Below are 72,089 nucleotides of genomic sequence, written 5' to 3' on the forward strand. Positions count from 1 at the left end.
GAAGCTGTCCCAACGGTGTCAAGGTTATTGCTGCTGCCACAGTACCCAAGACTTTCAAGATGGTTCTCGCTTGAAATTTTTTCTTGGAAAGTAGATTTCTGACCTGTTGTCGAAGGACTTGAACCCTTTCGGGGGAGAAGCTTTACCATCATTTGTTTTGTATCTAGAGATGCTCCAATAAAAATGATATGCTGAGATGGCAACAAGGCAGAGGTTTCCTAATTTATTGTGATTCCCAGGTGAGAACAAAGCTGTATGGTGGCGTCTCTCACTTGTGTTAGTAGATGCTCGGTGGTAGCAGTTAGGGGCCAGTCGTCTAGATACATAAACACTTAGAATCCTAGGCATCTCATGTGACTCATGATTACTGCCATAACTTGGTGAACACTCTGGCGGCTGTAGTGAGACCAAATGGCAGAGCCCGAAATTGGTAGTGACTGGCTCCCAGCTGAAAGTGAAGATGACTCCCGGATGGCCTGTCCATTTTTATGTGGTAGTATGCATCCTGGAGGTCTATAGAACACATCCAATCATCTTTTCTGATAAACAGAAATATTGACTGCAGTGTCACCTTCTGGAACTTTGTTTTTATCACAGATCTGTTTAATCTGCTGAGATCCAATATGGGTCTCCAGTCCCCTGTTCTGTTTGGACTAAAAAGAATCTTGAGTATGTTCCGGATCCTATTTGGTCAGTGGGAACTGTTTAGATTACTCTTTTGTCTAGCAACTTTTGAATTTCCAGAGTTGCCTGTTCCCTTTGACTGGGTGGAATGTCCGGAATGTTTTTTATGTTTGGAACGGGGAAGGAAAAGGGTATAGAGTAGCCTCTGGATACGATACCTTATACCCATTTGTCTTTTATTATCTTTAGCCAGGTGTCTGGGTACAAAGACAAGCGACCCCTGACTGCCTCCAGAGAGGGACAAGTGGGCCTCCTTTCAGGAGCGCTGAAAGAGCTTACCACAGAATGACCTCCTGTCACCCTGATTCTTCGGACCCCCTCTGCCTCATGGATGGCTTCTTCCATTACTGCTTCCCCCTCTGCCCCTGGGGGAAGAATCACCACATGTGTCTTGAAAAACTCTCTGGGATTTTTGGAACCACATTTTTCCTCCCTTTTGACCTTTTGGATAAGGTCTGGAAGGTTAGAGAAAAATGGACCCCTGCGGCAGAGATAGTTTTTCCTTCTTGCTCAAACATGGTAAGTGTGTCCTTAGTTTTCAGCCCGAACAAGGATGAGCCATCGAAGGGGGCATTAATCTTCTTCTTTCGGCTGCTCCCATTTGGGGTCTCCACAGCAGATCAACTGTTTCCATTTCCTTCTGTCCTCTGCATCTTGCTCTGTCACACCAACCACCTGCATGTCCTCTCTCACGACATCCATAAACCTTATCTTAGGCCTTCCTCTTTTCCTGTTACCTGGCAGCTTCATCCTTAGCATCTTTTTCCCAATATACTCTGCATCCCTCCTCAGCACATGTCCAAACCAATGTAATCTTGCCTCTCTGGCTTTGTCTCCAAACCTTCCAACCTGGGCTGACCCTCTAATATACTTATTCCTAATCCTGTCCATCCTCGTCACACCCAGTGCTTATCTTAACATCTTCAACTCTGCCACATCAAGCTCTAACTCCTGCCTTTTTGTCAATGCCACTGTCTCCAACCCATATAACATAGCTGGTCTCACTACCCTCTTGTAGACATTCCCTTTCACTCTTACTGGTGCTCGTCTGTCACAAATCACTACTGACACTCTTCTCCACCCACTCTATCATGCCTGTACTCTCTTCTTCACCTCTCTTCCACACTCACCATTATACTGAACTGTTGATCCCAAGTACTTAAACTCATCCACCTTCACCACCTCTACTCCCTGCATCCTCACCATTCCTCTATCCTCCCTTTCATTCACACACATATATTCTGTCTTAGTCCTGCTGACCTTCATTCCTCTTCCCTCTAGAGCATATCTCCAGGGTCTCCTCCACCTATTCTCTATTCTCACTACAGATCACAATGTCATCTGTAAACATCATAGTCCACGGGGACTTATGAAGATTTAAAGGGTTCTGCAAAGTCACACAGTCTCATCCAGGAATGTTTGCTTAGGGAAAATCCTGAACGTGCTGCTCTGCTTGCTCCATCTGCTGCATAAGAAATAAGCCTCATGGAGGGGTTAACTACAAAGTTTAAGGTAGAGAGCTGAGAGAAAACCTTGTCTGATACCCTTGCAGCTACTGTACCTTGGAGAGTATCTCCTAGCTCCTTCAGGAGATCTCTTTGTAGCCTTGTAAAGTTCGTCAAATAATTCAGCAATCTGAGTGCAAATGTCACTGAAGAGAACGTGCGCTTTCCATAGTTGTCCATCGTGCGAGACTCCTTGTTCGGCAGATGGACAGATAAGGACGTCTCCAAAAATTCCTTTTTGGTGGCTGCTGCCACCACCATAGCATCTACTGGAATGCCCTTGGTGAGGAAATCTTTGTCTGATGGGGTGGTAATAAATGTGTTTGTCCTACGAGGAACAGGTTCCACTGCGTCTGGAGACTCCCACACCTTTTGACTAACTAAATCCATAAGTTTGAAAGGTGGAGACACCCAAGTGGCAGAAGGGTGAGACCCAAAGGCTTTCAGGTACACAGACTCCTCCTCAGAAGGGTTGATGGGTTTCCAGCCGCCTCTCTGCTTAAGAATTTCCAGGATGTCCGCAAAGGAGACATCCTCAGACGGTGACCGTGGGGACCCTTCTGACTCATCAAGGTCTGTATCAGAAGTGAGTGACTCCTCTGGGGAGTCTAAATGTTTCCTCTTGCAAAGTCCATTATGAGGGACCTCTTCAGGAGGGTATTCTGGAGAAGTTTCAGAAGGGAGGGTTCACCCGATGGGGTATCCTGAGGCCTAGGGTCTCCACATGTCTGTGGATGGTGTGGTGCTGAGACAGGCTCTGGTGCTTTAGGGGGAAGAATGACAGGATCCGAGAGTGGAGCTGTCTGAGTAGACAGCACTCTCCTCATCACCTCAAAAGCTCCCTGCCCCTGATCTGAGTAAACCCCTGGCTCCAAAGAACCAGAAGGCATCCCCAGGACCAGGAAAGTTGGTTCTGAGGCCAATGTAGGAGCTGCGCTCACCCACACCGAAGCCCCAAGAGGCAAGTTCAGATCTGACAGCCATCCAATCTGACTCCCCTCCCCAGTCCTGACCAGAGAGCATCAGCTCCTAGACTACTCGAGCTCAGACAGAATCGAGGATGTCAGAGCACATGTCGGGTCAGAAGATCCCAGGATAGGTCTCAGCACTGATGGTTCCACTACAATCGGTTCAAGATATTCCAGCTACAAGGTCCCGTGTCGGCTCAGAGGAGGAACCAGTGTCAATGGGGAAATCTTGGTCAGCTCCGAATCTCTCTGGGTTGCAGCTGAAAGGAGATTGGCCTTTGCCGGTGTCCTTAAATGTCTATGCACCACCCGATCCGCATCATCATCTGAAAGACTCCTGGAGGACCAGGAGGAGGGAGTAGGAGATCTAGTTGCTTGCAGTATAGCGGACCTTAGAACAGGAGTAACCAGCTCCAATTCTGGGGACCGGCTCCATAGTTTGAACTCCATTGACACTGACACAGCTGGATTTTGCAGACCCAGTAGTCTTCGGAACCAGCGATATCACTTTACTTAATTTTTTTGCTGGTTCCAATTGCCCCGAAGAGAGAGAAGATGTTTTTCTGGATTTGTCAGATTTTGCAGATGGAGATTTCACTGATTTTGAAGTGCCCAGACCTTCTTCCGGTGCTTCTGTGAAGGGGGACATCAGTAAACCTCTCACTATCAACTTACTTTTTCTTTCAAGCAGTACTCATAAGCTGAAAGAATGGCAGATTGAACATGACTCCTGTAGATGCACTACTCCCAGGCAGTAGACACAAACAGTATGGGCATCTGTTAAAGACATCTTTTGGCTGCATCTACCACATTTTTTGAAGCCAGAAGGCTTTGTTTCCTTATGCTCCTTGGACATATTCAAAAATTACAGTCAACCACACCAAAAAAAAGGCAGAATAACAGCAACAACAAATTTAGCAGACTAGCTAGTCAAAATACAGATATCACTACAAAAGATATATTATATTATATTTTTTTAAACAACAGAAATAACTTCGACAAACAAGGGCAGTTCTGTTGTTAAACGCTGCCTACAGATAAGGGGAAGAAACTAGGTAGCCCTCTAACTTAAATGAGCTGACTTTTCCTTTTTTTTTTTTTTTTTTTTAAAGGTAGAAAGATTAAACTACTTATAAACTTAGAAAAATCAACAAAAAAACACAACAGGAAGGCCTCTAACTAAAAATGGCGTTGTAGGATAGAAATTTAAGCCGGGATAAGGAAGGTAACAAAGGCCTAGTGGTAAAATGACGGCCCGAAGCAAAAAACACAACAAACTTTCTAAAGCTAACTAGAGTGGTAATAAACACTAATCACTAAATTTACAATAAGAGAGAAGAAGAAAATTTTAATAATGAACAAACAGTTTTCCTACTTAGCCTGAGCCAATATGGAAGCACCCGATTTGTTTAGCGGCAAGCAAGATCTGAGGAGACTTACTAAAGCATGATGGGATAGGGGATTCAGCCACGAGCTAGTAGAAGACCTCGAGCTTTTGTATATGGCCGAGTCGGAACTGAGGAATGGTTCCGAACCCAACCAGTGAAGAATGAAGGCGAGATAGGACAACAAAAAGTTAATAAAATGGAAGTATTTTCCCCAAAGGGAACTTACCTGCTCAGCAAAGGAAAACACAAGCCAATTGTCAGTCCTCAAAAGACTCAGAGGAGCATCTTGTTTGGTGGCAGTAAAGCTCTGAAGTGTTTTTCTCCACACTTGTCATTTAGTCAGCTCAGCTCGAGATGCCTGACAGTTTGGGTGGATGGAATGTGCCATGAAGCTTTGGAAGCTGTCCATCTGTTATATCCTTGGCAGGATATAACAATATAGCTAATGTTACTCTAGCAGTGATTAATACAATGTATATACCCTGTGTTTGTGAAACATTAGATAGGGCTGAATCATTATAAGAGCCTGTATCTCAAATACACTCCTTGCAGCAATCAGAGCAATGAGTAGCACTGTTTTCCAAGTTAAAAACTTCAAATCAGCCTCATCATCAGGTTCCAAAGGAAAGAGTGTAAGCTTCTCCAGTACAAAAATAAGATCCCAATAAGCAGCAACCTGTATTCTAGGTGGGCAAATATGCAGACCACCTTTCAGAAATTGTTTGATTTGAGGTGGAGTAGAAAGGGGTAAGCCGTGGGCAGACAAGCAAAGATGACTGAAAGGTGAATCTTGATAAGAGTAAGAAAAGCTAGAGGATAATAACTCACTCAAATACTGTAGAATATGAGGCATCTGGGCCTTAAAAGGATGCTGATTCTGGATTTGTCACCAACTATCCTACCTGATCTGCTTCAAAATCACAAAATCAAACTAAAGGGCCACCTATTTAATTCCTGGCATGTCCTTGTTCCAGTTCACCTGGCTAAACTCACTATTACATCTCTTGTTTTTCTTCAAAGCTATTCATATGCTACATCCATTGTTTCATTTAATTCCACTCTTTCCCACTAATCATGCTCTCTACCATTTATCATCCTAGAAATGTACGATCTTACTATCACTTCCAATTCTGAATTGTTAACTTTCCATTTACACTAAATTTCTCTTGGGAAACTGCTGCAACAATCTTCCCTTTAAAATGCCTCCTTTTTCTCTCATCTCTTCCTAATTATAATCGTTTCCACTCTCATTATCCCCCTCTATATCCCTCCCTCTCTTTACAGACTTACATTGTGCTGTAACTATATTCTCCATTCTCTTCCATTAATTTTGTCATGTCGTATAATATTTTTTTCTGAATTTTCTACATTTTCTTTCTTTTTAATGTTAGCATGTATAATTTTGTGGAGCTTTTCACACAGGCCTTCCACAGCACATTTGGACCATCCTGGTAATCAAACACAGAAATAATAAATAAACTAGAAAAATCTTATCCATTTATCCACATATGATTTTCTTGTGGTGGGTTAATTAGCTCCTTTAGTACCTGCTGCACTTCTTCAGAAAACATGTACCTAAAAGGTATTAAACTTGAGCCAGGCAGTGAGTTGAAGAAATTGAAGGTCTGGATGTATCAAACAACCCCTGTTTTGTGTGAGCAAGTCCATCCTATGAGAAAGTTTGGGGTAATTGCTTTTGATCATTTCAGAAGAAGGGAGAAAGTACAGTTGTATAAATTGCACTTATCCACAAATGCAGATGCTCAAATTCTTCACTACTGCAATAGCTTATGAGTTGTATCCTGCAAAGTATGCAGCACCTGGTCAGCCTCTCAAAGCTCTACCCCCCCCCTTCTCACACAGACACTGGCTGCCTATAGGCTAATCCCTTTTGGAGGGAAGTACAAAAGCAAGCAGAGTGACTAAAACACTTTAGGACTTTCTTACCCCAAAAGAGAAAAAAATGGAAGCTCAAGCTAAAACAACTACAAGTATTGTAACCAACAAAAGACTAACCACAACAGTCAACAATAATGTCAACAATAAACGTTGTAACCCACAGCAACTATGTACAGCAAGGGGGACAGTGCTTGTGTGTGGCTAATGCAGGTGAAGAATTTAAACATCTGTTGTTAAGGGTAAGTGCAACTTACACAGCTATACTATGTTCATCATTCTCACTGTTGTAGCCTGTAGATAGATTACCAAAGCATACCCAACCAAGAAGGAGTAAGGATAAGGGTAGGAAGACCTGGAAAATGGTCCTCGCAATGTATGCTCTAGACCTAGACAAGGAATCCAGTTTGTAGTGCTTTGTAAATACTAGATCGAGGATCAAACAGCTGTCTCTAAAATGCTTCTAGAGTTCACCCCTTTCCAATATTTCATTGTAGAAGCTAATGCCCTAGTAGAATTGGCCCTAACCCTGCCTGGAATGGTTTCACCAAGGAGGGAGGAGAGAAAACATCATAGTAGGGGACAACCATCTAGAGATAATCTGTTCAGACACAGGTTGGCCATTCTTAGTCCCTGTATAGAAAATCAGTTTTCCTAAATTACGTGGTTCTGCCAAGGCAATATCTGAGTTGACTGTGCAAATCCAAAGTATGAAGAATCTGGTCTCCCTTGTTTTCTGGCTTTGGATAAAAAAACTGGGAGATTGATGGCTTGATTCAAACTGAACTCTTTGGCAACCTTAGGCATGATTGTGGGATTAATCTGCAGAGTGACTCTATCTCTAGGGAAAACCACATAGGTTTCCCACACCATGAGAGTTTGAAACTCAGAAACTCAGCTTGCAATTGTCAGAGCAGTAAGTAAAATAGCTTTCCAATAAATGAACCTCAAATCAGCCAAAGAGGTAGGTTCAAAAACTTACAAAGTCATTTTCTCCAGTACAAAATTGAGATCCCAGATGGAGGCTTTTGTTTGTGAGGGGATTTCATATATAACAACCCTTTCATAAACTGTTTGACCACAGAGAAGAAACAGAAGGATCCATGGACAGACAAGCTGAAATGGCCACTATATGAACTTTGATAGAAGTATACAAAAAGCCAGGTGATAGTAATTCACACAAATACTTAAGCACTGTGGTGCAAACTGCCTAATGGGACCCTAGTTATTCACTAGGTACCAGCTAGAAACTCTTTTCCATTTGCCAATATATGACTTCCTAGTGGCAGACTTTCTTGCCTTCTTTAGTACCTGCTGCATGTCCTTATGGAAAAGGTGCCTAAAAGGTGCCAAAATTGAATCAACCAGGCAGTCAGATGTACTTGATTAATGCTGGGGTGTATCCAATTCCCCTTTTTCTATGTAAGTAGATCCAGTCAGTTTACTATCAAAGGGCAATCAGACTTCGTTCAAATACTGTATGTCTGATCGCCCAATTCGACATCCTGAAACAACGAAAAAAAAAAAGTTGAAATGCACAACAGCGAATGCTAGTGTGCATTTGCTGTTGTGTATTTCAGCATTTTGAATGTAGATCTCACTATAGTGAGGATTGGAAATGTACCCTTTCCCTCGCTGTAGTGCAAGCTTGGAGTTTGTATATATAAGTAGCAGGGGATGTGGGGGTGCATTTTGTTGTTGTTGACCGGAAGTGTAGTATTTTTGATAAAGTCGACATTTCTGAGATGTCGACTTTACTGAAATGCTGCATTCTACATTTATTTTGTTTGTTTTTGTGATTTCCAAAATTCTGATTCAGAAATCTGAACACTTGCACAATGTCCATGCAAAAATATGATAGTAAACCATCCAGTCAATGAGGAAGTTTGTGGTAATTGCCCTTGGCCAGTTTCATAAGTAGGGAGAACCACTTTTCCCTCAGTCAAAAATGATTCACCACATTGATTTTTGGTAAAAGTCTCTAAATCTTCAGAAAAACCTTGAAAATCAGTGGCTGGAGTGGAAAAGCATATAGGAACATCTCTGACCAGGGGAATGAGAGACCATCCATTCTCCAATCTTGTTTACAAGGATTCCTGGAACAGAATTTGTTTAGTTGCCTGTTTTGGAAGGAGAAAAACATATCTAATTGAGGTGTTCCCCACATCTAGATCAATTTCTAGAATACTTCTGGATTAAGTTTCCACTCATAAGGGTCTGTCGAGGATCTGCTGAGTTTGTCTGCCATCATGTTTTGCTCTGATGGTATGTAATAGGCCTGAATAGCTAGGGAGTGTTGAAGAGCTAACTACTTACTGCCAAGCGGCATATTTATGACTTGATACCCCCTTGTTTAAGTACATCACTATGGGTTTGTTTGTAAGCACCTGGAAAGGGAGTGGTTGCTAAAGATGGTGTAAGGCTTTTACAGTTTGAAATACATCCAGCATTTCTTTGACATTTAAGTGCTTTTGTCTGTCCAAATTGTTGCACAGACTTTGCACTTTTACTCTGATACAAACAGTACCCCAAGCAAAATCTCGGAAGTCTGTCAACACTGATTGCTTTGAAGTAGGATGAAGGAGACAGGAAGTCCTGGATTGACAGCCATCTGATCCCTCCACCACTGTAGATCTAGCTTTACAAATCTCAGCACTGGAATTTTAATATCTATGGGATGGAGGTGATGGGTCAACATGTTTTTTTAGGAACCACTGAATTTTTCTCTTGTGCAGCCTGGCTAGTGATCATAGGATCATAGGAAGTTACTAAACTAATGGCCATAAGGTCCTTACAAGCCTAGCCAAGTTCTATCCTTATTTCCACAATCAGTACCTATTGTCCCTGTCCAAGAGGGACACAGGTGAAACCCCCGGGGTGAATTTACAGTTTCCCATCCAATCGTCCAGATTGTGCTTGAAAAGGGCCAATGAGGTGCTCTGTTTGACATAAAGTGGGAGTCTGTTCCAAATGTGTGGTAGCCTCTGGGACACAAATTTGTCCTTCCAGCAGGTTCTATTAATGTCACATACCAGGTTAAGATCTATAGAGCATGTAACCCGTGTACCATTGGACTTATGGAGATGCAGCATTTCCAGTAAAGCAGGGTCAGAGATTACCTTGTATGCAATGCAGAGATCACCTCTGAGTAGTCTGTATGAAACAGATTAAAGTGACAGTGATTTCAGATGATCCACATAGGAGAGATGCTGAAGATCTTAAATTTTCCTTGTGAGGAACCTTTGTTGTTTCTCCAACTGCTGCGGGTGCTTAGAAAGGTATGATAATACATTTTTTCCTACTGAGTTTAAGGCCATGACTTTGGCACCAATCGTTCATTTGTGTAAGATCCTCTTGTAGGATGTTGACATCATCTGGGGATTTTATAACCACTCCCAGTTTGCAGTCATCAGCAAACTTTGTCAGCTACAGACCTTTCTTTTTTGTTTGTACTTCAGAGGAATAGATTCCAAACAGTAGAGGTCCCAGGACTGATCCCTGTGGAACACCACTGCTTACAGGTCTGCTGTTGGAGGTGGATTCCCCTATTTTGACTATATGGTTCTATCAGTGAAGCAGTTAGTGACCCATCTAACAATATAAGGGTTGATACCTAACTGAGTGACTTTGTTAATGATGCCTAAGTGGGAGATAGTGTCAAACACCTTGGCTAAGTTTAGGTAGGCTTTATGGACAGATTTCCTCTCATCCAGGGCCTTGGTGACTGTCTCGATGAAGTCCACCAGGTTTAACGGGCATGATCTCCCTTTGACAAATCCAAACTGAGTAGGGTCAAGTGTTTGGAGATTACTTGTATCTTTGTTGATAAGGTCTATGATGATTCACTCCATGGCCTTGCAGATAAGGCTAGTCAGGCTAATAGGCCTATAGTTCCCAGGGTCAGGGAAAGTACCACCTTTGTGCAAGGGATTACCAATGGCCATTTTCCATTCGGCTGGCATGAAGCCAGTGCTTAGACTATGATTGAAAAGAGTACCCAATGGAGTTGTTAATTCTTGTTGGAGCCCATGTAGGACACAGCCTTGGATGTTATCAGATCTGACAGATGCTGTGTTTTTGGCCTTAGAGTGGGTGCTTACAACCTGCTCTTTAGAGATACAAGGTAGAGGATAGGTAGTAGAAATGCCATGGGGTACTTATGTTGGGGACAGGGGAGTGAAGTTTTCACAGAACCTGTCGGCCAATAGGTTAGCTTTATCCACAGGCTCAGTATATGTGGTATCATTAACTACCAGTTCTTCACATATCTGGGCCTTACTTTTTACATTACAGATGTAACTAAAGAATGCCTTATGGTTGTCTTTAGTTGAGGAAGCTAATCTGGATTCATAGTCTGCTTTGGAGGACTTCACAAGGAGTCTTATATACTTGTTTAAGCTGAGGAGGGAGTGTTTCCAGTTTAGGGCTCTCTCCCTCTTATTCTTTGATAGGAATTTCTTCCTCTTATTGTAAAGCCTATTAATAGCAGTTGTCCACCAGGCACGTTTGCTCTTCCTTGAGAACCTTGTTTGGCTCCTAACAGGTACAGCTGAGTCAATGCAGTTATGCAGGTGTTTGTATAAAGCACTAGAGTAGAACTCTGCATAGTTGCCAGTTCTATCTGAGGGGGGAGGTGCAGTGAAGTTATTATACCATCCAGTAAGAGGTTATAATCTGCTTTGCAGAAGATTTTTAGTTTAGTTGCTGCTGGGGGGAGGGGCAGGTGTGATAATTACTTCAAATGAGACTGATCTGTGGTCAGATCTCACCAGGGAAGACCTCACACTGAGGGTGCTACAGTGGTCTCCCATATTGGTAAGCACCAGATCCAGGATGTTGGCACCCTAAAACACAATCCTGTGTGATGGGCTAGGAGGGAATGAAAAAAAGAAATGATGTACTCACCATAACGTTCCATCTGTGTTGTCCATTTTCATTCTTCCTCAGCTGATGGGTTCAAATCCGGACCGTCGGATCTGACTCAACCCTTCTCGAGCTTCTCCTTTACCCAGAATGCACTAACTCCAACTACCTCAGATCTTGTTTGCTAGCTAAAGCATAGAGAAATAATTATTATACAAAAAAGACGTAAAAAGAGAATAGCAAAAGGTTAGACAAGGCTATAAATGTTTCTCTGTCATGCTTTGATTATACCCATTCTTTCATATCCACTCACTCTTCCAGAAAAAAACATAAGGAGGGGGTTGGTGGTGGGGAGTTGAGGTGGAATGAAAATGGACAACACAGATGGAACATTATGTTGGGTCCATAACTTCTTTACCTGATGTTCTTAATTTTCATTCTGTACTGAACTGATGGGACAGAGTCCCCAGCTACCTAAATCCTAGGGTGGATTCAAGGCAGGAGATTCCTAAGCATCATTCAGCCAAATGATGCTCTACCTCTGGATACCAAATCCATTATATAATGCGTGAAAGTATGGGAGGATGCCCAAGTTGCTGCTGCACATATTTCATCCATGGAATCTCTTGAGTGAAAAACTGAGGAAGTTCCTATGGACCTGGTTGAGCACAAACTTGTTTTGGTAAAGGGATATCCAATTTGTTTTAAACAAAGGAAATGCAGCCAGTAAGCCATCTGGTGAAAGTAATTTTGGATACTGGTTTACCCAGTTTCGTATCAGCAAAATAAACAAATAACTGATCTGTAGTTCTGAAGTACTTTGTTCTGGTAAACAGAAATGCAGTTGCCTATGAACATCCAATAAATGTAACAAATATACACCCTAGTTTGAAAAATTTGGAAAGAAAACTGGTAAATTGATGGACTGGTTAATATTAGATTCTGAAACTATCTTGGGCAAAAAGGATGCCTTAGTTAGTAATGTAACTCTATCTTTATACAAAATTAGATCTAGGGGTTTCACAGATAAGGCTTGAATTTTGGAAACATGTCTGGCTGACATAATGGCCACCAAAAAAAAGAAGTTATGTTCTTAACATAACATTCCATCTGTGTTGTTCATCTTCATTTATTCATTACTGATGTGTGAGTTGGCCTTATAACAAGCTCATGCCAGCCAAAAAAACTCTCAAGCTAAGCTTTTACACACAATGCCCTTCTCCCTGTTACCTCAGATCGAGTTTGCCCCTAATAAGTAAAGCAGAGGCTTTTTCTGATCAGAAACCCTAAAGTAGGAATAGGACCCCATGGGTCTATATCAGCTTATCAAAAGCTGATAATATCGAATGCTAGTTGATCGACCTGTAAAGGTCAAACAACCAAAACAGCGAAGGTACGGAACAGCGATCTTTTTCCCAGGGAAAAAAATCATTGGGCCATTGTCGGGATTTTGCCATTTCCTCCACTGTGGTGCAATCTTGGAGTTGGTATATTTAAGTGGGGGGGGGGCACAGAGCCCCACTTTATATTGTGTTTTATTTTTTTTTTTATATATTTTTTTTGTTTTGCAGTACAGCGATTTTTTTTCCTGGGAAAAAATCACTGCTCTGTGTTTTTGCTATTTTGGTCGTTCAACCTTTTGTGATTGATCAACTAGCAGTCGATGTTATCAGCTTTCAATAAGCTGATGGAGACCGGGACCCAATCCGATCCTCCAGGAGTTTCTGGAGGGGGAAGGTGGGTGAGACGTAATGAATGAATGAAGATGAGTAACACAGATGGAACGTTATGGTAAGAACATAACTTCTTTATCTGATGTTGTTAATCTTCATTCATTCCTTACTGATGGGACAGAGTCCCTAGCTACTTTTAGTCCTGGGAGGCCCTTATGGAAGGATGTTCCTGAGTACCATTGAACCAAAAGATGCTCTTCCCCTGGAGACCAAATCCAATTTGTAATGAATGATAAAGGTATGAGGGGTAGCCCAAGTCGAAGCACAAATATCATCCAATGAAGCCCTTGCATGAAAAGCAACAGAAGTTGCTACTGACCTGGTGGAGTGTGCTCTGACTTTGCACGGTAGAGAAATTTTATTCCATTTGGTAAATCAAGGATATACAGTTTCTCAACCACTGGGACAAGGTCACTTTTGAAACAGAGTTTGCCAGTTATGGGCCTGAATAGGACACAAATAGCTGGTCTGTTTTACGTACTGACAATTCTGTCCAGGTAAAAATGTAATTGCCTATGCACATCTAGCAAATGAAGACAGTATTCTCCTTTGTTTGAGAAGTTGGGAAAAAAGACTGGTAGGTCAATTGTTTAGTTAATTGTCAATTCTAAAATAACCTTGGGCAGGGAAGGAAGGATTAGTCCGAAGTGATACTCTGTCTTATGAAATATCATGTAAAGGCATTTTAATCACAAGGCCTGAAGCTCAGAAATGCATCTGGCTGATGTGACAGCTACCAAAAATAGTGATTTCCAGGATAGGAACTTTAAGTCGCAAATGGAAGCAGGCTCAAAAGGTGATCGTGTCAGGGACTGTAGTACTAGCATTAAATTCCAAGGTTCGACGGGTTCCCTGAGGGGTGGTCTGATATGAGAGACCCCTTTTAAGAAAGTTTTGCAGAGACAATGGGAGATTAGTGAAGAGTCTTGGAATCCATTATGGAAGTTTGAGATAGCAACTAAATGTACTTGCATGGTTGAGGCTGCTGCTCCTGAATGAAGAAGACTTGAAAGATAATCCGAAAACCACACTAACAGCGGCTGTAAAGGGGTCTAGTTGTCTTTGTTGGGACCAAATAAGGAACCTCTTCCACTTGCTGAGATCGATTTTCCTGGTGGATGGTTTATGCAAAGCCAGAGGGATATCACACACTGGGAAGGTAAGGTTATTCTGCCTGGCAATTACTGGAAGTGGAGAAACCAAGCTGTCAGCTTGAAACTGGATATGTTTGAGTGCATCAACCCTTGTAGGTGCGAGATCAATTCTGGAGTTGGATCCAGAATCCAAGGTTGATATACTAGAAGAGGCCAGAGGAAGGGAAACCAAATTTGTCATGGCCAGTAAAGGGCAATTAGGATTATTCTGCTTCTCAGATGAAGGATGTCTTTAGAACTTGGGGAATCAGGGGAAAGGGAGGGAAAGCATACAGAAGTCCTGTGGGCCAATCGTGTATCAGACCATCTCTCAGGGACTCCCCCTGCAGGGGAATTGGGGCAAAGAAGCAGCTGCATTTGTGATTTGCTGGAGAGGTGAAAAGGTTGGAGCAAGGCTGGCCTCAGCGACTGAAGATATTCACTGCGATAACTGAATTGAGGGAGCACTCATGAGGCAGTAGGATGCATCTGCTCAGTTTGTCTGGAATCACATTGGAAGTCCTGGGAATATGCATTGCACTCAGAAAGTGGTTGGAAGCTATTGCCCATTGCCAAATTCTCATGGCCTCTCGACACAACGGGTAGGACTTGGTTCCCCCTTGTTTGTTGATATACCAGACTACTGACATGTTGTCTGACTGAATAGCAATTGTCCCTGATGGAAGGATGGATTGAAATTCTTGCAACGCTAGAAGCACTACCCTCAGTTCTAAGACACTGATATCCAGATTAGCCTCTATGTCAGACCAAGTACCTTGGACCATCTTCCCTTGGTAAAGCCCCCCCCCCACACCCTATCAGGGAAGTGTCTGTAGTCACTGTAGCCCTGGGCTGCTGAGGACAAAAGGGGCGACTCCATAGTTCCTTGTCTGACTTCATCCACCACATTAAATCCTGTTTGCATCATTGAGTTATCTATATTTGAAAGACAAAGGATGTTGCAAGGGGTACCACTGTGTTAGAAGGAGCCACTGGGGAAGTCTCATGTGTGTAGTCATGCCAAGGACACTATGGTAATTGTCTTTGCCATGGAACCCAAGAGTTGAAGAACTGCCCGAGCTGGGACTAGGTTTTGACAGAGTATCACCCAGATTTGACATCTTATCCTGTGTAATCTGCGGTCCAGAAGAGAGACTAGGCAAGCATGTGTATTGAAATTTGCCCCTATAAACTCCAAGGTTTGAGAGGGAATCAAGTTGCACTTTCTCCAGTTTATTGAGATTCCCAGAAATTCTGCTAGTTTGAGAGTATAGTTTAGAGCTATCTCCAGTAGACACTTGGTGGAGGCGGTAAGAAGCCAATCATCTAAATATGGAAACACCCAGAATCCTTGTAGTCTCAAGTGAGCTGTTACCGCTGCCATGCACTTGGTGAACACTCTGAGGGCTGTAGAGAGTCCGAAGGGCAGTGCATGGAATTGAAAGTGATTGTCTCCTAGCCAGAAGCAAAGAAATCTTCTGGAGCGTTTGTCCATTTTTATATGGTAATACGTGTCCTGAAGATCTATTGAGCACATCCAATCATCTTTCTCCAAAATTGGAAGGCTAGACTGAACTGTGACCATCTGCAATTTTTCTTGTTTGACAAATTTGTTTAGCATGCTGAGATCCAGAATTGGTCTCCAGTCCCCTGTCTTTTTTGGCACTAAAAAGAATCTTGAGTAGAATCCAGATCCTACCTGGTCTGGCGGGACTGTCTGGATGACTCTTTTTTGAAGCAGCTTTTGAAATTCTAGTGCTGCTGTTTCTCTTTGACTGGGTGGAATGTCAGGAATTTGTCTTGATGACTTTGGGTAAAGATTGAAAGGGACATGATATCCTCTGGTTATGATCCATTGCACTCATAAATGTGTTGTTATTATTAGCCAGGCAGAATGGTGCAAGGAAAAACATCCTGCAACTGCTTCCAGAGGAAAGCAATTGGGCTGCTCCTCAGAAGCACTGATAGGGTTGTCCAGAAAAAGAATCTCTGGATCCCTGGTTACACAGATCCCCTCAGCCCCTGTAGGGCTGCCTTCCAGATGAGTTACCCCCTCTGCCACAGGGAGTATACTCACCACATGTGTCATGGAAAAGACCCTGCAGTTTCTTGTTCCACATCTTTCCACTTCTCTGGTTCCTAGAGTAGGGATATTGAGGGGTGGAAAAATGTATGCCCATGGCAGACAGAGTCCTGCCATTCTTCACACACCTTTCCAATGTGTCTTTCACTTTCTGTCTGAAACGGGAAGAAGCTTCCACTGGAGTGTTAAGAATGGAAGACTTAAAAGGGTCCGCAAAGTCACAGAGGCACATCCAGGCGTAATGTCTCATGACAACACCTGAACCTGCCGCTCTAGCTGCTCCTTCAGTGGCATGGGAAATCAAACACATGGAGGAGTTGGATATGGATTCCAGGGTAGCAAGCTGCGAGGCAATTTTGTTGAGCACCTTGTCAGAGACTGCTCCTGCTAAGATTTCTGAGAGTTCGGAGACTAAGTCTCTCTGAAGCCTGGTGAAGTGTGCCAGACAATTCAAAGACCTAACAGCAAAGGTCGATGACACAAAAACTTGCTTCCCTAACCTGTCCACTGCCCGAGACTTCCTGTTTGGGGGGTGGACAGTCTGGCTTTCCTTGGCAAGCTCCTTCTTTGTGGCAGCCACCACCACCTTCACGTCTACTGGAAGACCCTTGGACCAGTGTGGGTGCTGTTCGGGAGGGGACAGAATCTTGTCTGGTCCCATGGGATTGGTTCAATGGTATCAGGACTCTTCCATGTGCGCTGCACAATGAGCTGAACCAGGAAGTAGAGGGTCAAGCAGGAAAGCCTGCAGGAACATGGACTCCTCGGAGGAGGGGTTGATGGACTTCCAGTCACCCCTCTGTTTCAGTATTTCAAGGGTGTCTCCAAAAGAGACATCATCAGGGATGCAACCATGGGGACTCATACCCTTCATTATAGTCCATGTCCTCAGTGAGAGACTCCTCAGGGGAGTCCACATGCTTCCTCTTGCACGTCGTCTTACACAGTACCTCTTCAGTGGGTGCATCTTAAGAGGACTCCGAAGAAGGGGCACCCTGCAGTAGGGTATCCTGTGGCTCTTGCGCTCAATGTCCTGAAGTGGTGGCTTGTCTCAGCTGCACCTCAGAGGGAGGACATAACTGATACTATGATGCCTATGGCTTGCCTACAGAGGCTAAGGCCATCTCCATTGCCTGGAAAGCCGGCCCACCCGAAGAGGGATGGGAGCCCAGAACCAAGAAGGACAACCTCAGAACTGGGGTCACACCCCACTCCAACAGGCCAGCTCCCAAGGATAGAGCCTCAAGAGGACTAGGTACTGTTAGGACTCCCGGCACTGTAGACGGTGCCATGGAAAAAATTGGCGCCATGCTAGGAGCCATAGTGCCTACAGTCCAGTCACAATCCTGAGAGAGGCTCAGCTCCAATTGAACTGAAGACCAAAGGGTCGGCTCTGGAACCACAATGAGGTACACCAGTGGAGCCGAAGCAATGGGTGCCGATAAGGTCGTCGGTTCCAGGGGCTTCAATACCTGCACAGATGTCAAAGGAAGAGAAGGACTCCAAGGAGTCTGTGGAGAAAGATTCCACATTCCTACAGGGAGGGGAGTTTTAGAAGGTATTGTAATCCCCCTTGCCATCAGCAGCTGATCCACAAGACACACCACAGCCAATTGCAACAGGCTCCTGGTTGATCATGTTGATATCCCCGATGGGGAGTCAGGTCATTCCAAGAAAGGGCTGAATTGCTCCCCAAAGAAAGGCTCCACCATGGGTGAATATTGGGTCTGAGCTGTATGGTCTATTGGCACCGAAGTCTTGTGGATGGAGACATGAGTGGGAGATGTATCTGGAAAAGAAACTCCTGGAGCAGATATTAGAGGCAAGATCGGTGCCATAGTCATGGATGGTGCCATGGATGGTGCTGTGGACAAAATTATTGAGGATGGCACTGAGTCAGAAAATACTAGTTTTTGTAAGGTTGGTGCAGTAGACACAATCGGCACCATGATTGGTGCCAAAGACACAGTTTTTGAAGACAGCACCATGGTCAGTACTAAAGATGGTGCCATGGAAGTCAGTTTAGGCCCTGAAGCTGTAGTAGTCAATTTTGGAATCTTTTGCTTAGGTTCCTGCTTTTTGTTACCAGAAGGTGATGAAGGAACCAAATGTGGTCTCTTTCTATGTCATTTACTGGGAGGGGATGAGTCCTCTGACCCAGAAATAGCCTCTGAGAAGGGTGTCTTAAGGAGACCCTTCAGGATCAACTTGTTTTTCCTTTTGTTAAGGGTTCAGGAGCTAAATCCTTTACAAATAGAGCAAGGTGGTTTAAGAGACAGGTGAGAAACGGATCTATATCACATAGTTGAATTCTTATAACTTTGAACACGTAATGTTTGAACCATCATGTTCGAAGTTACAAAACATTGACTATGGATTAAAAAAAACAATGTAAAACAAAATAAACTGTTTTAAGCAGGGGTGCAAGCCCCCTCCTGCAACCCCCACACCCCCGCTACTTAAGTATACCAACTCCGAGATCACACTCCATTGAACAAAATGGAAACCTCTGCTTATGAAGATTTCCACTGAAACGCTCAAACGTTTACAAATTCGATTTATGGTCTCAACCATATCAGGTTTGAACTTGTAAAAGTTCAACTACGTGATAGTAACCCATGAGAAACACCCAGACAATACACACAAGAGTTATGGGTGTCTGAATTTGGCATTTTGCGGCCACACTGGTCACATTGTTTCAAACCCGAAGCTCCCTTCTTTTCCGACATGGTGAGCTATAGAAGTTATCAACTACCACAACAGATAATAGGAGTAGTTATACAAAAAGGGTGTTTTGGGTTTTTTTTTGGGGGGGGGGGTGAGAAAGAAGAAAGAAAAGGGAAATACCAACAATGGTATTTAAAGAAAGTTACCTCAAGGGTAAGAGGTTAGAAGGGGCCTATACTAACAATGGTACTATAAGACTACCTAAACGGTAAGAAAAAACAGCAACAACAATAACAACAGCAGTAAAAGAGTGGGTAAATAAAGCAGAGAGAAAAAAAATATCAGAAGTATAACAAGTAATTTGAAATTTTCAAAGTACTTAGCTGAGAGCTGGCTTGACACAGCTTTATAGCAACGTGGCAAACAAGATCTGAGGTAACAGGGATAAGGGCATTGTGGGTAAACGCTTAGTTCAACAGCAAGGAAACGCCATAAAGCTGATGTCCCACCACATTCGCGGCCTCCATACAAGCTTATCCCTTATCATTTAAGGTGCTTAAGGCTCTGGCTCTACAACAAGATTATCATATCAGACATTTTGGTGCTTATGGCTCATGGTCGTTTGATGCTTATGGCTAATCTATAACTGTAGAAATAGTGTAACCAAGTGGAGCTGCTACCAACTAGCCCATGTACTAGTGTGTGTGCATATGCTGACATGCTAACATCTTCATCTCCACCAGGCAAGAAAATGCCATAAAGCTGATGTCCCACCGCATTCGTGGCCTCCATACCAGCTTATCCTTTAACATATAAGGTGACTAAGGTTCTGGCTCTACTATAAGATTATCACATCAAACTTTTTGATGCTTATGGCTCTGGTTCTACCATACGTTTATAAGATTAAACCCATTCTAAACTACATAGTGTTTTTGGTATAAGATAGTCTTTGGTGTTTATCTATGTAATACTGCATTTAGCGACTGCCTGCAGTCATTTGTAGTCGACAAACTGCTTATGATGTTCAGAGAATGTAGTAATGCTGATAATTTTCAACTTTCTACAGAACAATTCCAGCTTGTTGGTTGAATATCTTAATGTTGCATTTTTTGTATTCACTTGGTTATATTGCCAGATTTTTCTAACAAGGACTATTTTTTTCTTTTCTTTTCTCTTTTCCCTCCACTGCCCTTCTTGCTCCCTAACTGTTCCCAGCTCTCCAGCCTGCTTTCCCTCCACTTGAAGCTAGAAATCTGATCGCCTGGAAACCAAGGACCCATCCCAAACTACCTGCTGTCTCATCACCCTGTAATCTAGTCCTTGCGCTCTTCCTGAAAGGAAGAAAGTATGTTTTTTTTTTTTAACACTGGCAGATAAGCCATCAACTACATTTGTATAATTCCTACTGCTTGTAAACTGTATGCCTCCAGCCAGGACAGCCAGCAGCTGTAGCCCCCCTCCCTTAGAACCCTGTAGTTAGTTCAAAGACCCTAGGTCTCTCTATTGCTTCCTCCTTTAGCTGAACTATAACTGTACTTATTCCACGACCAGCCTTTCCCTGAAATTACTCCTGCAGTAGTGACTCTCCTTGTCCACCAGGTGGCACTCTAAACCAGCCCTGTCCACTAGTCCAACCTGTTGCCCTAACAGTCACCTCCACTTTATCTCCGCTTATCATACTTCGCTCCTCTCACCCTCCTATACATCTCTGGTTTTGAAGTTAACACTACTCTCCCCTCTGAACTACACCATTTTTCTTCTACTCGCTCTATACTTACCCATTCTGTACCTTACCTGAGCAATCAGCATTTCACTGATTGCTCTTCTAAAACTGCTTCACTCACTTGTCTCAACCCGTTCCGTTCACCCTTCGGGCTCACTCCACTCCCCTACCCTACCCCCAAATCCCACCCATCCCCAGTGCTCCTACATTTATTGCTCCCTATAGTCTCCACCCCTTCCCAACTACCCAATCACAGGCCTCCTCACCTTACCCCTCCTCCTCTCCACCCACTAATTATTAAACCCTCCCCACACACATACTATACTCAACCCTCCCCTCTTTCCTCATTTTCCACTACATCCTACCTTCACTATACCTCTCACTTCACTCTGTATTACTTTCTTATCCCCTCCCACATAATGCAGTCTCTATCTCTGCAAACCTATCAAACCTCCTTCTTTACACTATTAATTCTAATTCCACTATACCATACCCCCTCCTATTCCTCCTCTCCTCCTCCCCACAAATCTACATTCCGCTCCACCTCTCCCCATCCCCTTCTCACATCCCCCTCACCTCACTTTCATACCATATCTTCAACATTAGTACAACCTAACATCCTCCACTATTTTAAACCTAAGGTTTTACCCACTATAACAAAACATACCATCTCCTAACCTCCTACCTACCATCACTACCTGTCAAAAGGCAAACCCAATTCCCTACTACCTCATTTCTTTATTCAACTATTATTTGCAGGTGATGTACACCCCAACCCAGGACCTAGTACCTCTAACAACCTTACTTCCCATTTAACTACCAACACCCCCAGCCTCAAAAGCCTACAAATAGTTACTCCCAATGCCCAGAGTCTAAAAAATAAAACAACCATCTTCCATGCCTGGCTACATCATAACCTACCTGATATTGTAGCCATCTCTGAGACCTGGCTTAAACCCTCCATCTCTGACTCAGAAATCCTTCCCCCTGGCTTTCAAGCCTTTAGATATGACCATCTAAATAAGAAAGGTGGAGGAGTAGCCTTAGTATTCTCTAATCTTCTCCCCATTATTCCATACCCAGACCCCATTCCTCAGTTCAACAATGCAGAACTAGTAATAGGATTATTACAAATGAGCAATCACAAAAGGATTTGTCTGATATCCCTTTATATTCCCCCAGGTAACAATACCCCTACTCTTGAGGACATCCTCCAATGGGCCTCAACTAATATCAATCTTGAGACCTATATTCTTGGAGATGTCAGTATAGATTGGAACAAAATTAACAACCAGAATCCTGCTATATCTGTCAACCTCTTCAAATTCACTCAACTCACTACCTCCATCACAAGACCCAACAAAAATAACCCTCCAGGTTCTACTCTGGACTGGATCCTAGCCACCCATCCTAACAACATTACTGATTCAGGCATCCTCCCTGACTCCTTTAGTGATCATCTACCTTCCTATATCAACTGAGCAACCCTTTCCCCTCCCCTCCAGCACCAGTATATATACACACACATAACCTATCAAATTTCAAGCCCACTACCTTCTCTAATTCTCTCAAACAAACTGATTGAAATACATTAAAAACCCTCCCACTTGACTGTGCCGTCAATTACTTTAATTCTACCTACCTTAACATTCTTAATTCCCAAGCTCCACCACGAACTATAAGAATTAAAGCTAACTCCACTCCATGGTTAACCAAAGAAACCAAATAACTCATGCAACAGCGAGATAGATCCTGGAAACTTTCTCAGCGCAACAAAAACCCAGAAACCCTTGTTCAATACAAGCAACTCCGTAACCGTAATAAAAGACATATAATCAAAGATAAGCAATCCTTCTATATGAAACTCCAAAACAAACATTCAAAAACCCCCAAACAATTCTGGAACTCCATTAACTCACTTCTCAACACAGGCACAAAAAAACAATCCTTGTCCTGATACTACCAAGTCTGATACTGAAATTGCCACTCTCTTCAACTCCTTCTTCACCAATTCCATAGCTCAACTTACTAATTCCTTCCCAAACAACCCACCCACACAGTTTCCTCACCCTCTCTCAGTCCCTAAACCTAACTCTCTCCCCATTTTTGAACTTAAACCAGTCTCAACCTATTATATAAAAAAGTTGCTCACTAAACTAAAACCATGCTCTTATGCCCCAGATAACATTCCATCCAAATTCTTACAAACTGCTGCAGATGAAATCACCCTCTCCATTAGCATCCTAATTAACAGATCCATACAGGAATCTTATGTCCCCAAGCTGTGGCATGCCGCCTTCATACATCCCCTCCATAAAGGTGGTAAAAATAATAACACCTCAAACTTCTGCCCCATAGCCATCCTATCCCCAATATCAAAAATTATGGAAAAATGCATTCACTCCCAGCTAATGCCCTACCTAACCAAAAACCACCTCATCGCCCATACCCAACATGGCTTCCGTCCTGGCCACAGCACTATAACTGCTCTTTTCCCCTTCCTAGATATAGTCAGTCATGCCCGTGACTCTGGTAACATAGTTTCTACAATACTTCTAGATCTCTCCAAGGCCTTCGATACTATCTCCCATACTCATCTCCTCAGCCACCTAGCTAACCTCAACCTCCCTCATAGTACCCTATCCTGGTTCTCTAGTTACCTAACCGACAGATCCTAAGCTGTAAAATGGAAGAAAGGCACCTCAAACTTCCTTCCTACTCCTACAGGAGTTCCCAAGTTCCATTCTTGGCCCCATGCTATTTAATATCTTTGTTAACAATTTCTATTCTGCTATTCCAAATACTAAAATTGTACAATATGCCGACGACTCCACAGTAATCTTCTGTGCCCCTAACCCCCCTGAACTCCAATCCCTCACTCAAACCGCCTTCTCCACCATTGAGAATTGGATGCTTCAAAACCACCTATCTCTAAACGCTAACAAATCTAAAATACTACTCATCTTCCCCTCTAAATCCACCACCTTAGGCAAAAGCTCCTTCCAAATTAGAAATTGTTCCCCATGCCAAACTACTCGGGGTTACCATAGGAAGACCTCAAATTTGACACCCATATTCAACTAAACATCAAAAAAAACCATCAAAACTCGGTCTGCTATATAGAAATATCCACTATCTTTCCTATTCTACTAGACAGACCCACGCCACGACCTATCTTCTTCCCTCACTTATGTATAGTGCCCCCCTACTTACTAACTTATCCGCCTCTACCACCATCAAAATGGAAAGTTGCTATAACAAAATTTCTAAATTCGCCATTAATGCCAAACATTCCTCCCATCATTGCTCCACCCTCCAGTGACTGAAGTGGCTAGAACTTCCCAACCTTCTAGACTACCACCAACTTACCACCGCCCATAGGCTTTTATTTAACCCTTCTAAATGCCCAGCACTATCCAATATTCTACAGCCATATACCCCTAGCAGGCCACTCAGATCTGCTCAGCAAAACCTCATCACTATCTACAAACCAAAGCATCCCACAGGACAGCACCTCTTGTCCTTTTCCCTAGCCAAAATATGGAATTCTCTCCCCTCCTTCTTAAGAACCACCAATAACTTCAACAACTTCAAAACCCAACTCCATTCCTACTTGCTCCGTAACAGGAAGTGCAACTGCACTCTCCAAACCTAACCTACAACCCTCCTACCTATGTAACACTCTAATGTCTTTTAAGACTCACTTGCTATATTACTATTTATCTCATGATGTCACTGATTTGTCACCCATATTCAACTAAACATCAAAAAAACCCATCAAAACCTCGGTCTGCTATATAGAAATATCCACTATCTTTCCTATTCTACTAGACAGACCCACGCCACGACCTATCTTCTTCCCTCACTTATGTATGGTGCCCCCTACTTACTAACTTATCCGCCTCTACCACCATCAAAATGGAAAGTTGCTATAACAAAATTTCTAAATTCGCCATTAATGCCAAACATTCCTCCCATCATTGCTCCACCCTCCACTCACTGAACTGGCTAGAACTTCCCAACCTTCTAGACTACCACCAACTTACCACTGCCCATAGGCTTTTATTTAACCCTTCTAAATGTCCAGCACTATCCAATATTCTACAGCCATATACCCCTAGCAGGCCACTCAGATCTGCTCAGCAAAACCTCATCACTATCTACAAACCAAAGCGTCCCACAGGACAGCACCTCTTGTCCTTTTCCCTAGCCAAAAAATGGAATTCTCTCCCCTCCTTCTTAAGAACCACCAATAACTTCAACAACTTCAAAACCCAACTCCATTCCTACTTGCGCCGTAACAGGAAGTGCAATTGTACTCTCCAAACCTAACCTACAACCCTCCTACCTATGTAACACTCTTATGTCTTTTAAGACTCACTTGCTATATTACTATTTACCTCATGATGTCACTGATTTAGTATCTCATTGTAATTGTATCCTCTAATTTGTATCCTTAATTATTAACTTTGTATCTATATGTTTTACTGTAATAGTTGCTTTATAATTTTAACTCAGAATAGTCTCTTTAATGTTCTGTTGTCTTTGTACATGGAGCTTTTCTCCCCAGGCCTCCACTGAAAACGGGCTTTCGAGCCCAGTGAACCTCCCCGGTCATCAAACTGAAATAAATAAATAAATAATAAATAAATAAGAGTGTTTTGGCTGGCACGAGCTTGTTATAAGGCCGACATGGTTCCGAGGACGGAACCGACACCCATCAGTAAGGAATGAATGAAGATTAACAACATCAGACCAAAGTTTTCCAAGAAAGAAATTTAAGATCACAGTTATGTGCAGATTCAAAGGGTGGATGAACCAGGGCTTGCAGTACCAGAGTCAGATCCCATGGAGGAGTGGTATCTCCAAGCAGTGGCCTTAACAAAAGTTTGCCCTGTAAAAAGGTTTTGCAACGCTTATGAGAAGTGAGTGAGGAACCATCAAATCCAGTATGGAAATCAAAAATTGCTGTCACCTGAACTTTAATTGTCGAAGAACTAGCTCCTTGAGTAAAATGAAGCATCAAGAATATCATGAAGCGGTGCAGAAAAGGGTTCCACGTCATTTTGAAGTGCTCAGTATGCAAATCTTTTCCATTTACTAGCATAAAGTTTCCTTGTAGATGGTTTAAGGGAGGATAACAAAATCTGGTGGACAGGAGACACAAGCATAGGTTGTCTGGCTAATACTGGAAATGGAGAAACCAAGCTGACAGCTTGAGATTGGGAATGTCTGGATGCATTATGCCTATCAGCTGAGACAGCAGATCTGGAGCTGAGTCCTGAATCCAAGGTTGATAAATTAAATGAGGCCACAGGAAGGGAAACCAAATCTGTCAAAGCCAATAGGGTGCAATGAGGATGACTTTGCTCTTCAATCTGGCAGCTGTCTGTTGGAACTTTGAAATCAAAGGAATTGGGGGATAAGCATAAGGCAGACCAGGGGGCCAATTGTGGAGAAGAGCATCCCTCAGTGACTCCCCCTATTGGGAAATTAAGGCAAAGTATCTGCAACACTTGTTGTTTAGGAGAGATGCAAAGAGATCGCAGCAAGGCTGGCCCCATTGTCAGAAAATCAGTTCCTGCTATGTTCTTGTTGAGGGACCATTCGTGAGACAGTAGTATGTACCTGCTCAGTTTGTCCACTAATACGTTGGACTTCCCCGGAATATGCATTGCTATAAGAAAGCAGTTGAAAGAGATCACCCATTACCAAACACTGAGCACTTCTGGACACAGTGGGTAACATCTGGTTTCTCCTTGTTTGTTGATGTACCAAACCACTGACATGTTGTCTGTTTGAATCACAATTATTCCTGAAGGGAGAGCATTCTGAAAGGCCTGCAATGCTAGAAGCACTGCTCTCAACTCAAGGACACTGATATGCAAAGCGGCCTCTTCAAGGAACCATGTGCCTCGAACTGTCGTTGCCAGGTAATGCCCCCCACTCTAGCTGGGAAGCATCCATGGTCAAAATGGCCTTGGGCTGAGGGGGAATGAACAAATGCCTTGTAGACTGAATCCACCACATTAGATCCCTCTTGCATGTGTTGGTGATTCATACTGGAGCTGATAAAGGGAGGTGAAGTATTGACCATTGTACGGCCAGCATCCATTGGAGAACTCTCATGTAAAATCTGACTAAGGGTAGTAATTTTATTGCTGCTGCCATTGACCCCAATGCCTGAAAGACCAAGCGGGCTGAGATTTTTGTACTGCAAACTATCTTTTTTACTTGTGATCTTATTGTCTACACTCTGGAGAGTGAAAGTGAAGCTATAGTTGATTTTGTATTGAGCAGTTCCCCTAAGAACTCTAGACTTTGACTTGGTGTTAGATGAGACTTTTCATAGTTTGTGGTGATTCCTAGTAGACCACATGTCTGGATCACATTTTCTCTTGCTAAAATGAACTGAAGTCTGGTTGGGGCAGAGATGAGCCAATCATCTAAATATGAAAACACCAGGAATCCCTGCAGTCTCAAGTGAGCTGCTATGACTGTCATGCATTTGGTAAACACCCTTGGGGCTGTGGTGAGATCAAAGAGCAGAACACTGAACTCGTAGTGACTGACTCCCAGCCAGAAGCGTAAAAAGCTCCTGGATCATCTGTTCATCTTTATATGATAGTACGCATCCTGAGGATCTATTGAACACATCCAGTTATCCTTTTCCAAAAATAGAAGAATGGACTGAACCATGACCATCCAGAACTTGGTCTTTCAAACTGATTTATTTAAGATGCTGAGATCCAGAATTGGTTTCCAGTCCTCTGTTTTTTTGGCACTAAAAAGAACCTTGAGTAAGTTCCGGATTCTAACTGGTCTGGGGGACCTTTTGGATGACTCTTTTTCCTAGCAGCCTTTGAATTTGAATTACTGCTTTTTCCCTCTGATTGGTAGAACATCAGGGAATTTTCTTGAATCAGGAGGATAAACAGAAAGTGGCATTATATAGCCTCTGGAAATGATCCTCTGCACCCAAGTATCTGTTGTTATTTCTAGCCAGACTTTCCGGTGCAGGGACAAATGGTCCCCAATTGCTTCCATAGTGGGACAATTGGGCCTCCTTTCAGAAGTGCTGATAAGGTTTACCAAGGAAGGAATCTCTGAAACCTTGGTTCTGTGCACCACTTCTGTTGTGAGAGCAGCATCTACCATTTGAGTTCCCCCTCTGCCTTTGGGGGAACCTACTCTAAGAGTGTCCTGGAAAGATCCTTGGGACGTTTTGTACCACATTTTATCCCCAGCTCGATGATTCTTTGAAAAGGATCTTTGAGAGGTGAAAAAAATGTACACCCATGGCAGAAAGTGTCTTTCCACCCTTTTCACACCTGGACAAAGTATTGTTAACCTTGGGGCCAAAAAGTGACATTCCATCAAAAGGAGCATTGACAAACGAAGACTTAAAGGGTGACACAAAATCACATGAGCACATTGAAGTGTGTCTCCTAATGGCAATGCCTGAACCCGCTGCTCTAGAGGTTCCTTGTGTTATATTAGAAATGAGCATCATGGAGGAGTTGGATATTGATTGTAGGGTAGCCAACTGAGAGGTGACAGATGCATTCACCTCTTCAGAAATGGATCCTGAGGGGGTACCTGATAGCTCCTTAATCATGTCCCTCTGTAGTCTCTGAAATGTGTCATATAGTTCAGTTACCTTAATACAAAGGTCATTGAAACATAGACATGCTTCCCAAACCTGTCCATCACCTGAGACTCCTTGTTGGGGGGGAGGATGAACAGAGGAACTTTCTTCCACAAGTTCTTTCTTAGTGGCCACCACCATGACCATGGCATCAACAGACACACCCTTAGACCAAAACTACTTATCCCCTGGAGCTGTCATGATTTTGTCTGACTTCCTGGGGACTGGCTCAGTGGTGTCTGGATCCTGCCATGCCTGCCGTGAGACCAAGTTAATGAGATTATCGGTGAGCAGAGTTGCCCAGGAGGTAGTTGGGCTGGTACTGAACACCTCTAGGAGTACAGATTCATCCAATGAAGAGTTGATTGGCTTCCAGCCACCTCTCTGTTTTAGGATCTCTGGGATGTCTCCAAATTAGACGTCATCAGAAGGTGACAGTGTTGACCCTTCCCCCTCATCAAAATCTGTATCTTTGGTGACAGATTCAGGGGAATCTAAATGCTTCCTCTTGCATGTTCTCTTCTAAGGGACCTTCGCAGTGGGGTATGCGGGTGAGGTGTCAAAAGAAGTGGGGATACCCTGATGGGAAGCCTGGGGTTTCAGTACCAGCTGTCCCTGTGAACAGGATAGTTGAGACTCCAGATGCAGAGATGGTACAGATGTAGACAGAAGATCTGAGGGGGTAGGCACCATCTGAGTCAAGGGAGCAGACAAGGTTCTCTCCATGACCACAAAGGTGGACCATCCCAGTGAGGGATTGGACCTCGGATCTGAGACAGCCAGTCTCTGATCCACAGTCCCTCCCTGCTCCGAGGACAGTCCACCCAAGGCTGAAGTCAGAGCCAAACTAAGCACTGCCAGGGATAAGAGGTGTAGAGATACCTCTGAAACCCTCAAAGTGAAGTGAAGCACCTCAAATGTAACAGGGTAGAATCAGTTCAGATAGCTCTCTGGATCTGACTGAACTGAAGAGCTCAGAGCAGGCCTTGGATCTGAGGGCAAAGGAATTCTTGGATCTGAAGCAGACGGGCCCATACAACTCAGATCCAAGGGCTCTGAGACCTGGAAAGGAGTCAGAGGAGGAATTGGTAAAGATGGAGTATTGCAAGTACAGATCTCCAGACCCAAAGGGGTAGGAGCCAAAAGGAGTATTGACTGGCTCTGCATCAAAAAAAATTTTCTCACTAACCTCTCAACATCATCTTTCATAAGGCTTCTGGAAGAGCAAATGGACAATCCTGAAGGAGATCTTGGCCTCTCTAAGAAGGGGGAAGGAACTCTGGAGGGAATTGGGTCCACCAAGAGGGAGTATTTTGTCCTTGGTAAAGCTACCACATGCTCGGATTTATGTGTCTGCTCCAAGGGGATATGACCCAATGTGTGTTTAACTTTTAGGCTTGTCAGATCCAAAAAGACAGTTGGATCCAAGGATCGTTTCTTTATATGTCTCAGATCTGAGGATGAAGTTGAATCTGTAGATTTAGTTCTTTTCTTCTCATGATCCCAGGGAACAGATGGATCCATAAGAAACCTTTTTAAGGACTGCTCTGAGGACTTAGAAGAAGCAGCGGAAGTGCTTGGAGAAGTAGGAGAAATTTTCTTAAATTTTTCTTTAGAAGTTCCAGATAAAGCCTTGCTAAAGGAAGATGGAAGTAAACCCTTCAATATTAATTTGTTTTTGTGTTCAACCAGAGCTCTTGGGTTGAATGCATGACAGATTGAACAATTTTCTTGTAGATGAAGGGGTCCAAGACAGTGCAAACAAAGCATATTAGCATCAGAAAATGTTATTTTCTGACCACATTTTCCACACTTTTTAAACCCCACTGGGCTTTTATCTTTTTCTGACACCTTAATCAGGATATTCCAACAACTACTAATAGCAATAACAATGACAGGAACACACCCTCTAAAAAACACAAAAACTGTAACTTTAAAGATTCTAACTATAACAGTAACTATAAAGTTTTTTGTTTGAAATGAAAGGATGAGAAGGGGCTACCTACAAAAGTAGTGAAGAGTTACGATGAGCGTAGAAGGAAAAGGGGGAAAATAATAACTATAATATTTTAAAGCATACACCAGTACAAGAAAGAGAAAAAGAGAAAAATGATCAAGAAACACAACAGTAAAAGGAAGAAATAATACACTTATCTAAATTCAAACTCGTGAAACCAGCGGCCATGTTTTTTCACTGGAATGGCAAACGAGATCTGAGGTAATTGGGGTTGGTGAATTCTGGGTAAGGGAGAAGCACAAGAGTTCTAAGTTGTCACAAGCTTTTGCAGTGGTCAAGTCAGATCCGATGGATTGGATCCGAACCCATCAATTGAGGATAGAATGAAAATTGACAACATCAGATCCTTTGTTAAAGGCTCTTGGATTCTGGACAAAGATTGTACACAAATAAGCAAGTTATGTAAATAAGATAAAACATGGATACCTTGTAGCCTCCAGTGAGCCACCACAGCAGCTGGGCACTTTGTATATGTTCTTAGTGAATTAAATAGCCCAAAAGGTAATGCAGAGAACTGATAGCATAGCCCAGATATAGAAAAATCTTAGGAATCTCCTGAATCTGTATGCTACTGAAATGTGATCTTCAGGTGCAAGGTTACCATAACACAGTGGTCTGTAACACTGACTGGAGTGTCAGCATTTGGAATTTTGGAACTTTCACACAAAGACTGAGGAAGAAAAAATCCAAAACTGGGCTTCCAAGAATTCTCCTTTTTTTGGGATTAGACATATTCAGGGGGAAAAAAGCCCCTTCCAAAGTGTTCTACAGGAACATTTTCTACCACACCTGCTCATAACATGTGTTAGAGCACCTGAGGAAACAAGTCTGTTTTGTTTGGAGGGTGAGTGGGAATCACCCTGAAAGATGGGGGAGAATCTCTCCTTGCCAGCTGTAACTCTGTTGCATTGCATCTAAAGCCCATCTGTCTGAAATTATCTGGCACCAAGCCAAAGCAGTGAGGGAGAAATAATTTGAAAGTGGAAGGGGGATAGGGGTAGGAGAGGGAAAGGTGGCCAAGTCTCTAGCATAGTCATTCTGAAGCTGGTGCCTGATCCTTTTTGGGTAAATTCCCTTGTTTTATGGGGCCTAGTATTTTACCCTCCTGCTATTTTCTCTTGGATGTCTTTGTTATTAGGCTGAGCTGTCTGCTTATTTTGTCCTTTGAAAAGGGTAAAGATTTTAGAATGGAAGAATTTGAGGAACAGAAAAAAATCTTAGAAACTCCATTCATTAATTGAACTCTGTTATGTCTTGTTTATTATTTGTTGAGTACCTGAGCAGAAACAGGTCCAAAAAGGAAGGTATGTACTCACCATAATGTTCCATCTGTGTTGTCCATTTTTCACTCCTCCTCAACTAATGGGTTTGGATCCAATTATCGGATTTGACTGAGCCATTACACTAGCTCATGGCTTCCAAAAAAATCTCGAGCTCCTTTCCTGCCCATAATGCACCAAACCCTACCATCTCTCAAATCTTGTCTGCTACTTGACAGGAAGACTATAACTGTTATGTCTTAACTGGAGTTCAATACAAAGGACATTGATGTCTTTGAAGCGTCTCATTCTTCCAGATGTCATCCATTAAAAATGGAGGGGGTTGGTGGGTGGGAAGCTGAGGAAGAACGAAAATGGTCAACACAGATAGAAAATTATGGTGAGTACATAACTTCTTTAACTGATGTTGTCAGTTTTCATTCAATCCTCAACTAATGGGACAGAGTCCCCAGATACCTAAAATCCTGGGTAAACTCTAAGGAAGGATATTCCTGAGTATGGCTGAGCCAAAGGCTGTTCTTTCCCTCAAAAGCAGATCTACTTAGTAATGAGTGATAAAAGTATGATGATTTGAACATGCTGCTGATGCACATATAGCATCCATAGAGGCTCTAGACTGGAAGACAGATGAAGTTGCCATAGATGTGGTTGGAGTGAGCCTTCAATTGATTTGGTAAAAGGAGATTCAATTTGTTATAGATAAATGAAATGCAATTTGCCAACCATCTAACAAGAGTTACCTTTGTAACTGAACTACCTACTTTAGTATGTGCAAAGGAAATAAACAGTTGATCTGTCTTTCTAATCTCTTTTGTTCTGTGTAGATAGAAGCGCAATTGTCTATGAACATCCAATAAGTGCAGCATATATTCTCCTTTATTTATACATTTTGGAAAGAATACTGGCAAACTAATGGATTGTTTGATGTTGGATTCTGACACCACCTTAGGAAGGAAGGAAGCTTTGGTACGGAATGTGACCCTATCCTTATGAAAAATCAAATACAGAGGCTTAGAAGATGATGCTTGAAGTTCTGAAATTCTAGCAGATGTAATTGCATCCAAAAAGATAGTTTTTCACGTCAGGAATTTAAGATCACATTTAGCTGCCGGTTTGAATGGAGAATGAATTAAGGCTTGCAGTACTAAATTTAAATCCTATAGTGGCATGGGGTCTTTATAAGGGGGTCTTAGCAGGAGAGTACCTCTCAAAAAGGCTTTGCACAGTTTAGAGGAAGCCAGTGAAGAATATTGAAATCCCACATGAAAGTTAGAAATTGCTCAAGCTGGACTTTAATATTTGATAAACTCTCACCCTCATTAAACAAACTTACCAAAAATTCAAGAACAGGTTGAATTGGAGCTGAGAAGAGGTCTATCTGATTTTGTTCTGCTCAACAAACAAATCTTTTCCATTTACTCCTGTAGAGTTTTCTAGTAGAAGGCTTACAGGAAGATACAAGTAAGGAATGAAAAGAGGAAGAGAGCATTGTCTGTCTAGCTATTAAAGGAATTGGAGAAACCATGTTGTTAGTTTGAGATTTGAGATATCCAGGTGAACCATGCCTGTTGAATGAGACAGAAGGTCTGGAATTGGGTCCAGAATCCAAGATCAACATAGCAGATGAGGCCAAAGAAGGGAAACCAAATTTGTTGAGGCCAGTAAGGTGCAATGAGATGACTTTGCTCTTCACCTGGACTGCTTTCTGCAGGAATTTGGGAATTAGGGGAGTTGGAGGATAAGCATACAGAAGACCAGGGGTCAATCATGGAGTAGAGCATCTCTCAGTGATTCCCCCGGTGGGGGAATAAGGGCAAAAAAGCTGCTGCACTTGTTTAGGGCAGAGGCAACAATATTGCAGCAAGGCTAAGGCACTTGGTCCCCTGACTGAAAATCATATCTGTCACTTTGTTGTTGAGAGACCACTCATGAGGTAGTAAGATGGACCTGTTCAGTTTGTCTGCTATCACATTGGACTTTCCAGAATATGTGTTGCTATTAGAAAGAAGTTAGAAAATATCACCTATTACCACACTCTGAGATCTTCTCAACATAGGGGGGAAGACTTGGTTCTCCCTTGCTTGTTGATGTACCAAACTACTGACATATTGTCTGTCTGGATTGCAATTGTTCCAAGAGGGAGAGAGTCTTGGAATGCTTGCAACACCAGAACCACTGCTCTCTTCCCCAGAACATTGATATGCAAGTTGGCCTCTTCAGGGGACCAAGTGCCTTAGACCATTTTCACCAGAAAGTGCTGCCCCCAACCAATCTGGGAAGTATCCGTGGCCACTATGGCCTTGGGCTGAGGGAGGATGAAAGGACAGCCTTGTAATACCTGTTGTGATTGCATCCACCAGCAAAGGTGTCTTTTGCATACTTGAGTTGTTCTAATCTTCGCTGACATAGGTTGAGAAAGTATTGACCACTGTGTTGCTAACATCCATAGTAGAATTGTCATGTGGAATCTCACTAATGGTACTAAAATTATTGCCGCTGACATTAATCCCAGGGCTTGCAGAATCAATCAGGCTGAAATTCTGGTACTGCAAATTATTTTCCTGACCTGCAATCTTATCATTTGCACTCTTGATATAGTAAGAGAAGCTACCATAGATACTGTGTTGAATGCTGCTTCTATGAATTTTAATGTCTGTGCTGGGTGTAAGTGAGACTTGTTGTAATTTATGGTTATTTCAAGATGTGAACAAATCTGTAGCATTTGATATCGTACTTCTATCAGTCGATGCCAGGTCAGGCAGTAATGAGCCAGTCATTTAGATATGGAAACATCCAAATCCTTGCAGTCTCAAGTGAGCTGCTACCACTGCCATGCACTTGGTGAACACCCTGGGGGCTGTGGTGAGGCCAAGGGGCAGTGCTCCGAACTGATAATGATTGGCTCCCTGCCGGAAGCATAAATACCTTCTGAATCGCCTGTTCATCTTTATGTGATAGTATGCATCCTGAAGATCTATCGAGTCCATCCAGTTATCCTTGCCCAGAAAAGGCAGAATGGACTGAACTGTGACCATCCAGAACTCTGTGTGCCGAACTGACTTGTTCAACACACTGAGATCCAAAATTGGTCTCCAGTCCCCTGTTTTCTTTGGCACTAAAAAGAATCTTGAGTAAGTTCCGGATTTTATTTGGTCTGGTGGGACCTCTTGGATGAATCTTTTTTTTGGCAGCTTTTAAATCTTCCAGTGTCCCTGCTTTCCTCTGACTGGGTGGAACTTTGGGAAATGTTCTTGATAATGGAGGAGGTAGGAAAAAGGGAATTATACAACCTCTGCAAATAATTCTCTGAACCCAACTGTCTTTTGTTATATCTAGCCAGCCTCTCTGGTGCAGAGTTAAGTGACCCTCGACTGCCTCCACAGATGGACAATCAGTCCTCCTTTCAGGAGCGCTAAAAAGATCTGTCAAAATAGGAATCTCTAGACCCCTGGTTTTACAGGCCTCCTCTGTCATGGGGGCATCGCCTTCCATTATAGGTTCATAGACTCACAGATTAGTACTAGCCTAACTGTCTTTGTATACCATTTTAAGCCTAGCCAATTACCCCATGTGAGAATCAAACACCGCACCTTGTGTCTATAAGGTAAACACCTTAACCATTATGCCAACCTCCCACCTAAAATTACCTGTCAGAAGTGGGATTTGAACCCATGCCTCCATGTGGAGACCAGTATTCCCATGAACTGTGGAAGGAGCTCAATCCTTCAGTCTGGCACCTTAGACCACTTGGCCATCCTGACATGCACAAATTAAGTGTCAGAAATGGGATTTAAACCCAAACCTTCATGTGGAGACCAGAATTCTCATTAACTGTGGAAGGAGATTAATCCTTGAGTCTGGCACCTTAGACCACTCAGCCATGCTTATGCACAAATTATCTGTCAGAAGTGGGATTTGAAGCCACACCTCCATGTGGAGACCAGAATATTCCCATGAACTGTGGAAGGAGAGCCCCCCCCCCCCACCTCTGGGTGAACTATCTCCACGTATGTCCTGGAAAGAATCCTGAAACTTTCTGAACCACATTTTTTGACCTCCCCATTGATTCCTGGAAAAAATCCTCTGAGGGGATCGAAAAATGCCCACGACTGCAGACAGAGTATTTCCATCTTTCTCACACCTGGAGAGTGTATCCTTCACTGTGGGGCCAAACAAAGAAGAGCAGTCAAAGGGAGCATTGACAAAAGAGGACTTGAAGGGCTCTGCCAAATCACAGAGGTGCATCCAGGCATGCCTTCTTATGGAAATGCCTGAACCCGTGGAACCTGGAAGCTCCTTCTTCAGCATGCAAGATAAGCCTCATGGATGAATTAGATATAGCTTGTAGAGTAGCCAGCTGAGAAGCTACTGAAGATTGAACCTCAGCAGTTTCAGTTCCCGAAAGAGATTTTGATAACTCTTTAATCAAATCTCTTTGAAGCCTTGCAAAATGCACCAGATGGTTCAGCAATCTGAGTGTAAAAGTCACTGAAGCATAAACATGCTTCCCAAATCTGTCCATCACCCTAGACTCTCTGTTAGGAGGATGGACAGTGGAACTCTGTTCCGCAAGTTCCTTTTTTGTAACTGGTGCCATGACCATGGCATCTACTGGCACCCCTTTACCCCAATATTCCCTGCTTACTAGTGGAGCCAGAATATGGTCTGGCCTCTTGGGGATTAGCTCAACCATATCAGGTTCACTCCACTCCTGCCTAGAGACCGAGTCAATCAGCACATTGGTGGGTGGACTAACCCAGGAGGTAGACAGGCCAGCTCCAAAGGCTTCCAGAAATACTTATTCCTCCAGGGAAGGGTCTTGAGAAGGCCAGACACCCTTCTGCTTAAGGATCTCAAGAATGTCTGCAAATGAGACATCATTGGGTGGTGATGTTGGGGAACTTTCTCCTTCATTGAAGTCAGTATCCTCTGTGACTGACTCTTGAGGAGAGTCCAAGTGCCTCCTTTTGCACTTCCTCTTCCTAGGGACGTCCTCAGTGGGGTGATTGGGTGAAGTATCAGAAGAGATTAGGACACCCTGCTGGGTGGTCTGGAAGCTTTGGGCTGGCTGTCCCTGTAGGGTAGAATGTAGAAGCTCACTGTGCAAAGCCATCTGAGAAGTAGAGTAGGTCCATCTATCCTGCTGGAGCAGAGTATACTGTCTTCACAACCTCAAGGGCTGATCACTCTGGAGAGAAGGAAGATGATGGAGCCAAGAGATCAAGTACATTTCTGGCTCTTCAACTCCCTCCAGTCTGAGAGCAACCCACCCATGGTGGAAGCCAGAGCCAAGCTGTCCAGTGTCAAAGCTCTGAGAGGAAGAGATGGCTCCAAAAACCTTGGAGTCAACTCCAGCCTCCCCAATCCAACAGGGATGCTTCAACTCTAAGAGTCATCTGGCTCTGAGTATATCGGAGCAGGTGCACTCAGAGCAGTATCTGGATCCGAAGTTAGTGCTTTCTTCACATCTGAACTAGACGATCCCAGAATGCTGGGATCCAAGGACTCAAAAACAATAAGCTGGATTAGAGAAGGAGCAGTAATGGGTGGAGTAGTGGATGATCATGCTTCCTGACCTGAGGGGGTAGGAGCCATAAGAACTCCCATCTGAATTTGTGCTGTGAGGAATTTCCTCATCATTCTCTCCCCATCCGCTTCAGTGAGACGCCTGGAGGAATGAAAAGATGCCAGGGATGGAGACTTAGAGTTCCTTTCCAAAACAGGGGACAGCAGTCTGGACAGCATTGGATCCAAACTAGGGGAGTATGTGGTTCTGGGTAGAGGCTTTGGATCCAAGCCAGTAGAATCCAATGAAGGTTTTGTCAGATCTGAAGAACGTCAGAATGTAACAAGTTTCAATTCCGATTTCTTTATTTTCTTAGGAGGTTCTGATGAAGAAGAGGTAGAAGACACCGAAGGTTTAGACCTCTTCAACTGGTCTTTAGTTTTCTGTTTGGGGGATTGAGCCCCAGTGATGCTCTTAGAAAAACCGATGGGCAGCAAACCCTTTAGTATTAATTTATTTCTCCTGTCTGCAAGAGCACGTGGATTAAACGTGTTGCAAATGCTGCAGTCTATCTTTAAATCATCTGGACCCAAGCAATAGATGCAAAGAGAATGGGCATCAGAGAGAGGCAATTTGTGCCTACACTTTTCACATTTTTTGAATCCCGAAGGACCTTTTTCAGACATCCTGTCAGTAATATCAGCAATCAAAAATATACAACATTTTTTTTTAAATAAGGAAAGAACAGAAAACTAAAGTATTGACAATTATACTAAAGATATTTTACCAGCTGTAATGAAAAGTTAAGATAATATTAGCTAAATTTAGAGCACACAAAGTATGAAAGGTTTGTGAAGGAAACTAGGCCTACCAACAATGGTAGGAAAAAAATACACTAACAAGTGTATAAAAGGAGTTTAAAAGTATAGAGATGCAGAAGAAAAAGAAGTTATATACTCACCATAACATTTCATCTGAGTTGTCGATTTTCATTTATCCTCAATGGAAGGGGAAGGGTTCGGTTTCAATCCCTCAGAACCGACTCAGATGCTTGCTAAAGCTCGTGGATACCTAAAACTCTCAAGCTTCCCCTTTACCCATAATGCACCTGGTTGAATACTGCAGATCAAGTTTGCTGACAGAATAATCAGAAGAAGCAGAAGCAAATTAAATTTCCATATTCCCAATGGAGAGTATGTCTGGGTCCATTGCCACTATAATAAAAGCCATATTGTGGAACAGGGAAGAGACCACTCATTCTTCCAAAAGAATTTGGTAGGGGGTTGGAGGGTAGAGAGTTGAGGATACATGAAAATCAACAACTCATATGAAACCTTATGGTGAGTACATAACTTCATTATCTGAAGTTGTCAATTTTCATGTAATTCTCAATGGATGGGACAGAGTCCCCATCTACCTTGCTTCCAAAGTGGTCTCAGGAAGGATGTTCCAAAGCACCATTGAGCCAAGTGATGCTCTACCCCTGGAGACCAAATACAATTTGTAATGAGTAATAAAGGTATGGGGTTTAGCCCATATCACTGCTGCACATATGTCATCCATGGATGCTCTAGCTTGAAAAATGGCTGAAGTAGCTACAGCCCTTGTAGAATGAGCCTTTGGGGGGGTTTGAAAGTGTAACAGTTGACTTAGAGTAGATAAAGGAAATACAGTTAGCTAGCCATTTTGCTAAAGTGACTTTGGATCTGGAATGTGGGAAGGAGATAAAAATCCGGTCCGATTTTCTGAAGCCTTTTGTCCTGTGTATGTAAACAATACTCTCCTTTGTTAGAATAGTTTAGGAAAAATACTGGAAAGTTAATACATTGATTTATATTGTTCTCAGAAACCACTTTTGGTAGAAACAAAGGGTTGGTTCTAAGTGAAACTCTGTCTCTGTGAAAGGCTAAATATGAGGTTTTAGAGGATAGGGTTTGACTCTGAAATTCTTCTAGCAGAAGTGAGTGCCACCAACAGAATTGTCTTCCAGGAAAGAAACTTAATAGCACAGTCATGGGCTGGTTCAAACAGTGGCTAGATGATTGCTTGTAACAAGTTGAGGTCCCAAGGGGGGGGGGGTCTTTGAACGGAGGTTGTAACATAAGAGTACCATTCAGGAAGGACTTGCAGAGTTTGTGAGATGCTACTGAATATTCATGGAGGCCAGTATGGAAGTTGGAGATGGATGCTAGTTGGACTTTGATGGTGGAAACAGAGGCCCCCTTATCAAAAAGTGATGCCAAAAATCTAAGTATTTTTATGAACTGGGGCTGAAAGGGGTTCAATACTGTATTGCAGAGCCCAATGCACAAACCTTTTCCATTTTCTAGAATACAGTTTTTGTGTGGATGGCTTGTGAGAGGAAAGTAATATATGTCGAACAGGAGATGAGAGCATGGGTTGTTTGGCTACTACTGGAAGTGGAGAAACCAAGTCAAGAGCTTGAGATTGTGAATGTCTGGGTGAACCATGCCTGTTGGATGAGACAGAAGATCTACTATTGGATCCAGGATCCAAGGTTGTTTGAATAGGTGAGGCCAAAGGAAAGGGAACCAAATATGTTGATGCCAAAAGGGGGCTATGAGGATGACTTTGCTCTTCAACCTGATGGCTTTCTGCAGAAATTTGGGAATCAAAGGTACTGGTGGAAATGCATAAAGGAGACTGGGGGTCAGTTGTGTAGAACAGCATCTCTTGGGACTTCCCCCACTGGGGGGAGTAGGGCAAAATATCTGCTGCATTTGTTGTTTTGAGGTGAGGCAAAGAGATTGCAGCAAGGATGGCACTATGATCGGAAGATTTTCTCCAACACTCTCTGATTGATGTACCACTCATGAGGTAGGAGAATGGACCTGCTTAATTTGTCTGCTATCACGTTGGAATTTCCTGGAATGTGCATTGCTATGAGAAAGAGGTTTGATGAGATCATCCATTGCTGCAATCTTAGGTCTTCTCAACATAGTGGGTAAGACCTGGATCCTCCTTGTTTGTTAATATACCAGATTACTGACATGTTGTCTGTTTGAATCACAATCATTCTGGAGAGGAGATCATCCTAAAATGTTTGCAACACCAAAAGCCCTGCCCTCATCTCTAAAACACTGATGTGTAATGAGGTCTCTGTCAGGGACCAAGTGCCTTTCACTGTCTTTCCACTGTAATGCCCCCCCATCCCAGCAGAGAGGCATCCATGGTCACTGTGACCTTGGGCTGAGGGAAGGAAAAGGGACATCCTCGTAGTATCTGCTCCAAACAAGTCCACCATGTTAGATCTTTCTTGCAAACGTTGGTGATGGAAAACGGAGTGGACATGAGATGGGAAAGTATTGACCATTGTATCACATGCAACCACTGTAGAATTCGCATATGGTATTTGGCCAGGGGTACAAGAGTTATTGATGCCACCATGGAGCCTAATGTTCAGAGGACTAATTTGGCAGGCACTTTGTTTCTGCTGATTATGGTCAAGACTTGTCTTTAAATTGTCAGTAATCTTTGCGGAGGAAAAGAAGCTATGGTGGTTTTTGTATTTAACAGAGCGCCTATGAATTCTACGGCTTGGGAAGGTTCCAGATCATGTTTTTTGTAGTTGACTGTTATTCCCAAAGACAAATACATTTGAAGAACCTTTTGTCTGGCTTCTACGAGTTGATGCCTGGTTGTGGCAGGGGTGAGCCAGTCATCTAGATATGGAAACACCCAGAATCTGTGCAGTCTCAAGTGAGCTGCTACCACTGCCATGTGTTTGGTGAACACCCTGGGGGCTGTGATGAGACCAAAGGGCAGTACTCTGTATTGGAAGAGACTGGCTTCCAGACAGAAGTGTAAGAACCTCCTGGACCACCTGTGTATTTTTATATAATAGCATGCGTCTTTGAGGTCTATGGAGCACATCCAGTCATCCTTTTTCAAAAACAGAAGTATGAACTCAACCATGACCATCCAGAATATGGTTTGGCAAACCAATTTGTTTAATTTGCTGAGATCTAGAATCAGTTTCCAGTCCCCTATCTTTTTTGGCACTAAAACAATCTTGAGTAAATTCTAGAGCCTATCTGGTCTAGGGGGACTTCTTGGATGACTCGATTTTCTAGCAGCTTTTGTATTTCTAGGGCTGCTTGATCCCTTTGATTGGGTAGAACATCTGGGATTTTTTTGCAGGAGGATGGATTGGTTGAAAAGGGTATAATATAACCTCTAGATATAATTCCCTCTACTCATTTGTTGGAAGTTATCTGTAGCCTAGCTCTCTGGTGCAGGGAAAAATGACTCCCGACTGCCTCCAGAGAAAGGCAATGGACCATCCAATCAGGAGTGTTGGAAGGGTTTACCAAAGAAAGAATCTCAGAAACCCTGATTTTGTGGGCCCCCTCTGCTGCAAAGGAGGCATCTTCCATTGGAGCTCTCCCCTCTGCCCCTGGGGGAACTGTTACTACATGTGTCAGGAAAGGAGCCTTGGGACTTTTTGAACCAAATTTTCCCACCTGTATGTTGGTTCCTTGAAAAGGGCTTTTAAGGGGTGGAAAAAAGTATGCCCACTGCAGAAAGAGTCTTTCAATCCTTCTCACATCTACTGAGTATGTCTTTCACTTTGGGCCCAAATAAAGAGGTGCCGTCAAAAGGAGCATTGATGAACATAGACTTGAAGGATTTCACGAAGTTGCACAACTGCATCCAGGCATGTCTCCATGTCTCCTTAAGGTTACACCTGAATCGATGGCTCTTGTCAACCCTTCAGCTGCGTGGGAGATCAGCCTCATGGATGAGTTGGAAATGGAAGTCAGGGTGACCAGCTGAGTAGTCACAGATTCCCAGACATTGTCAGTAATGGATCCTGAGAGGGTATTTGAGAGTTCTTTAATCAGATCCCACTGCAACCTTGTAAAATGTGCCAGATAATTCAAAGATCATAGGCAAAAGGACGATGAGGCATAAATTCACTTCCCTATTCTATCCATTGTCCTGGACTCTTTGTTAGGAGGATGAATATTGGAACTCTCATCTGCCATTTCCTTTTTGGTGGCTCCTGCCATGACCATGGCATCTACCAGTAAGCCCTTGGTCAAGAAGGGTTTGCCTGAGGGTGCAGTAATAATTTTGTCTGGTCTCCAGGGTATTGGCTCAATAGTGTGTGTGGGGGGAGGCTTCCATGCTCACTGAGAGATCAACTCAATGAGCTCATCAGCAGGTGGGGTAATCCAGGAGGTAGATGGTCAGGTGCCAAAGTCTGCAGGTACACAGATTCCTCCAACATAGGATAGGTGGACTGCCAACCACCTCTCTGTTTCAAAATTTTAGGATGTCTCCAAAGGAGACATCTTCAGGAGGCGATCATGGGGATCATTCACCCTCATCGAAATCTCTGTCTTCGGTGCATAATTCTTCAGGGGAATCAATGTGTTTCCTCTTACACTTTTCTTCTGAGGAACCTCCTCAGCGGGGAGCTATGGGGAGGTGTCAGAAAAAGACATTCCCAACTGTGGGGTACCCTGACACCTTGACACCCACTGTCCAGCTGGAGGAAGTGGGTGAGACTCTGAGGCAAGGAGTAACTTGGTAGGTTATTTCAAGTGGGGACCGACTGGTATCTTGGAACAGACAAGGCCCTCTCCATTGCATCAAAATCTGATCCACCCATGGTAGAACGGGAGCCCAGGCCTGAAAGAACAGCAGTCAGTACTGCAGTCTCCCCCAGACTGGGGCAGACATCTCCCGAAACAGAAGCTGGAGCCGAGCTGATCTCTGCCGAGGCTCCGAGAAGGAGAGATGATTCAAACAAAAAAATATGGGTCGAATCAAACTCCTCTGAACCAGCAGAACAGGTGCGGCTCTGTGAGGTCTATGGTTCTGACTGAGCCAGAGAACTCAGAGTCACAATCGGCACAGAAGAACAGGACCACTTCAGAGCCGAGGCAGTCAGTGCCGGACAGTTTGAAACCAAGGTCCTGAGCTTGCAGTAAAGTCAGAGGAGGAAAGGTGCTTGGAAGGGTGGAAGTAGAAGGTCCCTGACCAGACAGGGTAGGAGGCCTGGAGGTCTCAGTGACTCCTTGCACCCAGAGAATCTTTCTCACAACTCCTTCTAGCTCTTCCTCAGTAAAGCTTCTGGAAGAACGAGTAGACTTCGCAGGTGAAGAAGGCTGATCCAGGAAGGGGGATGGCAGTCGATCCAGAAAGGGGTCAACTGAAGGGGAATACCTGGACCTGGGTATAGTTATAAATTCCCTAGTCAGCACCAAATCTGACAGTGTCAAAGGCATTAATTTTCCTGATGATGGGGCTGAAGAATCTGATGGCGCTGTCTGTTTAGCTGTGGATTCTAACATAGCAGGTGGAACCAACAGTTTTGGTTTCTTCATGCTCAGAGCCAAGGAAGATAGCAGCACTGAGAAGCTATGTTTTTTTGCCTCTGAGGATCTCAAAGAAGGGGAGGATGCAGCAGGTACTGGACCTAGAAGATTTAGATTTTGATTTTGTAGAATCTTTTGAAGGTGACCCAGAGATAGCCTCACCAAAGGAGGAGGGGAGCAAGCCTTTCAGAATCAACTTATTTCTGTGCTCCACTATAGCCCTGTGGCTAAAGGAGTGGCAGATGGAGCAATCTTCCTGCAAGTGTCGTGGACCTAAAGAAAACAAACAAAGGGACTGCTGATCTAAATAAGGCATCTTGTGAGAGCACATCGCACACCTTTTAAAACCAGCAGGGGCTTTGTCTCTCTCTTTGTCTTTGTCCGCCATGATGAGCATGGGAAAGACAAGTCATTACATACACACACACACACACACACACACACACACACACACACACACACACACATATACACAGTCAGATAGAAAAACGTACACACACCACAAGGAGAAAAAACACCAAGATGGCGACTATGTTTTTATTTTTATTTTTTATTTATTTTTTTAACGAAAGGAGAAAGGGGAAAAAAAGAAATGGAATACCAACTATGGTATGTAACAGAGGTTACCACAAGGGTATAGGGTAGATACTAATGATAGTATCAGAGAAGTAATAAAGAGTACAAAAAAGGAAGTGAAGAAGTGCCAGAAAGTATAGGACTAAAAAGGAAAGTACTTAGAAAGGGGAGAAAAATATGAAGAAAACTATCCAAAAATGTACTTATCTGAAAAAAGCTCAAGAGTGAAGGCAAGAACTATTATCTGAAGCTGAAAGCAGCAAATGAAATCTGAGGTATTCAACCAAGTACATTATGGGTAAATGGAAAGCTCAACAGTTTTAAGTAACCATGAGTTTTAGCAAGTGGCCGAGTCGGTCCTGAGGGATTGGAACTAAACCCATCCATTGAGGATTACACGAAAATTGGCAACTTCAGATAATATACTAAACAAATAAAATGAAAGGGAAAATATATGGTAAAAGACTTATCTCCCACTCTATAACTCGAGAGCTGAAGGCGACCACGTCTACATGTGAAAGTGGCAAATGAGATCTAAGAGATGTTGCAGGTTGGTGCATTATGGGTAGGGAAGGAGCTTGAGAGGTTTTTGGAGGCCGTGAGCTAGTGTAACAACCAAGTCAGATCCTGGGATTGGATCTGAACTCATTAGTTGAAGACTGAATGAAATTCTCAACATCAGATCAAAACTTGATTGAATGAAATTGACAACATCAGATCAAAACTTCTGAGTCTAGAGGGGAACTCAGAATTTCTGACTTTAAGTAATCTGAAAAGTTTTGGTTACATACCAAAGCAAATCTCCTCAAAACAGTAGCTGATGCAGAAGCTCTGGAAACAGTATCAGCACAAACATACACAGTCTTTAAGGTGTGTTTAGAAACTTGAGACAAGTCAGACACAGTCTTATTTATATAAGACCTACCTTAAGGGGTAAAGGAAGAAGAAGAAAATTATTCCAAGCTTTTAACATACTTCAAAATGACCCTCCACATATAACCTTGGTAGTTCAGGATTCTGAATACAATTTACAACAGACTCTATCCCCACTCAGTTTAATTCCTACTTTATACGATAAATATTCTCTCTCTCTCTTAGACACAAATACATCTGCTCCCCTTTACCCCTGTCCAATCAAAACCACCCACAGCACTTCAAGTTTAGTTTTGTACCTACCTCACTCATAAGGAAGTTGATCCTTAAACTAAAAACTTCTTCCAAAGCTGTAGACCAACTACCATCAGACTACCTAAAAATGGCCATAGAAGTCATAGCCTTGTATTCATACTAATTAATAGGTCCATAGCAGAAAAATATGTCCCATCACTGTGGAAAAAATCCTACATCATGCCACTGCACAAAGGCAGCACATCTACAGAGTTTAATAACTACAGACCAATAGTAATTCTCTCCCCCTCTCCAAAATATTAAAGAAATGCATCCATATGCAACTGATGCAATACCTAACCTCAAATAACCTGCTGTCAGAAACACAACATGCCATTAGGCCCTATCACAACACCACTACTGCTCTACTACATTTTACCACAATGGTCTGCTTGTATCCACCATATTCTTAGACTTGTCAAAGGCATTTGAGACTGTCTTGCACCAGCAACTGCTCATTCAACTCTCCTCAATAGCACTTTCATAATACTCCTTATTATGGTTATTTAGTCACCTATCTGAAGGCAACATACAGTTAAATGGCAACTAACCTACTCATCTTTTCAACCAGTTACCACAGGTGTCCCTTGGGGCTCTATCCTGGGTCCTCTCCTATTTAATATATTTATTAATGACCTTCACAGGGCAGCCATAGTGGTGCAGCGGTTAGCGTTGCCACCTCACAGCAAGAGGTTCTTCGGTTCAATTCTCAGCTGGGGTGCCTTCTGCGCAGAGTCTGCATGTCCTCCCTGTGGTCGCGTGGGTTTCCTCCAGGTTCTCCGGTTTCCTCCCACATCCCAAAGACATGCTGTAGGTGGATTGGACACTCCAAATTGGCCCTAGGTGTGAGTGTGTGCATGCGTGTGCCTTCTGTGGAAGGTTGGGTGCCAGACTGGCATCTCAGCACCGTAAAACTCCACTGCCAATCATGAGCGGACGGGTGATCCACTGTGGCGACCCCTAACCGGGAAAAAGCCAGAAGAAGAAGAATTAATGACCTTCACACCTCCACTCACCATGCTAGTTTAGTTCAGGATGCAGATGACTCAACATTAATATGTGCAGCTTCAACAACAAATAAGCTCCAAGACATTACCCCAAAATCTTTCTCCTCTGTAGAAACCTGGCTCTAAGAATAAAAACTCCTACTTAACCCCAGAAAACAAAGTTAATGCTTTTTACCTGAAAAAGTTGCCAAACATCAAAAGCAATTTTCTTACCATAAAGTCAGCAAATAATACTGTTATTGAAACTGTAACTCAGAGTAAACATCTAGGCAATATAACAGATGACAATCCATATATGACCAGCATAAAATGCACACCATTAAATCTACTCACTAGAAACTAGACTCACTTTATAGGATCAATAGATTCCTTATAGATACTGCAAGAAAAACTCTAGCTGCCACCTTCTTATTGCCAAATCTCTTATATGCTGCTCCTATCCTAACAAATGCTACAATAAAATAGCTAAATTTGCCACCAATCTCCCTCATAGGACCCACCATTGTCATAGCTTAAAGCAATTAAACTGACTTGAACTACACAACTACCTAACATATTCACAACTAACTACAGCACACAAACTCGTTCGTCATCCAGAAAAGTGCCCTTGTACTACATAACAAATTACTGACCTACTGTCCAGCAAGGGACCTCCTCTCTAGTAACAAATTTCTTATTACATACGAAATAAGTCAAATAATGTTGCAGGAGACTCACTGTACTCCCAATACATTGCTAAACTTTGGAATAGTATGCCCACAGAAATAAAACTCTCTGACAACTCAATAGTTTTAAACCACTGCTTAAACATCTTAACCAATCCTGGTCATGCACATACTCATCTCAAGGCTGAGACTTTGTGTTCACCATATGATACTCTCCAAATGCTCTCCATAAACAGAACACTCTCAACCTCTCACTGAAATGACAAAACAATTTTGATACAAAGCTGCTGCCTGTGCAATCCACTAAGTTGCATGTGGGCTACCTCTGTAAAATCTTAGAATTTATAAATGGAACTACTGTTTGTGTATAAATGTAAATAGAAATGCAACTACTCTGTGCTTAACTGGAACTTGATATAATGCAATGCAAACAAATGGAGCATTTTTTCCCAGGCCTCGGCTGAAAATGGGTATTCCCAGTCAGACTTTCCCGGTAAACAAATATAAATAAATAAATGTGGCAGAAGATGAAAAAGTCTGTTACTCTGTCAGTCCAACCACCTCCACTCCTTATCCCTAGGAACTGAGTTGGAGTAATTTTGCAGTAGGATCAGCTGTAAGAACAGAGAAATTTATTTGCATGTGAAAATCTCTATACAATTCATCTGCTTTTTTGCAAGCAGCCTTTAATGCATCCTCCAAATCAGGCAAAATAGGAGAAATGGGTGCAGCAATATGAATTTCTTATTCAAGTAAATTATAATATCTGTCCACCTCTGGGGGGAGCATCTGTCTGTTCTCAAGCAAATAATGTTCCTCAGTCTGGAAATTTTCACTGAAAAGGAGAAAGATTTCATTGTTACCACTTTGGGCTCACTATCCATAGAATCGGAGTCAGGGACTAGAGAATACTGGTGAGAGTAAACGCTGTCTCTGTCAACATCAGATTCATCAAAAAATTCATCCTCTTCCTTAGAAAGATGAGCAGAAGTATTAGAAGAAGGCATGTAGCACTCAGAGTTGACTGCAATAAACTCCTGGCTAGGGTAATAACATATTTTTTTTAAACAAGAACCATTTCTTTATTTTCAGTATGATTAACTCTCTTTCCCTTTTTCCAGGTACATCCTAAGGGGTAAATGGCTAGGGGACAGCATATCATCCCCAATAAAAGGTCTCTTTCCCTGGACACTGTGAGAAGATTTTCTTATAGTATCTCCCATAGCTAAATTGGATGGTGCTCCCATGCTGGAACAGCTGCAGAGGATGTGTCTGACCCCCTGTTCAAAGTGGCCAACAAAGCTATACAGTGGAATTTTAGGAAATAGTATGTGGCCCGAGGATCTGGCAGTGGCCACTGCAGAGTCAACCACAGTTGGCTGAAGCATTGTAATAGCGCACATGTGAGGCAGACACTCACGTTTCGATTGTTTTTTTTTTTTCTTTTTAGGTATTTTCAGGAGAAGAACCAGCAGGACTGGGGTAAGTATCCATGCTGTAGCCAAAAAAGAAGACTATTTGCTGTTAAGTTATGCCTGAAGGAGTCTGTCAGAAGATAAGTTGCAACTAGTAAGCATAAAGAGCACCAACCCATCAGGTCCAATCAAATTTACCACACAGCAAACTAACACAAGCAGCACACAGGAATTCCACATCAAAAGATAGATAAAACTTAAGCAAACCATGTGTAAGCAGAAGCATTCATATATAATCCCATTATTCTCAGCGAAAAATACTTTCCAACCATCCAAAAACAATTTAAAAGTAAGAAATGCACTTAAACATATCCCTAGGGCACTAATTGATAGTCAAATCCTAGACATCAATGCCTTGAGAGACAATAACAGTAATTGCGGAACGCCTACCTACATCCCTTAAAAGCCAGTATTCTTAAAGTGAAATATTGCTATTTACCACAGGAAAAAAAAACAATAAAAACACAAAAAAAAAATATTCAGAATATAATTTGTATGTGTGTGGAAGGGGTCCCTAAAAGAGATTTATCTGTCTGACAGGAAGCTTTGGCTGACTGCTGCACCAGAGAAGTCTCAGAGGTAAGACTACACAAGAAAGTACTGAAGATTTTTAGTCACTCCAGCTGCTTTTATACTTCTCTCCAAATGGGATTAGCCTATAGGCAGCCAGAGTGACTGTGTAGGAGGAGGTCTGAGCTTGGGAAAGCTAACCAGGTGCTGAATGCTTGACAGGATACAACCAATAGACTATTGCAGCCATGAGAATGATGAATATCCACTGTTGCCTGGGTCAAAAGGGAGTTTACCAGTATCAACTTTTAGATTCCTTCAGAATCTTTAGTAGAAAGTACAGTTGTATAAGTAAACCATCCATACCAGTAGATGTGCAAATAGAATAATGTTGCAGTAGCCTTAGATGGATGGGATGTATCCTGCCAAGGATTGAAACAGATGACCAGCTTCCAAGGTTTTAGGATACCTTCCACTCTTCTTAGCCATTGTACAGCTTGTGGAGAGCAGTTTAAAATGGCCAGGGCACCAAAACTTCAGAGATTTCTTGCCTCAGAAGATGGATGCTTGGACCCTACCAGGTATGAAAGTACAATTAAGTAAGTAAACTGTACATAACAGTAAATACTTTAATAGATCACTGTTACAGTAGCCTAAGTTATTTTGGTCTTATCCTTCCCTTTGATATGACCATCAGTCATCTTTCAAAGCTTTAGGGCACCTTCCATACACTCAAACTGCCAATGGCTCAAGCAGAGTTATATAAAAGGCAGTTTGGGTGACAAAAGATTCAAAGCTTTCTTGGCACAAACATAGAAGCTGCGTGCTTAAAAAGAAAAATGCTAGGAACAAAACAACCAAATTTAAAGTACTACAAGTATATACACATAAGGGTATATACATCCGCAATCTGCCAAAATAGTAAAAACAAAAAGTAAGAAAGGAGGATGGAGGGAGAAGATGCCTACTACAATCATGATCTATTAGAACATCTACTGTCATGGTAAGTTTACTTACACATAAACCAAAACAGTGGTCTGAGTGCCCAAAATTAAAACTAGTAAACCTGGAATAAGGCACAAACGGAGCTCAGCAAACAGACAACTTCTTTAACGGACACAAGCACAAATAAATCCACAGCAAACAAAATCACAGCAGCACAGCACAGCAAACGAACTGTACTGCTGTGAGTTCGTTTGCTGTGCTGTACTGCTGTGAGTTCGTTTGCTGTGGATTTATTTATGCTTGTGTCCATTAAAGAAGTTGTCCATTTGCTGAGCTCTGTTTGTGCCTTATTCCAGGTTTACAAGTTTACTTACACAACTGTACTGTGTTCAACATTTAGATCACTGTTGTAGTAACCTAGGCTATTTGTAAGATTACCATAGCTTAAAACATACAGGGAGGAGGAAGAAGGAATTTGAGAATCTAGGAACCCTTGGAGATTGGTCCTGGCAAATTCTGTTCTGGACCAGGAAAAGGAATAATGTTTGTTGTGTTTTGAGAAGAGGACCATGTTGTTGCCTCTAGAAGCCTTTTAGAGTCCATGCCTTTCCAACAGCCCACAGATGAAATCAAAGCCTTTGTACTGTGGTCTCTAACCCTACCTGGAAATCACTTGTGGTGAACACAGCAGAAACAGCATGAGACAACCATCTGGAAATTGTCTACTTTGACATTGGTTGTTTCTTTTTCTTACCTTCATAGGAAAGAAATAGCTGATTGACTTTCCTGAAGGCTTTAGCTCTGTCCAGGTAGTATCTGAGCTGCCTGTAAGAGGTATCCAGAATATGAAGAATTATTTTTTCCCTTTCTTTTTGATTTCTGGAAAAAAGACATGGAGTTTAATAGGCTGACTCAAGGTAAACACTGAAACCACTTTTGGCATAAACAAATAATTAATTTTTAAAGAAACCTTGTCTTGTGAAAATGTGGTAGGTTTGACTTACCATAAGAACTTGTAACTTATATAATCTTCCAGCAGAAGTCAGAGCAATGGGTAAAATAGTCTTTCATGCTAAAAAGCTCAATTCAGCCTGATGAGCTGGTTCAAATGGAAAAAAGAGTAAGCTTCTAAAGCACAAAGTTCAGATCCCAAGGAGGACCAACTGTTTTCTGGGTGGACAGATGTGTGAAATCTCTGATGCCTAAAGGGGAAAAAATCGGCTATAGAAGTATTCAAAAGGAGAGGGTATTGAACCAAATTAAGCATATGACCATTTAATTTAAGGTTGGGATTAAGATGAAGTGGTTGAAGAGTTATAAAAGAGTGAGACAGGTTCAGAGAATTGAAGAGGGCCTGGAGGGATTTTATGCTAAATAATATGCTTTTTGAACGTTTTAATAATTCTAAGTCTGACTCATTTAAAAATGGGAGTGCTGCGGGGTTAAATTTTAATGTTTTGATAAAACAATTTCCTAAAATCACCCATGTCGGGGCCCACTCAGATTTATCTCTCTGATAATACACAATCTTAAATATTCTACTACTATTTATTAACTGATAGTAGGTTTTGAAGTCAGGAAGACCAACCCCACCCCACCCCTCTCCTTCGGGTAAATGAGTTTTGAATAGCTAATTCTAACCGATTTAGGAGCCCAAATAAATTTCGAGATGGATGATATAATCCTTTTGAAGAAGTTGTTATGTAGAATGCAGGTGGTTGCATGAAACAGATAAAGAAGTCTAGGAAGAATATTCATCTTAATCACCGTGGTTCTGGCCAAAAAAGGGAGCTTGAATTTTGACCATCTATCAATATCGTTTTGGATATTATTCCAGTATCGGATGACATTGTCCTGATAGTAGTTTTGGTTACCCTGTGAGAAGTGAATTCCTAGATAATGCAGATGTTCTTTCATTTTTAGCTCTGATTCTGAAAATGTATTAGGCAACATAGAGTGGATATTCAAGGGAAATATTAAGGATTTATCTTTATTAAGTTTATAATTTGCAAGGTTAGAAAATATTTTAATGGATGATAATATTTTGATTAGGTCAGAGCCGGGGAGAGTGAAATAAATATTTAAATCATCTGCGTATGCTGAAAAAGAAATCTTCGAATTATAAATACTAGGGGGATGATGAAAAGTAGATTGTTTAATAAGCATGAATAGTGGTTCCATATATAGGTTAAATAGAAGTGGGGAAAGTGGGCAACCCTGTCTGACCCCGTTGACAATTTTGATCCTGTTGGAGAGTAGATTATTTATTTGAAGCATAGTGTAAGTTTCAGAATAAAGGGTTTTTATTTTGTCTATAAATGAGATTGGGATATTGAAGAGAGGACGCGTAAGAAATAGGAATTTTGTACTTAAGCGATCAAAAGTCTTGGATGCGTCCACTGCTAAGGCATATATAGGGTGCTTAATAAGATTGGAATGGTGTATCATATATTTCAGTAGTAATGTTTGGTCATTAGTTTTCCTTCCCGGGGTAAACCCCGATTGTTCGGGTGAGATAATATAAGAAATGACCGCTTTCAGTCTATTAGCTAGGACCATTGCTAGGATTTTGCCGATTTTTTTCCCCTTTAGGCATCAGAATATCACTAACCTGAGAACTAAACTGAATTTACCCAAAAATTACCTGAGTATTTTAAGACAAATTAGAGAGCTGATACAAAAGTATCTAGATCATCCCCTGGTATCAGAAAATTATATTTTAACATGTAAAATGATAAAGAAACTCCTTCTCACTGGGAAAAAAATGACCGCAAACTCCTACAAGGCCATTATTTCACTCAGAGATCAGAATGCTCTCTGTATTTCGAAATTTTGGACAAAGATTAACCCTGCTATTAACCAGAACCAGATCTCAAAAGCTATAAATATAAGCTATAAATCTATTCCTTTAAAAAGGTTGAAATACACTCATCTTATGATCTTGAATAATGCTTATTTCACCCCGGACGTCCTTAGTAGAATGTTCCCAAATCAGTCCCCCAAATGTTGCTACTGCTTGAGTCAAACTGATGACATCCTCCATGTGTTCTGGAGTTGCAAGTGCTCCTACAAACTTTGGTGTGCCTTAAGAGTGATTCTTGAGAAAATTGGATATGAAAAATCCACCCTCTCATGGGAATTCACTATCCTCCATATCCCACCTCCTGGCATATCTGAGAGGAAATGTAAGGTTTTAATTCCTATCTTTATGTTAATCAAATATTACATTTCCCTAAATTGGAAAAATAGACACTCCCTCTCTTGGGAGGGGTTCAAATTAACAGCTATTAAATACCTCAAGGCACACAAATTTCTGTTCCACAGTATTAAGAACAAACCAGTTATTAAGGAATTTTGGGGAATATTATCAGAACATATACTGAATTGAATATTGATCTCATGGGAATTTCAATTACTTTCTTCAAGCTATACTGGACCCATTCAATAAGCTTTGGGCATTGTATGATTTTGTATATAGTTTTGTTTTGATGTACTTGTCTTTGATTTTTTTAGGATTTATGTCTGTTGTAACTGTTTATTTTCTGTATGTTTAACAATTTTTGTGAAAATTTACAATAAAGAGAATTAAAAAAAAAAAAAAAAAAAAGATATGTGAAATCTCTTTCAAAAAAATCTTGACTTGGGAATAGGAGGAAAGGTAGAAATCCAAGGGCATACAAGCAGAAGTGTCTGACGTAAATTTTGACAGTAAAGTAAGAAAAGCAAAGATCAATAACTCACACATATAGTCAAGAACCAGAGGTAGCATGTCATTAAAAGGATCCTGATAATTGGAATGGCATCAACTAGAAAATATTTTCCAAGTTGATGTATATGATTTTCTAGTAGCCTGTTTTTTAGCATTCTTCATTAGCTGCCACACATCTCAGAAAAAAATGTGCCTAAAAGGTATAAAAATGTTGTCATCCAGCCAGTCAATTGTAAATCCAGTCTGTGGGGAAACTTGTGGTAATTGCCCTTAGTCAATTTCAAAAGAAGAAAGAACCACTTTTGCCTTGGCCAAAAGGGAGTCACCACTACTATCAATAGAGAATCCTTCTGAATCTTTAGAAGAACCCTGGATATCAATGGAAAGGGAGTAAAAGCATAAAGGAAATTCCCCTCCATGGGAATAAGAAAAGCTTCTGCCTTCCAGCCTTGTTTGTAATGGATCCTGGAGGAGTATTTCTTTAACTCTGTTTTGAGATGAAGCAAATGGTTTACCATCAAAAGTCGATTGCACTTCACCGTTTATTCACATCACCAAACTTATTGTGCCGAAATATCCAAATGCCAACATTTCTGACTGCTCCACACCTAAAAGCAATTGCTAACATGGGTCATGAAGGGGGCAAGATATTACAATTCAGAATATCAGTGATCGACTTTTTCAGCATTTGGAGTGCAGACTTTGCGGAAATGGATTTGACGATGTGTCATTCAACATTGTGATGGTAAACCTGAGCAAACATATCTACTTGAGGTGTTCCCCACAGTTGCATCAATTCCTGAAAGAACAAGAACCCCAGGTGCAATTTCCATTTGAGAGGATCTGTCCTGGTCCTGCTCAGCTTGTCTGTTGCAACGTATTGCTCTTACAGAATGTATGAAGTCAGAAGAGTCAAACTTGGAGTGAGTTGGTACCTCCCAGGTTTTCATAGCAAGTTTGCAAAAAAGTAAGATCTGGTATTCATTTGTTTGTTGATTTACCACATAACTGTGGTGTTGTCTATGAAAATTTCAGAGGTTCTGGAGAACAAAGATGATTTAGGGCTTTCAAAGCATTTATAACTGCCATCACCGCTTTGATTTTTATCTGATTTTGCCTGTACTGTTTGTTCCATGGACCTTGCCCTTTCACCCCTTTGGACACAGCTCTCCATGCTATGCCTGAAGTGTCTGTTATGACCAGAGAAGAAACAGAAGGGAGACTGGAAGACATGGATTCTGAGAGAGTTGGTCTAACCACAGTACAACCTCTCTCCTTACAAACCTCGGAATAGGGCTGTGAAACGATAAAGGGTGCAGAACCTGAGTCCACACCAACCTGAAGTACCATTGGATTTTTTCATGTGATGTCTGACCAAGAGAATCATAAGAATCATAGAAGCCATGTAAGCCAAAATCCCAAGAAATTCCATGGTAGATATCTGATTTTGATTGAAAAAATTCAAGGAGAAGTATTGGAGAATCTCTGCTTTGTCTACACAAAGAAAAGTTTTTCCCAGAGTAGAATCTAACAGACATCTTAGCTGAGCTGACTAAAAGTCAGGTTTAGGTGTGAAGCCTTTCAGAGCTTTCATGCCAACATCAAGAGGGTGGTTAAAGCCCTGACAAGACAATGCTAGGAGTATAACAATAAAAAGTTAACACCCTGACATACAAAAATGTAACCAGGTTGCTGTACTTTGGCGACAGATTAGATTTACTGTTTATTAACCGAGTTGGGTGGGCAACTTTCCTCCACAGTCTGAACAAGAGGCACATAAATCTAACAAGTATAACGTATTTTAGTTTGATTATTAAGTGTTTTTATCCCGTAAGCTAATTGGTATCTGTAAAAGAAATAGAGGTGGTTATTCCTGTTGTAAACTTTTTAAGGTTTGTCTTTTGACTGATTAGTGTTAGACGTTTACAACAGGAATAAAACATACATATTTATCTTAGCAGAAACAAGTCTGAAGACCCCCTTTCATGAACTAAGCCTATACAAAGACTGTCCGTCACGTAACTACTTAGACTGTCTGTTATAGAAATACATTTTGCTGTGAAATTAAGTACTCTTCTTTCTGAGAAAGAGTAAGTTAAGACTGGACTGAACCAAAGCAATTGTCTTAACAAAATACATAATGACATCCACTGCTACTCATTCACATTTGGCTGGTATAGCGGTGTCATGAATAAAAAAACCCACCATAACAAGCCAGATGAAATGTCATTTGAATTGTGAGTAACACTAAATCCCACAGTTCTGCTTTTCCATTCTATTGGATGCCAAGGCCTTCCTACATTTGTGTCCTGGTTGCATTAATACGTAAGTAGCAAAAAACTTACAATAAACAAGGGAGGTGGAGGAAGGGAACAGCTACTGCAGCACGATCATTTGAATTTACATAACTGCAGTACGTTCTTCATGTGATCACTGCTTAGCCTTAGCTATATGGTAGAAAATGACTGGAAGGATGAGGGTCTAAGTCAACTTGGAGAATGGAGACTGTTTTATAGTGCTTTGCAAAAGTGTGCATAGAGGACCAAGTTGCTGTTTCTAGAATGCTTCTAGCATCCAGCCCTTTCCAAAAAGCCACCAATGAAAACAAGGTCGTATTAGAGTGAATCTTGACTCTGCCTGGAATAGTTATGTTCAGGTGGGACTAGTAAAAAAAAATAACATGAGACAACCATTTTGAAATAGTCTGTTTTCACACAGGTTGCCTTTTTTCCTTACTTTCATAAGAAATGAACAACTTACCAGAAATTCTGAAAGGTTCTGTTTTTTTCAAAATAGTACCTCCGTTGTCTGTGGACATCCAAAGTATGAAATATCCTTTCTCCCTGATTTTTAGGTTCTGGAAAGAAGACATGTAGACAGTTAGCTTGAGTTAAGAGTTTAAGGTAAACTCTGATATCACTCTGGGTATAAATGAAGGATTATTTCTTAATGAAACCCTGTCTTTGTGGGAAATGAAATAAAGTTGACTCACCATGCGAGCTTGTAACCCAGATACTCTTCTTGCAAAGGTCAGGGTAATTAGCAAGACTGTTTTCCATGTTAGGAACCTAAAGTCACCTTGACGTGCTGTTTCAGATGAAGTAACAACTATTTTTTCTAACACAAAACTAAGATCCCAGAGAGGAGCTACCTCTTTCCTCTGAGGCTTCTAATGCAATACCTCTTTCACAAGCATTTTCACATAAAGTGGCATTGAAACAATGGGATCCATGGGCAGAAGGGCTTAAATGGCTGACAACTGAACCTTGACTGAGGATTAAGACAGGCCATAGGACAGTAACATGCATAAATACTGAAGAACCAGAGAAACACTATCCCTGAATATGGGCTGGCTGTTTTGTTGGCACGGATTAGAAAACCTTTTCCATTTACCAATAAATGATTTTCTAGTAGCATGATTTGTTGCCTCCTTTTATGCCCACTGCATGTCTTCATAAAAAGAATCTAGAAAGGTATAAACATTTTAAGATCCAAGCAGTCAGTTTTAGTTATTTTGGTTGGGATGTATCAAATACCTCTGGTCTTGTGTGAGTAGATCCAATCTGTTGAGAGCTTGTAGTAATTGCCCTTGGCCTTTCCAAAAAAATGGACAGGCACTGTTGCCTGGAACAGATGGGAGTCATCGCAATGATCTTTGAGAGTTCTTCTGAATCTTCAGAATGACCCTGAATATCATTGGAAAGTGTGGAAAAGCATAAATAAAAATTCCTGCTAAAGGAAAAGAAAAGGAGAAAAAGCACCATCTTCCAGTCCTTCAGTGATGGGGACTGTGACAATAGGAAGTACTGCCAGCCATGCCAGGACAAAGTAGGGCAGTGGATGTAAGACTTGTGCCAGCAGAGCTAGCTAGAATTTTGTAAATAATAAGTATAATTCTCTTAGATTCAGTCAGAAATATAGTGAAGATTAGTTTAGATATTGTTTTTCTTTATTTGTATGAGTCTGTCCATCAATGTTCTTTTCAATATTTCCTGTGATCTGAACTCTGTGGTTTGCTGTGAATATATATTGCATATTTCATGTTCTTTTAATATTTATTATTAACTATATTTAAAACTTTTATTGTGGCTGGTTCTTAGTATCTAACATTTGAGAGTACTTATATTTATTTTGTGACACTGTGTGGACCACTCCGGAAGGCCTAGCCATCTTGGTGAGCTACTACCATTTGTATTATATTAATATTACACAGTATAACTGGACACCCTTTGTTAAGGGCCTTAGAGTAGCTAATTGCATAGTGTCTGGTGACAGTCAATCTACTTTACAGCCTGGGATGAAGGGAATATAGCTAGTAAATCTGTGCCAGGCTTTCCCAGGTGTGTGTGTGTGTGTGTGTGTGTGTGTGTGTGTGTGTGTGTGTGTGTGTGTGTGTGTGTGTGTGTGTGTGTGAAAATTAAATCTTAAAGAGTGTGTGTGTGTGTGTGTGTGTGTGTGTGTGTGTGTGTGTGTGTGTGTGTGTGTGTGTCTCAGCTACTGGGTCAGGGACACAAAGAGCTGGGTTTACAGAGAGGGTGCTGAAAGATTTGGTTTGGACACTTGGCTCAGGACCTAACCCTAGTGCTGTACCAGTGAGGAGTCTTATTGGGGACCTGGAGAGTGACAGATATAGAGACCTCCAGACCCTGGGCTGAGTGTGTTCCTTGTATGCTCTTAAAGGAAATTGTACTTGATGCAGAGAGGTCTGCATCTGGAAATACTGAGTGTACCCATTTCTATTCTAAGTGCATGTCCCTTTCCAGTGTCAGTGGTGAGGATTCAGGCTCCTTGATTACTGGCCCAGCATGGGGACAACACACAGTAGTTCCCAGCATATACTGGCAGCAGTGGTGTGCGTCACAGAGACCTGGATCAGAAAACTGCCAACTAATAGTTTATCTTGAAGGTAAAGATCTGTTTGAGGTTCTCCCCACAGATGAATCAGATCTTGGAAAGATCCCCTGATAGAAGTTTCATTCATGAAGGTCTGTCTTCATCCTTCTTAGCTTGACTGCTACACAATTTCCTCTAATGGTAGGTAAGATGCCTTTAGAGTGAAAGCTATATCCCAGGCTACCATGACTAGTCTACATAGTGGTAAGAACTGTTACTTGTTTATATAGCACATTGCTGTGATAATGCCTGTAAACATTTGTAAGGGTCTCAGGGAACAAATAGGTATGAGAGAGTTGAGAATACTTATAAATGGCAATATCTGTATTATTTTTATGTGTTTTGGTCTATCTTGCTTGTAACAAAGATCTTGCAGTACACTTTAATCCTAATAGACACTGCTCCTCAAGCTACGTCTGAGACATCTGTAGTGATCAACTCTGTTGGAGCTGGAAGGAGAATGGGACACCTGGATTTTGAAAACGGTGTCTCCAGAAAAACATTTCACTATCCACAAACCACATATAAGTGTGTGTATGTTCTCAATGATGATAATAGAAAATGTAGACAGAAACAGGTCTTTACATAAAAAAAAAAAAATAAGAATCATCTCACTGAAAATATGTTGGACAGTGGAAAAAGTTTTTAGTAACATAATATTTTACACCATCCATAGGGAATAAATGAATTAGACCAAGCATAGGATAAGAAATTGATAAAAATCAGAGCTTTAATGTATGTACAGTACTAAATACACATACAAAATCAAAATGTTGACAACTAGTAAGTAAAAGTTTCCAGCTCGTCAATTTGCTTGATGGTTAAATTAAATAGGTGTAATTTCATTTAAGAGCCATTACCAAACAAGAACTGAAAGTCTGTAAATTTGTCTTGGAAGACATTAATACATAAATTCTGACACAGCACAACCTTCTTGAATGAGATCTGGGGTGGACCTGATCACATTGTAATAGCCAGGTGTGCTTTGCTGCCTGATGGTCTAATAATAGTTTCTACTCTGGCCTTTTCCTGGCTCCAATGCCTGGAAAATGGAATGAATTAGCAAATTTCTTCAACTCCCTCTACATAATGCACTCTGCGGCAATGACTATGTATAGGGTCCCCTTTGCAAAATAATATAATTTAGGACTCAAGTTTATAGTGTCCTTTACCTTGCCATGCTGTTATCAATGCAAATTATCTAGGTTGCTGTTCTTGTATCATGTTACATACAGTAAAGTATGTTAGCTAGTGCTTGTCTTGGTAATACAATTTAATGTCCAGGATCCTGACTATTATTCCCTAGAAGATATAATTGCAGTGATCATCATCCAGCATTTCACCCTACCTTATAATGCTCCTGCTGGGTCTATATTATAAGACTGAATGCTTAGGTGATCGAACACCTAAACATCGAACTTGTAATATCGAAAGCAAAAAACAGTGAACAGCCGATTTAACGAAGAGAAAGATTTCCCTTGGCCGTTCGCTAGATTTTGCTGTTTTGTCTACTGTAGTGCGATTTTGGAGTTGATATATTTAGTTAGGGGGTTGGGAGGCATAGCCCCCCATTTTGGGGGGTATGGGGGCCAAGCGCCCCACTTAGTTTGGGTGTGAAGTTTTTTTTCCCGTGGCCAACCAACTTGTTTTCCTGCGCCATTCAACGGTTTTGGGTTCGATATTACAAGTTCGATATTTAGGTGTTCGATCACCTAAGCATTCGCTCTTGTAATATAGACACCTCCTACTTTATAACATGGTGTACAGACATATAGAGAGCTGCTGGCCCTATAAGGAATCACTCTGGTATACCCTGTTTAAATGGAGAGGAATTTGTAAAGAAACTGTTTATGCAAATATTTGATAAAATGTAAATGCCTCAATGTTAACATGGGATATATATATATATATATATATATATATATATATATATATATATATATATATATATATATGAGAATGCTTATACATGTATACACCCGACAAGGCAGGACAGTCACATACTGTTAAGTGGTGAGGACTTGGTTAATAAAAGCACTCTTTGGCACAAGGGCCCCATCCTCCAACCCTTGAACCACCATGCGCTGTTAAAAAGAGGGACTAGGGGACAGATCTGTGCTGTATACAGCATTTTGTGAAATCTATTGTGGACTGCTTCTGTGTTACCTTTCATTCTAGCAATCATGCGTGAGGTGGTCTATAGCAGAATGTTGTGCTTATATGCATTCTGCTCTGCTATAGTCAGCTGTGCCATTAACTGTATCTTAAAATTCAGCAGAACATTCTTACGCTGAGATTTTTTTTTCAGGAATCCCACAGATAATTTTCATATGATCTAGCAATATCATAAAGGAAATAAATTGTCTCACCAAATGTCTGGGCTCTAGGTCCCATGCTGCATGACAGAATAGTAAAATAACTTTAGAGAAAGATTTTAAGAGCTTGCCATCATGCTTCAGATGAGCAAAATACTTAGGTTTTAGTCAACTTTCATTATATATAATTTTCAAATGTCAAACAATGGCACAGCATCTAAATATTCCAGTACAGCCTACCTTATTCTTCCTTTGTAAGATGAATGGCATTCTGTGTGTTCTTCTTTCAGTATAGTGTCTACAGCAGAATGGGGGGAATTCCTCAGTTTCAGAGTGTTTTCTTTTCCTGCAAAGGTCCCTTTCTTCATGCATAAGGAAATATTGCTTGTATCTGGTGGTAAGATGTTTGATATAAGCCTCAGTGGTTCTCTTTTTGTGCAGGCTGGTTTAGTATGCTGTAGAGCAGGGCAGAGTGGGAGAACAGGATGGCACCTATTATTTGGTGAAGATGATAACGATAAAGTCTGCCAACTTAACTCTTGCTTATGTGAATTATCTGGTGAATTACAGAAAGATGTCTTCATGACATTTTTAAATGATCTCTCCAGAGCTGCTGTCAACTCCCTTCTGCGCTGCCGCAATTTTTCCGACATGTCACCTGAAAGTACGTACAACGTTTTGGTAATAAAGCTAAAAGTTAAGTATGTATGTCAGAGCAACATGTGTGTTTTTGTGCAATTAGAAAAAAAATCATATTTTACAGCATATTGATCTAAAATGAAAATGCAATTAAATTAGTTTAGTGACAGTATTTCATTTGTTTTCAGTTCTAGCTCAACTGTCAGTTAACAACTCACCCAACAATGAGCCACCGTGAGAGCATCGGTTAGTCAACTACTCTGACTGGTGAACCACTCAGAAGCATTTGCTACCTCTCCTCTGGCAGTCAGTCTGGCTCAAGCATATGAAGAGTAAACATGACAGCTTCTCTGTCAGAAAGAAAACTTTGAGCAGCATTATGTTTAAATTCAAACAATTTCATTGCTAAAAAGACAGAAGCATTCAATAATTGTCATGCCATTTGTCAAAAAGATATCTGCAAAATGGGTTAATTCATGCATATGTAATTAGTAATTCTAACGTAAAACAAATCTTAAAACACTTTATTTTAATAAACAAATGGAAGGAATGGTGAATAGGATAAGGGGATACAGAAAACACATTAATTCTGCATTATTTCTATGAGATAATAATAGTCTTAATCTGACAGTTTGCAGAGATGAGCTGCTAATAAACTTTATGTGAGGTCTTGAGTTTGATTCCCTCAGTCTCCACTTGCCTAGTGTAAGATTCTGTGCAAGTTACTTTACTAGGTAGTATTCCTGAGTTATCCCTGAAAAGAGGCACTTGTGCCTAATGGAATTAGTTGATTTACAAACAATTTAAATCTATAAATTATTAAAATGAAAATGTGTAATGATTAGTGCTTCACTTATAGTTCACTTGTAAAGTTTTAATGAATAAAACAGCAGAAAAATTCAAACATATGTGAATATTTTTAAAATAAAAGAAGACCACAGATAACTGTAAAGAGGAGTTATTCAGCATTCCAGACTGAATGAGTGATGTTTTAATACGCAAATCCATTAGATGTTCTGCAAATGAGCAAACATATAAGTTCCTCATTCTAACCTTAAAAATCTGAATAATTCCATAACAAATATAAATGTGTTACACATATTTGTACCTAACAATCAAAATTATCCATCGGATGTGTAAGACCCAATAATGTGAGTCCCCTAATTTGGTAAAATATCATGATATTCCATCAGCTAAACAAAAAACTCTGAAATTCATTTTTCATACCATAAACATTTTGTGGTGGGGGGTTACCATTCTGCACCACCAACATGGAAGATTAAGCCTCCATTCCCCTATTATCTTTACATATTAACTCTGAGCTCACTGTATCTTGGAGTAGGGGAATTTTCCAATTTACTGTACCCTCATTCTTAGCATATACCCCCCCCCCCCAAGATTACTAAAACATTAGTGTCATTCTGAGGATCACAATTATGATCCTTGAAATCACAGTTGTACATATTACATTTGGTCTGTTTTGCTACATATACAGTGGTTTCATGGTATTTCATAAATCAAATACTTAATAGCAGATAGATATAATAGAAATGATTTTCTTCATCCATTTTCACTTTGGAAACTCCTCTGTGGGTTTGGCACTTAGGGCTTCACAAGGTCAAACCACAACTGGTGACAATATTCCTGGCAATGAAATGTGCACCCCCCCCCATCTCTCTCTCTCTCTCTCTCTCTCTCTCCATGCACATATGTAAACAGACACAGAGACACAGAAAGAAAGACAAACAGACTGATAGACAGACAGGCAAACAGATATGTGTGTATATTTGGAAATAAAGAACTAAATAAATAAATCCATATATATATACACAGATATATGCACACACACGCACACACACACACACACACACACACACACACACACACACACACACACACACACACACACACACACACACACACACACACACACACACACACACACACACACACAATTATATCCCTCATCCATGTATCATGTTTTTTTTTTCTTTTTCATTTTCTTTAATACTTAGGTAGGTTGCCCTAAGTGACCAGGCCAAAACAGTAAGATAAGTGGTCATGGAACAAGAAGGGGTGGGGGAATCAATCTAGTATTCAATATGTAAACCACTTTTTAAAGCCTCACTTCCAAGGTTCCACCCCATAACTGCATTCCTGGAGCCTACTAATGCAGGTAGATAAAGGGAAAGAATAAATATGTCATTACCCATATTATCAGCTGGTTTTCAAGAAAGCATTGTTCACTGAGTGGAATAGCTAGTTACAGCTTCCACTGTCCTGTTGTAGCACTTATTTATTTATTTTATTTAACATTTATGTACCACAAAAGTCTGGCTGGGATAGAGCCCATTTTCAGTGGGGGCCCAGGGAGAAATGTTCCAGACACATCTTTGTAATGTGGGAAGAAACCGGAGCACCTGTAGGAAACCAATGTGAACGCACGGAGAACATGAGACTCTGCACAGAAGGCACCCCAGCCAAGAACTGAACCAGAGAACCTCTTGATGTGAGGTGAAAATGCTAACTGCTGCACCACTGCAGGCTGCAGTGCTACGATTATGAGTGGCATCTGGCCAATGTCTGATGCCCTGCATTAGTATTAGGGAATGTATTTTCACCCAATTTCCTCATCTCTTAACCCCAAACATATGGATGCATCTGCAAGAAAACACATTAGCTGACAGAATTATAAAATTAAAATATTACAAGAGGTCCTCCTGCTACTATGGTAGCAGCTGAAGCATTTCAAATGGGAGGGAGGCATATCATGGGAATATGGTACTCACTGAATAGTGTGTCCTCTCAAAACAGCTGATATTGTATGATTATACTTTGATGGGCCCTCTATAGTGACTGAATAACTTCAGCAGAATACCAAGTAGTGTCACAAAAACACCAAAGGTGAGAAGAATAAGCCTGCAATACAATTTAAGGTCATATCCCTTGAAACATTGACCCCCAAAGGGCAGTCTACTCTGGCATGTAGAGCCATGCTAAAATACATGGATAAAAGTATAAAATGACTGCCAGATTGTCTTGGCAAAGATTTTTCACTGTGGACACATTCCATAAAGTGCACTAGGAGTGGTCACCCCTGATAAAAATACCTTGTCACAACTTTAGCCAAAGGCCTAATAACCTCTGAGTGAAAGAAAGACACTGCATTTGACAGTCCATTGATAGAGATTCTTTTTGATAACTGCAAAATCTTCCTTGCCACCAGCAAAGGAAAAAACTAATAAGTCCGCTGTCCTATGCTTCCTGACCCAATGGAAGTAAAACTGACAGTAAACAGGGAACGCAATATATGGCTCCCCACTTTTTAGCACCCTGGATGGAAGAATATGTGAGCAATCAAGCTCAGTCACAGCTCAGAAAGCACCTTAGGGATGAAGTGAGATATTCTAAGAGTGAGACATTGTCTTTGTGAAAGATTAAGACCCATTACACATGAGAAACTAAAGTTTCTAAAGCTTGGAAAAATCCACAGAGCTCAGATGATGGCAATGTCTTCCAGAACATAAATTTCACATCTGCCAAAAGTATATTTGCATTTTGCATTTCCACAGCGGTAGAACCTGAAGGAGAGGTCACTGTAACATTTTGATTCACAATACATCTGCTCCCATTTTCTGCCTGGATTTTTCAAGGTAATGACTATCTTCCCATGGAGGAACCAACTCAGGTTTTAGACTGAGCCAGGTAGTGATATAGGTGGTATGAGACTTTCTTATATATACAATATTGTTCTTTGCTGTACTTCTTTTTTTAACATGTAACACCACAGAGAAATAGGCTTATGGCAGACAAACTACATTGCTAACCAGCACTTTTAGCATACAGTCAATAAGCATCCAGAAAACTAATTTTTAAAACTTAGTTCACCTTTATTTTATGTTCACTATCAAACACGCTTCATTGCCCAATATGAAACAATCTTAGGAATGTGTGTCTTTTGGCTTTACCTGGTTAAGAGTCGCCACAGCGGAACTCCGGTCCGCTAATGATTGGCAGTGGATTTTTACGGTGCCAAGTTGCCAGCCCGATGTCCAACCTTCAAGGAAGGCACACCCATTCATGCACACACCTACCTGCGTGTCTTTAACATCACTCCACCATGGGAGGACATCCAGACTCCACACAGAAGGCACTCCAGCCGAGAAATGAATGGGAGAACCTCTTGCTGTGTGGTGACAACGCTAACCGCTGCAAAACCGCAGCCTGCCATGAAACAATCTTAGGAATAATACATTTAAAACATACTTCTCTCAATCAGGTTATAAAATAGTCATTGATTTACCTAATGAAATACAAAACAATAAAAAGAACACGACTTCCTTAAAAAGGAGTCTTTAAAACAAAAACTTAAAAAGGACTGATAGCACCCAAAAATAAAACTAATTGTAAACATAATAACAATAAGCAATATCATTTGCAGAAAAGTCTAAATCCTTCTTTACAACATGCAATTGTTCCTGCCTTTGGTTTCATACATGCCAAACTCAATACTTCAGCAAAGAGACAAGTCTAAACTCAGTGCTCAGGTAAAAAGTCTAAAGTGTTGGCATAAATCATTTATATATGTTCATTTTCAGAATGACAGAAATTAGTTATTTCTGCTTGGTGAAATTAGAAATACATTTTTTTAGCAATTTTAGTGAAATTGCTTGCCAGTTGACATAAAAACATTAAACCTAATCATAAAATTCTAACTGTAAAACCTTACTTCCAGCACTAAAACTCTAACCCTATCCCTAATTCTAACCCCAAAACTCTAGCACTAATCCTAAAACTGTATCCTTAGTCCTAACCCTAAACCCCTAATCTTAATCCTAACACTCTAACCCTGAAACCTTACACCTAAAATCTAACCCTCTTATCCTAAAACCCTAACCTTAAAACTATGAACATTTTTGCCAGTTCTGTAGTATAGAGGGATAAAATCCTATAGCTTCGTTGACCTGAGTTCAGTTAATGGCTTGGGAATCTGAACCACTGGCAGAATAGGATGGGTGTGCCCATCCTGGGGAGGAGGAGGAGTGAGGGACATGTGCACAAGGCCCACGAAGCAATCAAACTTCCATGGTAGAAGCTGGAGAAACAACTGCAAAGTGCTGCGTGACAGTGGACAGGACAATCTGCTGACACTGGCTCCTTGCAGAAGTGAGGAATATTTTGGTAGAGACGGCCCGTTCCACATCCCATGCACAGGGTGTTACCATGGATACGCAGGGAAGGGAATACTAATCAGGGAAAAACTCTCCTATGGTAGCAGTGTGATGATGTCCCAGGATGCCTTGATCTCCTCACTGGCTCCAACCTTTATTGAGAGATAGTCCAGGGAGATCAGGAGGGGAGAAAGACTGGGCAATAGAGGAGATGCACTTGAGGTCCACCAATGGTCAGCTCTGTGGGAAACAAAAAGAGAAGCAATAAGAGAAACAAAAAAAAAATCTTACTTTAACCCTAACCCTAAAAACCCAACCCTAACTCTAAAAGTCTAACCCTAAAAACCTAACCTTTAAACTCTAATGCTAACTGGCAGTCTTCAGATAGTGTCACTCACAGTTACTCTACTTTCATAGAGCTACTTCCCATCCAGTAGGAGTGGACATGGGTAATTTTAACATCCATTGTATTCATCTGTTCCTTAACTTCTCTTTAACGTTTGAAACTTAAGAGATCGATTGCATCTCACTTAACTCATTACATTCAAGTGACACCTCCAGGTGCATCTGCAGTTAACTCCTACTGACACCTCTAGGCATCAAATATTGCTTGTTCATATTTGCATTATGTGCAAGGTTTTAAAACATTCCATCTCAAAGCTTACACAGTGGTAAACTCAACTGCATTAATATTTGGCCTATGTCTAGTGCAGTTAAATAAATATTAATTGTTTTTATATTAGTTTACACAGATATAATTTTCACATTTTTCTAAATATCTCAACACCCAGGTAACAGAGACAGAACTCTTTAGCCTCATATGAAAACTCGAGATGAATAAAATGCTGCTGACAGTATGTGTGTAATGAATGGTTGCTGAGATATTGTAAGTTGTTTTCAAAATATTGCAAATGTAATAGTTACTGTGTTTACTGTGACTTATAAAATTCTGTTTAAGACCTAAAACCTAAAGAATACTACCACTCTAAAATAGTTTGTCCTGAAGAGTTTGCCACTTACACTTCCTTCATATCCCCTGTGGTTCCAGAGATAGGAACATTTGTTTGAAATGTGAGGACATCATTTGATTCTGTCAAAAAGCTTAGGCTCCACCCATTGGAAGTTACAGTACAAACTTGGTGAGCTCCATTAGAGTGAATGAGTTAAGTCATTCATTAGGAAAAAAAGAAGTTATGTACTCACCAAAATGTTCTATCTCTGTTATCCATTTTCATTCTTCCTCAACAACTGAGTTTGGATCGAATCCTTGGATCCGACTTGGCCACTTTTTACAGCTCGTAGATTCTGGAAGCTCTCGAGCGCCTCCCTCACCCATAATGCTCTAGTTCCCTACCATACTTCAGATATTGTTTGTTGGCCTTATAGCTTTATAGAAAAATAGAAACAACACTAAGATGGAAAACAATACTGGAGCTCAAAGAAAGAAGCATTGGCTCCCTTACTATCTTCTCATTCTTCCTGAAGTCACAAACCAAATGGTAAGGGGCTGGAAGGAGGGGAGTTGAGAAAGAATGAAAATGGACAACACAGATGGAACGTTATGGTGAGTACATAACTTCCTTATCTGATGTTGTCAATTTTCATTCTATCCTCAGCAATTGGGACAGAGTCTCTAACTACCTGTTTCCAGGGTGGACTCAAGAAAGGGTATTCCTAAGCACCATAGAATCAAATGATGCCCTACCCCTGGAGACCAGATCCAACTTGTAATGAGTGACAAAGGTATGGGGAATAGCCGAAGTTGCTGCTGCACATATATCATCCATGGACTTTCTTGACTGAAAGCTGTGGAAGTAGCCATGGATCTAGTGGAGTGTGCTTTCAAGGAATGTGGAAGAGTAATGCCAAATTTAGTATAAATGAAGGATATGCAGTTTGTCATCCACTTTCAAAATGTAATCTTAGAAACTGCTTTGCCCAAAGTTGGTTCAGAAAATGAAATGAACAATTGTTCACGTTTTCTAATATTCTCGGTACTATGCAAATAAAAGTGTAACTGTCTATGAACAACCAGTAAATGCAAGCTTTATTCTCCTTTGTTGGTGAACTTGGGAAAGAACACTAGTAAGTTAATAGCTTGATTAATACTGGATGCTGACGCCACCTTCAGCAGCAAGAAAGGATTAGTATGTAAGGTCACTCTGTCTTTTTGGAAAATTAAGTATAGAGGTTTAGAGGATAATGCTTGAATCTCAGAAATTCTTCTTGCGGAAGTAATGGCAACCAAGAAAATTGTTTTGCATGTAAAATATTTTAAGTCACATGTAGTCACTGGTTCAAAAGGGGATTGTATGAAAAACTGCAGCATCAGATTTAAATCCCATGGAGGAGTAGCGTCTTTAAAAGGAGGCCTTAGGAGGAGAATACCTTTTAAGAAAGCCTTGCTTAACTTGTGAGAAGCTATAGAGGAGTCATTAAATCCAATTTAATAATTGGAAACAGCTGCAAGTTGTACTTTAATTGTTGAAGAACTAGCACTGTTTAGAAATGTGTGTTAGAAAGTCCAGAATGCAATTGATAGGGGCTGAAAAGGAATCGAAATTGTGTTGTTGTGTCCAAATAATGAACCTTCCCCATTTATTGGAATACATTTTTCTTGTCGAGGGTTTATGGGATGATAAAATTATAAGGCGAACAGTTGAAGAGAGTATGGATTGTCTGGCTATTAATGGAATTGGAAAAGCCAAGCAGTCAACTTGAGGTTTGGGCTATCTAGATATGTCATTCCTGTTGGGTGAGACAGGAGGTCTGGAGTTGGATCTAGGTTCCACAGTGTTGAACCAGGTGAGGCCAAAGGAAGGGAAACCAAATTTGCTGAGGCCAATAGGGTGCAATTAGGATTACTTTGCTCTTTGAGCTGGCAGCTTTCTGCAGAAATTTCAGAATCAATGGAATTGGTGGATAAGCATAGAGAAGGCCAGGGGGCCAGTTGTGGAGTAGATCATCCCACAGTGACTTCTTCTGCTAAGGAATTAGGGCAAAGTAGTTGCTGCATTTATTGCTTAGGGGACAAACAAAAAGGTCACAGCAAGGCTGGGCCCATCAATGGAAAATCTTCTCCACTACTGTTTCACTGAGGGACCATTCATGGGGTAGAAGAATGCACCTCTTCAGTTTGTCTGCTATCACATTGGATTTCCTCAGAATCTGCATTGCTAAATGAATGCGGTTGGAAGACATCGCCCACTGCCAGACACTGAGAGCTTCTCAACACAATGGGTAGGATTAGGTCCCCCCTTGTTTGTGGATGTACCATACAACTGGCATGTTGTCTGTTTGAATCACAATTGGCCCAGAGGAAAGAGCATCCTGAAATGCCTGCAATGTTAACAGCACCACTCTCATCTCCAGGACATTTATGTGCAAACTGGCCTCCTCGAGGGATCAAGTGCACTGGACTGTCTTTCCCAGATAATGCCCCCCCACCCCCACCCTATCTAGGAAGCATCCATGGTCACTATGGCCTCGGGCTGTTGGGGAATGAAAGGACATCCTTGAAGTATTTGGTTGGATTGGATCCACCAACTCAGATGCCTTTTTCATGTTGGGGTAATTCTTATCAGGTATGACACTGATTGATAAAGGACTGGCCACTGAATAGCCAGCATCCACTGAAGGATCCTCATGTAAAAGCTGGCTAGTGGGACTAAAGTTATTGCCACAGCCATCAAGCCTAGAGTCTGAAGGGCTAGATGGGCTGAAATTGAAGTACTCACCATAATCTTTCTGACCTGGGATCTTACTGTCTGAACTTTGTGTGGTGGAAGAGAAGCGACAGCAGATTTTGTATTGAGAAGTGTTCATATAAACTTCCATGTCTGAGTTGGCTGTAGTTGTGTTTTGTTGTAGTTTATGGTTATTCCCAGAAGAATGCAAGTCTGGAGCACCTGATCTCTTGCGTGTATGAGCTGATACTTGGTTGAAGTGGAAATGAGCCAGTCGTCCGAGTAGGAAAACATAAAGAATCCCTGCAGTCTGAGATGAACTGCTGCTACTGCCATGCATTTGGTGAACACCCTGGGAGCCATGGTGAGTACAAAGGGCAGTATTCTGAATTGGAAATGACTGTCTCCCAGCCTGAAGTGTAGGTACTTTCTGGATTGCCTGTTCATCTTTATATAATGGGCGTCGTGAAGATCTATAGAACACATCCAGTTGTTCTTGCCCAGAAAGTGTAGAATGGACTGACTGTGACCATCCAGAATTTGGTTCACTGAATTAATTTGTTTAGATTGGTGAGATCCAAACTTGGTCTCCAGTCCCCAGGACCTCTTGGATTACTCTTTTTTTCTAGCAGCTTTTGAATTTGAATTGCTGCTTGATCCTTCTGACTGTTGGAATGTTGGGGATTTTTTTTGGAATTGAAGGTGGAAGGGAAAAGAGTATTATATAACCTCTAGAAATAATCCTCTGCACCCAAGTATCTTTTGTTAAGTCTAGCCAGGCTCTCTGGTGCAGGCATAAATGCCCCCTGACTGTCTCCAGAGGTGGACAGTCAGGCCTCCATTCAGGAGCGCTGATAGGGTTTGTCAAAGAAGGATTCTTGCGAACCCTAGTTTTGTGGGCCACCTCTGCCACAAGGACATTGTTGTCCATTAGAGTTCCCTCCTCTGCCCCTGGGGGAAGCTCCTCCATGTGTGAAATGAAAAGGACCTTGAGACTTCTTGAACCACATCTTCCAGCTACTGCACTGATTCCTGGAATAGGATCTTTGGGGAGCCAAAAAACATACACTCACAGCAGACAAGGTCTTTCCATCCTTCTCACACCTGGACAGTGTTTTCTTTACTTTAGGGCCAAACAATGTAGTTCTGTCTAAAGGAGCATTAACAAAAGAGGACTTAAATGGCTCAGCAAAATTGCACAAGTGCATTCAGGTCTGTCTCCTCATGGAAATGCCTGAACCTGCTGCTCTTGAAGTTCTTTCTGCTATGTTGAAAACTAACCTCATAAAAGAGTTGGATAGAGACTGTAGGGTTCATATCTCAAATCACTGACAGATTCTGGTACCCTTGATAAGTGTAAGCAGGAGCTTGGGTGGTGAAATATTTCAAGCAGGGGCCTGGGTGATGAACCATTTACAGGCTGCCTGTGTCTGTTAAAAGCATAGGTGCCAAACCAGGGACGGGTTTCCTGTTCCCAATCCAACTGTCCAAGTTACACTTGAATTGGTTTAGGGAGGAACTCTGCTTCATATGGATGGAGAGCCTGGGTTTAGTCTCTTTTGACAAACCCCAGTACTGGGATGTGAAATGCTGAAGAGTGTTGATGCTGGGACCAAAGAGATTTCAGGTACCACTGTATCTTTTTCATGTGGAATCATGCCAGGGGTATCATGAGAATCAGAGATGTCGTGAGACCCAAAATCCAGAGGTATTCCATCACAGAGGCAGAACTCTTGAGTGAAAAAAAAACCTTAGAAATAGTTCTAAATAAAGATCTATTTTTTTTTTCCTATGGAAGAAAAGCCTTTTGAACGAGGTGTCTAGTTGACAATTCAAGAACATAATCCTGTGTGAGGGAGTCAAGAAAGACTTTACAATGTTCTCTTGGAA

General features: G+C 41.5%; 1 non-coding gene across 1 annotated transcript; it reads right to left on the reverse strand.

Annotated features, from left to right (window-relative positions):
• Positions 1-35,236: 35,236 nt before the first annotated feature.
• On the reverse strand, positions 35,237-35,349 carry TRNAF-GAA. Its single transcript has 2 exons — positions 35,312-35,349; positions 35,237-35,283 (listed from the first exon to the last, which is right to left on the reverse strand). It is a non-coding gene; the product is annotated as a tRNA-Phe (tRNA).
• Between the last annotated feature and the right edge of the window lie 36,740 nt (positions 35,350-72,089).

This window comes from Protopterus annectens, chromosome 7.part1, assembly GCF_019279795.1.
Source record: "Protopterus annectens isolate FY-2018-M chromosome 7.part1, PAN1.0, whole genome shotgun sequence".
Taxonomy (NCBI): Eukaryota; Metazoa; Chordata; order Ceratodontiformes; family Protopteridae; genus Protopterus; species Protopterus annectens.